Source organism: Triticum urartu, chromosome 7A, assembly GCF_056163025.1.
Source record: "Triticum urartu cultivar PI428250 chromosome 7A, HENAU_Tu73, whole genome shotgun sequence".
In the NCBI taxonomy this organism is placed as follows: Eukaryota; Viridiplantae; Streptophyta; class Magnoliopsida; order Poales; family Poaceae; genus Triticum; species Triticum urartu.
The window spans coordinates 16,058,446-16,130,102 of record NC_141879.1 but is presented as its reverse complement, the minus strand read 5'-3'; the positions used below and the strand labels follow the sequence as shown (position 1 = coordinate 16,130,102).

The window sequence follows — 71,657 nt, the reverse complement described above, 5'->3', positions numbered from 1 at the left end:
GTGGAGCAGATATTGGAGATTATTAAGATTCTAGCTTATTCCAAACTTTATTTATTTTTATCCCAGGTCTAGACTTCTAATGTCTGTGAAAGAAGAAAATCTTGACTGGAACACAAAATGGCAACAATAAGAAAAAGTTATCACCAGAGCAATGCAGTTAAGAGTTTCGGATACCTTTCAGAAAGAAGTGACATATATTAGCATATTTTATCAGAACAATTCAATCTGCAAATTAGCAAACATGGACATTCCAGTGCATAGTTGTACGAAAAAGGTGAAAAACAAGTGAACCATGACACAATGTAACAGCTGAATCAATAAGGACATGTTAGAATGCGAACATATTGGAGATGAGAATTCCATTGACCTCTTGTTGGACTCTTCAAATCAGATCACTAATGGCGCTTCCAGCAGCGAGGCTTCCCCACGGCAAGGCATCTTTCTAGCTATTGTAGCTCTGGAGGATTATGCCATCAGTAGATAATCTACCAGGACCTAAGGCTTCTCCATCCGGCCACGGCTGCATCCGCGTCCACATCGCCGTGGATGCTCTGCCATATCCGCCTGGACGAGCGCAGGCTCTTCATCACCAACCTCTTGTTTAGCCACGATGCCACGGTGGCCACCAGGCGGCTTGAAGCCACAAACGACATGCTTGAGCACACATCGCGATGTTGGGGGCCACACCCGACAGCGACACCATGCAACGCGTCATGGCGGCGTTCATGGAGGCGTTGGCGCGGTGCTAGCTCTCGGCATGGGCTGGCCTGTGCAGGGCACTGCTCCTACCCCGTTCGGCGCCCACGCCACCATCGCACCCTATACCATGCAATCAAATTGGTAGATAGAGTGCAAAATAATGAAACAAAATTGACAGAAAGATGAACAATGTGCAAGTAGCAACCTCAAAATACGAGGACTACTCGTTTTGAAGTTTCAGAAGAGTTGATCTCAGAAAACTTCAATTGAACGCAAGGATCAGTAGCAATGTACCTGGATCAGCAGCCAGATTTTTAGATGGTGTAGCTGGCTAATCTTCAAATCTAGTCCCCAGGAAGGAAATCAAGAGCAGATCATAAAGTTAATATACAGAGCTTCTAGAAATCACACATTCACCTACATCCAAAATGAACCCTCCACCTGCCAAAATCACATGCCTAGTTCTTATAGTGTCCCAAAGGCGGTATGTAAGGCAGTGGAATGGATGATCAAATCATAAAACACAATCTAGTCTTTACCAGTGATTCAGTATCTTGCATGTCGGACTGGATCTCAAAGAGCCTCTGCTTCATCTTGTCTGCTTAGATCTCACCATGTAAGACGAAACCAACAACAACGAATAGAAATAGGCACGGGAAGAGAGGGTGGCGATCTTGGCGAAGACCTCGGAGACGCCGAGTCACAGTACTGGCGCTCGTAGCCCTGGAACACCTCGCTGCTTATGATTGCTCCTCTTGATCGCCTTTCAAGGCATGTATTAAAGATAAATGGTAGCTAACCAGACCTGGCCGCTGCCACCGCTGAGAGGAGGTTGAGTAGTCAGCCGTTTGCGTAGGTGAAAGCTGCTATGTACGTCCTTGATCCATCGCCTGCTGTCCAGGATCGTCCCATGCACTTGAGACAATACTGGGTGCGCATCGAAGCAAACTTCATGGCTATGTCCCGGATCCACCGCCCCCTGTCCTGCTTGACCCATCCGCAGGAATCAACACCGAACGCACCGGCTCGCTGTCGATGCCGACGAGCTGTTTCATTGCGAGGTCAAGGGGGACCGTGGAAGGGCCGCACTGGTGCCTGTGCTATGAGCTACTCGCTAGCGGCGTTAACTGGGAAGGGGCGGCTAGGGTTTGAACAGGGAGGAGGAGACACGGCTTGCGTGGATTTTTCGTTGCTTGCGTGCGTGGGTATGACGGTTTTGCTGGTTCTTTTGCCGGATCACATGGGGGTGGGACCACGTAATTAAGAAGAACGAATCACGTTTGGGATGGAACGTACGCATGGAAAACCAACAGCGCACGGGAGGGAGGCTCGACGAAGTAAGACGGGAAACGGAACGCTGTGTTTCTTTTAGGTATTATTATTATTATTATTATTATTATTATTATTATTAGAGAATTAGATATTAGAGATAGAGATTATTTGTTTCCTGAAAATCTATTATTTGTTTCCTAAAGCAAATTGCATTAATGAGAGAGATCCCTTGATTTGGCTAAGGTAGGAAAGAATCTATTATTTGTTTGCTAAAGCAAATTGCATTAATGGGAGAGATCCGTTGATTTGGCTAAGGTAGGAAAGAATCTATTATTTGTTTCCTAAAGAAAATTGCATTAATGAGAGAGATCCGTTGATTTGGCTAAGGTACGAAAGAATCTATTATTTGTTTCCTAAAGAAAATTGCATTAATGAGAGAGATCCGTTGATTTGGCTAAGGTAGGAAAGAATCTATTATTTGTTTCCTAAAGAAAATTGCATTAATGAGAGAGATTCGTTGATTTGGCTAAGGTAGGAAAGTTAGATCCGTGATCTTTTGTCATTAGGAAAGTGTTGAAAATAAACCGTACCGGACTACCAACTCCTCCATTAGGTTTTTTTTCGCTGGTTAATTTTCATAGGTTTTTCTTCGCTGGATTGTCTTGGGTGCGATCGGAGGTTAGGCCCTGCAGTGCGTGGGGCGGGTGGGGGCTTCGGTACACGGTTTTTTCGGTTCGTGACGGCTCAGTGTGAGGTGGGACGAGGTACCAAAAAAAACCATGGGAGGTGGGACGAAAAAAAACCTGGAAGCGAGACTACCAACTACTCCATTAGGAGTAGAGATTAGTAGTCAAAAGCTGAAAATTATTTACGGGACTTACAATTAGCCCTTTCTACAAAAATCTCATGATGTTCTCTTTGTGCATTCAATAAGTGGCCGACCATCCTAGCAAATATATATAGATGAAGGCGGAGAATTGGGTTCACTCCTATATCAAGCTACTACTAGACATGGTATTTTAATAAGTTACATTGGCATGAGCTAAATCATGTGTGCAGATACGGCTACACTTCATTAGATATGCACACATGTTTTTTTTGCACGATTTCTTCCTAAACATCTAAATTTAGGTGGCTAGGTGTAGATCACACCACACATATGTAATATCTCTAGCTTATTCCGTTACATATAACAATTTACTGAAGTTTAGATTTCGCTGTTTACATTCCACAAAATTCAGTAATTAGTTTCGTACTATTAGGTAGCCAAAGTTAACTCTCTATATAAATAAAACTGTTGGATCTTTGTGATAGATATAACAATTTGGAGTGGAAAAGGTGAATACAGTATAACAACTTGCCATCATTTTATCATTTACACATAAATACATCTAACATTTCTTCCTTGGTGCTTATGCCAAAACATGGCACAATGATTCCTAGCATCTTCTTGGGCCTCAAGGAGTGAGGAATAATGTTGTTTTATTATAAGATGATATTGTTGGCTCATATTTCCAAAGCGGTGCATTGATGAAAAACATTTTCAGATGAAACATGGGCAAGCCATTTCAGATGGTCTTACTTTAGATTATCAACTGCTACGTGCAATTAGCTATGCAGAGCCATCCTTCAAACCCCAACGGGAAGTCAATGCTTTTTTCTAAATGTATTCAAAAAATAGTAGCATCATTTCATGATTTTGACAACAGAGTTAGTTTAGGGGAAATCCAAGGGAAATGTCAAAACTATTGTAGACTGATTGGTTCTCATCTCCCTAGACTTTTTTCTATATCCAAAAGCGCATCCTTGAAATATGGTAGATATTTCATAGGATATATCGATGATCTACTTTGTTTTTAGTGTAATATATAGTTTGTTATATTAGTTTCTAATGCACGCAGTGGGCTAACTATACTTGACTACACAATTTTGTTATTGTAAAATGGAAATCCCGTCACATTTTCATGTGAGGCGATGAAATGTGTTTACTCCCTATTATACTGTTGTACAACCAATTGACCGTTTAATTCATGTTATCATCTATAAGTTTTAGTTTGCAAAAGTGAACATATTTCTTTGAGACACCTAAATGCATTATTGAACTCCATAACGCAAGAGCTATACACATATTCAAAATATTTGTAGGAAACTTCAGGTATAGATTTTTGTGTGGTAAGTTCTAAATGTTTAGTTATTAATCCATTTAGGGTTTTAAATATATAATTGTAATATTTCCAAGCTTTGTTCAGAGTTGTGTAAGTTGCTCTATGTATATAGCAATCACTCATACAGGACGCACTTCGTGCCTATACAAAAATGCACTTAACAGTTACAATTGATGGGAAAACAATACTTCGCTTTCAGTTATGTCTCTAAAGTGTTGTGCTACTACAAAAGTTACAGTTTTATAATATCATTGAATATAATATACTTTTGTGTTTTAAATAAACTATGAGTTGTAACTACAAAAATGATATATTTGATAGTTCGAGAATACATGATTAACAACATTTTTCTTAATAAAACTACTAGGTTGACATGCAGTTCACATTATGTATTAACTATAAGTAAGTGGTTTTCTATTAATACATAAAGTTTATTGGCTAGCCCGTGCGAATGCACGGGTTGACGACTAGTGTATATAGTGCTCCGTCCTATTAGCTGAATTAACCTCGAGGTCCATGTTTTGGAAACATGTCGTAAAGTAATAGGATAGACCTTCATTCAAGCCAATCAACATGTGTTCGAAAAAACAAAAACTATCAAAAAGTAACGAGATAGACCTTCTTCAAGCCAATCAACATGTGTACAAAAAACAAAAAAATTGTCAAAAATTACAAAACAAGAACCTCGAGGTTAATTCAACTAATATGATGGAGCACTATATTCATTCAATGCAATTAAATGTTTACAATGACCCATCACATCAGTTAATTTAACATCGAGGTCACTTCCCATCCGGCCACCCATCTGATGACTACTCAAGTCTCAACACAGTTAACTTGGGAGTTCTGTTAGATGAGCTATCGGTAGGGAAGCTGGTCCTTGCTGTTGTAGGATCCCTCTTTCCATCCTTTATTAGGCACCCGGATGACCGACTGTTGCCGCCCAATGGTCAATGCCACGTCCCTGTGAATGTGCCCGGCACGACCGATGGTGTACTTGAGGTCGAAGCCGGCCACTTGGTACTTGTCCTCGGCAAGGAACTGCGCCAGGCCCCAAACACTGGCAGCACAACTTATAAATTGACGGATGGAGTACTAGTTATAGTGATGCATATAATTAAGCAAAGGGATCGCACATGTCTTTATTGACTAGAACGAGAATGCAATAGCACAATAAGAATTAAGGCCACGATGATGCGATCGCAGTGGTGGTTACAGGAGGCAAGAAGAAAGATGCATCTATCAACGTACGACCCCCTTCTTCTCAACTTAGTGCGCCGGGCCACCGACCGGCGGCTAAGGAGCGGTGGATTTTGTGGCGAGGTCAAGGTGCTTCTCAGCAAAGGCATCCAAGGCTTCCAGCCAGTTGAAGAAGGCCAAAACCGTAGCGTCCTCACTTGCCTTGTAGATACCAATGTACACGATTTGCCCGTACACGTGGATGTGTAGGTCGACGAATTCTTGCAGGGCGATGCGCCTCGCGGCGAGCGTGACCTCCAGGTGGACATTCTTCGTGGCGTCAGCGGGCAGTTGCAGGGCCACCAGTGCTTGAAAGAGGTTCCGACCATGGAGGCCGATTAAGTGGCAGGCAATGAGGAGCCCGGGCGCGCAGGCTGGAGGAGTACGGCGATGTTATCCGCGAGCTTCTTAACGACGGTGAACTTGTTGGTGGTGGCAACGATCATCTGGTCCAACTGAGAGTCGTAGTTGGCGTCGACGGCGGCCATCCACTAGCCGGGCGCCAACACCGTCTAAAGACGATCCTCGGTGCCATGCCGCATGCCGGCGTCGTGGACCATCTGGCACAGCCGCTGGCCACTCGCGCGCATCGCCACCACGGGTCTGGAGTGAGCACTTTTGCGCTTAGTGTAGGTGCTTAGGCAAATGCTTAGGTGCATACGATATGGTAGATGCATTGGAATGGAGGGGCCCCTTTATATGAGTGCAAACTATGTTGCATTCACATCGTGCTGCCTCTTTTCCCGGTCCTCCTCCCATTACTCCCCTGATGCATTCACGATGCTAATTGAAGGAGGATGCATCATTGGTCGTTCAACATTTCGGGAACCTCTACCCTCTCCCTCGTCTGCATTAAAGCCGTATCAGGAATTGTGTCGCCCGCTGTCGAATCAAATAGTACTGCGTTGCCCGTTGCACGCCCGGCTGAACACGCCTCCTCGCCTCCATCTACGCTTAATTACTGAATTTTTAGTTGCAAAAATTAGATGCTGCTAGTGATTTTTAGCTTCATATTTTGACAAATCACAGTGTTACAAGGTTGATAAATGGCAATGTTACTAGATCAACAAATGTTAATCTTTCCAGTTTGACAAATGGCAACATACCCAATATGATAGATGCAAATCTTACCAAATTGTTTGTAAGTGGTTGCACACGGGTCATCCGAAAGAACCGTTTGCGTTGAAGAGATGCACAAATCCTGCTCTCACTTTGCATACGGCTGTTCTATCTAAAACGTTTGGGATCAAGAGCCATTAAAACCTACAGCCATTAAAACCAAGACACGTGGCATCACGTGAATGGTTAACAGAACATACACGGTTTAATTATACAAACATTTGAGATACTAAAGTGGCAGCTATTTTTTCAAAATTCCTTTGTTGGCTGTTATTCGAGTGCGCCTTCTCTCAAAATGGACACGAAAAATACCACAGCATGTCGGGTGCCATTCCATGATAGCATGCCAAGTTTCATGAATTTCAGACGAGTTTTGGATTTACTAGAATTTAAAAATAAAGTATCTCAACATTTTGCCGGCAATCAAAACAGTGCCTTGGTGTTTGAAATGCATTTTTATTTCTTGCATGGGACCTAAGCATGCACCCAAGGACAAAGATTTGATTTTTCAACCAATTTATATGCACTGGAGCATGTGCATGTAGTTCAAATTTGAATTATGCACATAAATGCATTGAAAACTCAATTAATGCATAAAAATGTCCAAACGAACCCCGAAAAATCACAAAAATTGACACAAAACTCCAGTTGTTCTATGTTAACACTAGAAATTTTTTAAAGTCAATAAAAGGCAATGGATATCGTTTCGTCCCCAAAGTTGGGACGTTCCCTACCGAAACCATCATACTTGTTGTAAGAAGCTCTGGTTTCTGAGAAACATATACCCAAACCTGCCCCAAATGGGACAAAAAATTAACCACGGCATGTTGATGCCGCTCCAAGATAGCATGCCAAGTTTTATGAATTTCAGACGAGTTTTGGATTTACTAGAATTTAAAACCAGGTATCTTTTGCGGCCGAGTGACGGTGGCAGGGTGTTTGACATTCATTCTCATTTCTTGCATGGGACCTAAGCATGCAACCAAGGGCACAAATTTGAATTTTCAACCAAGAGCATGTGCCTGTAATTCACATTTGAATTATGCACATGAATGCATAGAAAACTCAGATAATACATAAAAAATTTCAAGCGAACCCCGAAAATTTCCAAAAATTCACACAACAATCCTGTTGTTCTATGTTGACACTAGGAAAAAAATGAAATCGAGAAGAGGCAATTGATATCATTTCGTCCAGAAAGATGAAACGTTCCCTACCGAAACAATCAGGCTTGTTGTGAGAAGCTCTGGTTTGTGAGAAGCATATCCCCAAACCTGCCCCAAATGGGACAGAAAATTTACCACGGCATGTTGATGCCGCTCCATGACAGAATGCCAAGTTTCATGAATTTTAGACGAGTTTTGGATTTACTAGAATTTAAAAACCAAGTATCTCAATGTTTGCGGCTGAGTGACGGTGGCAGGGTGTTTGACATTCATTCACATTTCTTGCATGGGACCTAACCATGCAACCAAGGACACTTATTTGAATTGTTAACTAATTTATATGCATTAGAGCATGTGCATGTAGTTCAAATTTGAATTATGCACATGAGTGCATAGAAAATTCAGTTAATGTATAAAAATGTCTAAGCGAACCCCGAAAAATCCCAAAAACTAACACAACACTCCGTTGTTCTCTGTTGACGCTAGGAAAAATATTGAAATCGAGAAGAGGCAACGGATATCGTTTCGTCCAGAAAGGTGAAACGTTCCCTACCAAAACCATCACACTTGTTGTGAGAAGCTCTGCTTTATGAGAAGCTTATACCCAAATATGCCCCAAATGGGACAAAAAATTTACCACGGCATGTTGATGTCGCTCCATGATATCATGCCAAGTTTCACGAATTTCGGACGAATTTTTGATATACTAGAATTACAAAAGCAAGTACGTCGACGTTTGGCGGAGAGCCACAGGGCCGTGGTGTTTGAATTTCATCCCTATTTCTTGCATGGGACATAAGCATAAACCCGTGGACACATATATAATTTTACAACCCATGTTGGTGCACCGGAGCATGTGCATGTAGTTTAATTTTGAATTGTGCACCTGAAATGACTAGAAAACCAATTTAACGTGTAAAATGTCCAAACGAACCCTGAATAATTCCAATTCTTTTACGACACACATATAGTTGCATGTTCACTGCAGATAAAAGGTCCAGCAATTCAAACACCGTCCATTGCCGATGTGACCCCATTATGTAATTCAAATCAAGATGAAAAATCAAGTAGATCCCACAAAGTTTATTATAACCAACCGTGTGAGATGCAGCACAAAATATCTTGGAGCACCGTCGGAGTATAGTATGCATACGTCTTACGCCAGAAGGTGCGACGGCTACAGTCCACAGCCCGCTCTGAATAAGGGACCGTGTCTGATGACACTTTGCGTGCCAGTTTTTTCGCTGAAGCGATTCCAAATTTTTGGCTTCTGCTGAAATATCTACCTCCCCGCCCCCTCCCTCTTACCAAAAGCCACATTTCCCCTATTTTCGCCTTCCTTTCCAAATTGATACCTTCACTCCTTACTTGCAGCGCCGCCTCCTCGCCGGCGACTGTCCTTCACGTTGGTCGGCCTCGTCTATCCAGGCAGGTAATCCACACCTGACCCCCATCCTCCTCCTCCTTCCACATCTCACATGCCCCGACCGTCGGCGCGAGCACGACACCTTTCACCCAAATCACCGACCCCTCCACCAAATAAGCGCTGCCCTAAACCATGGTGCACGTAGTATAGCCAGGATCTCAAGGAGCATTTGGCAGCGGAGAAGCAAATCGTGGCCGCACGCGCAGATGAGGTTGCGATGGCTGCCATTCGTGCCGACCCCCAGATCTTGGAGGAGCACCTCGCCATCGAGGCCACCGTCGACGCCTCGCGCGCCGACGCCGTGAGCGGTTGGCTGCTTTAAATGATAGTTCGTGGCGTTTTCTCGAGGCCACCATCGGTGCCTTCGACGAAGACTATGAGGAGTAGCTTGTCTTAATTATTAGCTCACTATAAGGACCCATGTTCAGTTTGCTAGCTACTGCCTTTCCTTAACAAATTCTAGTGAATTGTGCTATCTACTTTTACCATGCAATCTTCTGCTATAGTGTATATGTTCTATATGTCGTGCAATGTGGTGTTCAGTTAACTGTTTGTTTCAATTCTGCAAATGTGATGTTCAATTCTTCAGGGTGCAATTTTCCAAGTTGTCAAGCATGCTTGGTTTGGTTAACTGTCTGATCTTCTATTAGGAGAATGTTATATTGTGCAATGTGGTGCTCACTTAACGTTTCGTTCATTTGTTGTGGTGTTTAGTTAACTGTTTGGTTCAATTCTGCAATGCGATGTTCAATTGTTGTGGGTGCATTCTGTTATTGTATACCATGTGAGAAATAAATCGAATTTGGCTGTACTAAATACATGAGAAACAAATACAATTGCTATATTTCCAAGTTGTTAAGCATGCTTGGTTTGGTTAACTGTCTAATCTTCTATTAGGAGCATGTTATATTATGCAATGTGGTGCTTAGTTGACGTTTGGTTCATTTGTTGTGGTGTTTAGTTAACTGCTTGGTTCAATTCTGCAATGCGATGTTCAATTGTTGTGACTGCATTCTGTTATTGTATACCATGTGAGGAATAAATCGAATTCGGCTGCACTTAATACATGAGAAACATATACAAGTGCTATATTTCCTAGTTCTTAATCATGCTTGGTTTGAATAAATGGGTTTTCCATGTGGCTTGAATTAATCTGATGAATCTGCAATGTGCTTATTTTTCATCAACATATTTTACTAATAGCATGTGAACCCTTACTTAACTTGATGACTAACTACCGTATATGTGTTGCAGGGAAACAATAGGAAGCACTAAGGTTTACAAGATGGTACTAACTATTATACCTTGCCTTTTTTTTATCCTTTGCCCCATTTTCAATATAGAGAAAATATTTATGCACATCCTTGTTTTCAGGTCTTTCCAAAGCAGTTCACTGATGATTACCTCTCAAACCACCTCTATGGTCAGGAGGCGATGAAAGTTTTCATACAACACCCACGGTTCAATATTGAAGTGTTTCTGAAGAGAACGAAGGATGGACGGTCAATCATCCACATGCACTGGCCTAAAATTGCAAAGACCTTCAACATGAATGAAGGCTCAATATTCGCCTTCCGCTTCAGCAGTTTTCTAGATGAGATGCATCTGTCTATGTACCGTCTATGATGCTAATTTCGAAAGTTTCTAGATGTTGCATGTGAAACTTGGTGCTGGTGCAGTTGTGTAATGGGATAGCTGAGTGCTGAAGCTATATCATGTTGTACTCGGATGTATTTCAATTACGAAATCCTGCTTCCTTAATATGAAAATGAAATATATTATGTACTTAATATGAATGTCAATTAGATTAATAAATGGATTGTTAATAATAGGGCAATTAGCCTACTAATTGGGTTTTCCTATTGCAAACGGTTATTGAGAAATCAACATGGGTGATGACATCACGCAACGCACACAATTTTTAAGAATAAACCATGTTGGATCAACAAACAATCACACACAGCATTTTCTTGAAAACTGTTTGCGTTACGCCACCTTGCGCAAACATTTTCTTTGGAGTGACTCTGAGGGATGTATATACGAACGGAAACGTTTAGCAGGGACTGACTGTGTGGGATATACTTACGACTGGAAACGATTTCGCCTGTATGATTGTATTTGTTTTAGCACTACTGTACGTATAACCGTTTTTGGTCGCTCGCCGATCGCACGCGACCTCATTTTGTCGAGCGTGTGTGACAGGAGGGCATATCCCTGACGGTTTCTGGGTCGTGTGGGAAGGACCCCCCAATCACAGTCACTCACTAGGTGATGGTTTCGAACACCGTCATGGAAAGGGGTTAAAAACCGTTTGTATAGCACCTCGTTGTACCAGTGCATCAACACAACAATCTCATGTCATGGGCTCTAAAGATATTTTATTTGTTTCTAAGAAATACATATACACCAAACTAAATGCTCAAAATGCCTAGATGAGCTCTGTGCTACCATAACTTCTGTTGAAAGGAGCAGTCCCCACTGCGATGTTCATCATTTCAGATTAATAAAGAGAAGCTCAATCAAACAGAGTGGTCATAAGATAGCAGTCATAATTCAGAGCTGGTAGGCAATGAGCCTGACATATATGCCATTTTCATAGGTCCCATCAACAGAACAAATCTCATGTCATGGGCACGAAAGTTTTTTATTTGATTCTCTACTAGACAACAAAAAGAAACAAATACCAAGCTAATAGCTCAAAATACCTAGATGAGCTCTGCCCTACCATAATAACTTTAAGACATGGATCCCTTAAATCATAAGAATGGGTAATTTTGCAGTGGTCTAATCAATTGATCATCACCATCATCTTTTTCAGGCTCCACCAGCCTTTAGCTTCGCTTCCTCCCTATCAATCTCCTTGAGCGCGTTCCACAGCTTCTGGTCTTCATAGTAACAGACGATCAATGACGCCCCAGCTTCCTCTAGGGACTTCTCCGGGTTCCTCGTCAAGACGGCGACGATGGGCATTCCCGCGGCAACGTCTGCTCGTGTCCCTGAAGCGGAATCCTGCAATCAAAGCACATATATCAGCAAGATTTATAAGAAAATCCAATCAGCTGGCATGTTCAACAAACATGATAGAACGCAATGTAGTTGTACCTCGAAGATAAAGGTGTGTGCTGCAGATACTTGAAGCTCCTTGAGGGCCTTCAGGTACGGGAACGGTGCGGGTTTTGGTTTCTCGCATTCGCCTCCAACTATCACAACCTAGAAGAAGTCTGATAGACCAAGAAGCTTGATCATGAGCTTTGCATTGATCATGGGGGCATTGGTTACTGTTGCACGCTTGTAGCCATGATCTTTCACCCACTGAACCACCTTGTCAAGGCCCTTTACAGGCTCCAAGCTGTAATCGGTCAGCTCATCAAAAAGGACTTAGGGCATGTGCTATTTAAGCTAGCAACAGATTGACACATGGTCGGGAGTTGTATGATCCGGTGGGATCTATTAAGTGGGTGCATGAGACCTTATCCCTGTTGGACTTGCCGACGAGCTTGTGCAAGCACCCAACCGGATAATGTTGAAGGCCACCTTATGTGGATTAGATTACAATCAATACATACAGTGCTACTAACGTTCGTTGCTAAATGTCAGCGACGCGGCTCCATGCAGTGGGCCGGGCTGGACATAAGGACCTGCTCATGGGCTTTAGATGCAAAGAGGCCATGTAAGAAAAGGGCAATCCACTATTAATAGGAGAAACAACAGAGGAGGAAGGTGGTTGGATGGAAAGGGAGGTCCTATTTGGCACCGGTGCGCCCAGGACGCGCGAATGGGCCGACCCATGCACGGGGAGGGACGCCCCCCCCCCCCCCCCCCTTTAGTTTTCATTTTTACTTTCCTTTTTACTTTCTGTTTTTCTTTTATTCTATATTACAATGATTCGGCATTATAAAAATGTTCTAAATTGCAAAAAATGAATAGTGAATAGTCAAAAACAGTTCTTGAATCAAAAAAAGTTCGCGATTTCAAAAGAATGAACATTTTTCTAAATGTAATGAACATTTTTTATTTTTATGAACAACTTTTTAATAATGATGAACATTTCTTTTATATTTCACGAAAAAAATTTGAATTCGATGAACATTTTTTGAACTTCATGAACAAAACTTGTAATCAAGAACATTTAAAAAATTGATGATTCTTTTTTTGAATTTGATGATTTTATTTTATTTTTATGAACAATTTTTTATGAGCACTTTTTAATAATGATGAACATTTTTTATATTTCATGATTTTTTTAATTCAATGAACATTTTTTTAAGTTGATGAATAAAATTTGTATTCAAGAACATTTTTTTGAAAAATTGATGAACAAATTTTGAGTTTGATGATTTTTTTGAAAATGATGAATTTTTTTAATTTGATGAACATATATTAAAATCCGATGGACAAAAAAATGAATTCAATGAACATCTTTTGAATTTCTGAATTTTTTACATTAATGAACATTTTTTGAATTTGAGGAACAAAAAATTGTTTGGAATTTGAAAAAATAAAATTCGCAAAAAAGTGAATAAAGTAAGGACTTAAAAAAAGAGAAAAGAAACAGGACAACAGAAAAGAGAAAAAAAGAAAAAGAAAAAAAGAAAAAGAAAAACCGAAAGAAAAAACTAGCAATTGAGCCGGCCCAAATGAATGCCCAATGCCCAAGGGGGTGCGAGCCAGGTCGCTCGGCACAGGCGGCCTGCGCGCCGAATAGGAAACCCCTGATGGAAAGGGCTTGGTTGGCGTGTGTTATTTGTTCTTGTCCTCCCCGTCTCTCTATATTGTTCATCTTCCTCCTTGATCTCCACAATTCCTCAGAGCTTTCCCTTGTAATTGAGTTGTAACCAATGATTCTCTTGTTAATGGAGTCCATATAGTACTGGTTACCTAACATTAAAGGAAGGGGACGTGATCCTCGAGTCGTAGGATGGCATGATTCACACGAGACCAACGATCACTGACCTCTCGATGGGGGGAGGCGGGGTAGGGCAGAGAGCAGTCTAGCTTAAAGATCATGTACAATTGTGAGCTATGGGGGTGATCCTCGAGTCGTAGGATGGCATGATTCACACGAGACCAACCATCACTGACCTTCGGTTGTTTCTGTTAGTGTTTGTTAGTCACGAATTAGCAGTGAGAGGAAGCAGAAAAGCTGCGAAAGTTTGAGCAGAGCAGAACACTTGTGTGTCTTCTTCCTCGAGCTATCTCTCTCTTGTGTGTGTTCGTTGGAAGAAACACCCTGAGTGCACAATTGGCACTAGAGCCCCTGGATGGTCATGGGGAATAGTAATACTGGCTCGCCGTTGCGCTCCCGCTCTATCTTGCTTTCCAAGACCAAGAAGGATGCCTTTCGTGACGACAAGGCCCCGTGCGCGCTTGGCGATGGCGTCGACAAATATGCACCAGCCGTGAGTTGATGATGTCGCGACCACTAAGGGAGGAGGTCGGCTCGACACGACGAACACAACATTTGAAAACCAAAATCCTAATGCTTGATAGAATTAAATTTTAACATTTTGGGATTGACACCTCCTTCCGAACCCCCATATGATATTTCCCCTAGAAGTATCGTCCATTGTTCTTGAAACCGAAGCTTAGACAAACTTGTACGTAATAAAGTTAAAATTAAAATTCTGAAATCGAAATATATGGTTTAAAATACCCAACATCGTTTATATTGCAACATCGTCCCCAGTTTTGACCCTGGTTTTGTGCCTAGGTGGCGCCACATCAGCGAGGCTGGACATGACCCCACCTGTCACCCCATCCCCATCCCCGTCTGTTACCTTTGGATGCACTCGCCAGATTGGACGCGGCTAACCATCATCGGCGGCGCCGCCCACCCGCGGCCAACCACCACCGCAGCAAGTCGCCGCCGGAGCGGATCCCACCTCGCTGCTCTGCGGCCCATCGAGGAGAGCGAGAAGACCCTCGCCCTCGCTCGAACCGGCGAGGCAAAGCCGCACCGGCCTCCTCCGCTGGCGCCGGCGCTACCCGGATGACCACGGCCTCTCTCCATCGACGCATTTCGCACACGCGATGGGCACAGGTATGGCCGCCGACGCCGACGCCGACGCCTCCGCAGGGCCGCGCTCGATGTACCGCCGTCGGCATCGCTCTCGGGCGGATCCCAGCCTTCCCCATGGAGCTCATGCCCTCAGCAAGCTCTGGCCCACCCCCACCCCCACCCCCATCCGGACCACTGCACTCCTCGACGCTGATGATTTTGGTACTACTTATTACTCGAGAATATGGTTTATACGAATCTGCTACTGTATTTGTATTTTGGTTCAGGAACTAATAACCCTGCACTGCACTGCACTGCAATTTTCAGCAGGCAGAGATTCAGACAGGGGACAAAAACTGGACCGCCCCCCCTGGCTCGGGAGCATCGGTGCTCAGTGTCAAGTCTGCACACTGCCAAGCAAATAGCACGTTGCAATGTATGGTTCAATTCCATTATGATTACCAATTAGTTTGCTGGCTCGACATAGTTTTTGCTTATCATCGTTTGAGCTTCTCATTTCCTTACCTAACAGCTTGTTTGATGGTGGCTACTACTTCAAATTTGTTGTTCTAATCTACTATTTGTTGTTCTAATTCCACTGGGTTGGTTCAGGAACCAATAACCCTGCACTGCAATTTTCAGCAGGCAGAGATTCAGGCAGGGGGCCAAACTTGCAGGCGGCTGGGATTGTCGCCACTCGCGAGCATCAGTGCTCAATGTCAATTCTGCACACTGCCGAGCAAATAGTGCGTTGCAAGTATGGTTCAATTTTCATTAGGATTGCCGATTAGTGTGCTGGCTTGTTTGATGGTAGCTACTACTTCAAATTTGTGTCCTCAGAGTACTTCAAACAGCTCCGAGCAAGGATTAGTCGCATGAAAATGCTGGATGGCGCACAAGGAGGGGCGTGCCAGCGACATGGGAGAACCCGGTGTGCGGGAGGTACATCGATGTCTCTGATGCTGCTTGGGGTAACTCCTGTCCGGCAGTTGCAGCCGACTTCCCGTCAGAAACTTCACCCATTGCTGTTGACCAGCACCTAGGTTCTGACAGGTCAGCACAAAACTAGAACCAAGCTGTTCTCTCTTGAACCTTTACTTTTTTAGCCCTAGTTTCCAAGCTGATTATTGTATACTAGCATGAGGATTCAAATTATGAAAAGGAAAGCAACAAGAAAAGCTGTCCACAAAATGCAAGAACTAATATTATTGTCAACAACATAAAAATAAGATGGTCTTATAACTGAATGGAGGATGATTATGTTTTGTGGAACAGATGTCAAAAGTTAACTGGGACCAAATACATATCCAACAAAATACATGATGAACTCTGACATAGCAGAAAGCCACCAAATTGACATGCATAAAAGTAGACTTATGTTGCAGTACAAGTAGAAACTTAAAGGAGAAGCTTATTGGAAGCACTTCACCACCTTCACCAGAGCCGTATCAGTCTCGTAAGGAGTTGTAGCAAGCCGCAGCACATGAGAATTCACCATTAGCATGTGAGCATGCCAGGGGATGAAAAGACAGACCAGCTCCTGAAGCAACAGAATCCATGACTACTTAGTTAAACACCAAATGCCAACCTGACACTCAATGCAAACCTATATCGTGCCCCGACTCACGAGCAAGATTGACCCAAGCTTGCAAACTCCATACAAAACCTCAGTTTCCATCAGAGATAACAACCGCATGCCCAGGTGCTGTTTGTTTTGTAGGCTTCGTTTCTGCAAACCGGCCAGCGGCAATAATCAATGTGGTGATTAAAAAGCATAGGAGTAGGATTGGTAGGAAAGATATTCTGAAGCCAGGAGCATTTCTAGATTCCCATATGGTCCAAACTACAACATCTCCAGCAGCCATCAGATTTCTAACATCATCAGTAAACTTCAGAACCAAACTGCACAGACAGTTAAAAAACAGGAATAGCCTGAATATTCAGTTTGCGCTAACGACACTCCACAGATATTTAGAAACAGGGCATAGAACGAATCAAAACTCATAGGAACATTGTCTGACTTCTCCTAGCTAGCTCTAAAAGCACTACATCTAGCAGCTTATGAATGTCTAATCACTTGAATAGATTTACTTACCTGTAGAATATTACTTCCAAACATCACGCCAGTTTTACTAGTTATGTCACTAAGAGAAATATTGGAAGAATTTAAGACAGCTGGAAACTTGGAACTTGTAAATTACCTTGGACATCCTCTGGGTTCTTGCGCTTCACCCTATCAACAACCTTGTCCATTAAGTTGTCTTCACCAATATCCAACCTTGCCCTCTTTCTTGTGTTCTCACTCATCACGAAAAGTACAACATTTTGATCAGCCTGATGAGTAGACCGAAGGACATCTTCAATCTGCTGATCCTTTAAACCTACCTCTCCTTCCCTCTCCTGTTCCAAATTTTCCTTGTTTATAAGAGGGTCCAGACAAGTTTTGCTACCAAAATCGTCTATGATATCAATGTCTTCCGTATCTTCTTTCTCATCATCATAATTTTGTAGATCATCGCCATCAACTTGTACTTCACAATAAAAAATGTTATATGGATGCAAGAAGAGAGTGTATATATAAGCAAAATAAGATGTAGGGCCCTTGATTACCAGATTGTACAGTAGAAGTGGCATCATGGAGCACTGTCACTGATAATGTCGTATCAGTAGTTGGTGCCGCTGGGCTCTCAGAATTGTCTGCAGGTTCACTTCCCATATGAATATCTTCAGCTGTCTTAACAAACAAGAGCTTGGGATGTCTGGGGTGTTTTTTTGCTGCTTCTTTCCACTCGTGTTTTGTTTTATCGCTTACTCCATCATGGAGGGTGACCTCCTTAATACGTCGCAGGGATTGGATCGCCGTGCCTCTAAATCCATTTATATCCTGACACAACAGGTGGAGTGACTCTAGGAGCGGCAGAGCTCCCTCTTCGACTTCTAGCTCAGTCATGACTTCCACCACGATGCATAGGTGTCTCAGGCTTTCGAATGCACCTTCTATGATGACAAGCTTGTCCAGTTGAGATGCAATCAACTTCAGGTACGCCAAGCAGCGCACTCTGCTCAGGGCAGCAAGAATATCCCTGGTCAGCTGATAATGTGGGAATGAAAGGCACAGTTTAGTGAGACTGCCCAGCATTGTAATAAATGGAGGCAGGCTGCATACATTGTTCCCATGTAGCTTCAGTGAGCTAAGATAGCAGCTTGGCGAGGAATCTTTTTTTTCCAAGGAGAAATTCAGAAAGTCTTGAGAACATCCGTCAGCGAAATTGACTGAGAGTGAATGAGCTTTTTTCAAGTTGGTGCTTCTCTTGATAAACCCTTTAATTGCCTCAGATAGATGACTCCAGTTGCTGCGGCTGGCAAATATGATCTGTAATACTATTAGTGGACTGCTCGCACCATATTTTCACCTTTGTCAAGTGTCTCATATGCTCCATGAGCTGTTCAAATCCTTGGCTGTTGTTGTTGCTGTCCGCAACAAATCCTGCTACAGTTTCCAATTTGCTATTCTCTGAGAACCAAGTCTGTAGCTTGAGGATTTTCCGGGCTCCTACACCTTGTTGGAGCTTGAACTTTCCAAATAGATGAATCAGGCATGGCAGCTTAATGACTTCAGTGGGCAGAATCTCTATCTGTGTTCTTCTTACATCGAGTGTCTCCAAGAATCGAAGCTTTTTGATCTCGTCTGGAAGTGCCTTAACAGCGGCCCCGAGGCTTAGATACCTGAGCAACAACAGGTTGCTGCATATCTCTTTGAGATGCTTGTCCTCCAACTGGTTACCACATTCTTCTAGATCCAAAACTCTCAGCAGTTCATACTTTGAAAAGTCCAAGACAGATTTGTGCGCACTGCCGAAGACTGTCAGAGACCTGACAAGAGATAGATCATTGGCTGTTACGCTGGCACTTGCATCATGCAGGGAAAGCCAGCGGATTTTGCTGGTTGGGGCTGGGGCGGCCAGCTGGTCATATAACATGGTAATGAACTTGTCACACTTGGACATGTGCAGGATGAACTCGAGCATCATGCCGTGAGTATGGTATGTCTTTACCTCTGCGCTGTTTTTGTTCCTGTTGGCACCTTGATCTGTAGGCTGGATTATACTCCGGTTGACCAGCTCATTAAAATTGCCAATAGCGGCATCCAAGGCGCTACATATATAATCACCTTGGATAAACCCTTCAGCTAACCATTTCCTTATGAGGCTTCTTTTCCTGACCGGATGACCACTTGGGTAGATACCTAAATATAGCAGACATGTCTTGACATCATGTCTAACAAGGCTGGTGTAGCTATGGACAAGCACACGTTTCATTCTTGCTAACATCTCATTTGTTTCCAGATGTGCTCCCAGGTTGTGGCACAATTTTGCCCAGTTTTCCCGTGTCGGATTATCTGTGCTTTGCAAGTACCGGGCAGTGGTAACAAGAGCAAGGGGTAGACCGTCACATTTCTTCAGCACTTCTGAGCCAAGTTGATCCTCCCGGTCATCATTTTGGCCCAAAGACTCCTTGTAGAATAACCTTCTTGAGTATTTCTCGGTAAGAGTTCTCATTACGTACACATGACCATGAGCAGAGCTGCTGCATGCATTGGCTACTGACTGAATGGCTGTCGTCACTATAACTCTGCCATTCAACCCCTCAAAGGCACATTTTATAGCATGCCAAAATTCTGTCCGCACATCATCAATTACAATGAAGAACCTACAAGGTGCCAAGAGGACTACATGATCAAAATCTAACAAGGAGAGATATCGCGTAGAAACTAAAATTAATACTAATATTTAGTTTGTACCAACAAATATACTAAGAGGGAATGGTGACACATTTTGGATCAAATATCTTTGTAATTTGTAAAGACTAAGAGTTGGTCAGTCTGTACGTATTGATTTCCACATTCAATTTTCTTTCAATCAGATGGTAGCAAAAAAGGACACATACAATGTTCTTAAGCAGCATTTTTTGAAGAACGGCGAGCCAATTTGGTTGTGTTATCTTTCATGGTCTCGGCAATTCCACTTTGTATGTGTATCTCAGGTGTTAGTCTGGTCTCTAGTTTCAATGCTAGATTTGGTTTGGACTGTAAACAGTATGAAATTGTGATGTAAAAAATCTGGCTGCTGCCATACATTTGTCTAAATCCCTTACTTGAATGTGGAAATCAGATTATTTGGTTGCTGCCATACATTTGTCTAAATCCCTTACTTAGTGCAGAAACAGTGGTATTTTATTGCTTGGTTGTCAGATTATTTGCTTCACATCAGCATATAGTCAGATACCCATCAAGACTGAAAAATAGTCCCTCCGTAAACTAATATAAGAGCGTTTATAATACTAAACAGTGATCTAAACGCTCTTATATTAGTTTACAGAGGGAGTACTAACTATCTAAGCTAGTCATTCTTACTAGCTCCCTTTGAGTAAATTAGCAATGGTTGGAAATATACCTCTTGGTTCTAAGGTGTGATCTTAGGATTTCACAGGTGTAGCTGGGACGACCTCCACCATCAATGGATGTGGGGATGCCAAGTTTCTGGGTTATCTCAATGGGAACCTCCATTGGGCGCCGTTGCTCCGTGGCACAAACCCAAGCCCGCGCTTGGTACTGGCGCATACTCTCATATACATGTCTGGCAAGGAGAGTCTTGCCTATGCCATCAAAGTCAACAACGGAGATCACCTTGAGCTGCTGCCCCTCCTGCTGGATCAGCTCCAGAAGCTCGTCACGTTGCGCGTCCATACCCACGGGGCTGCGAGCAGAAAGGGATTCATCCATCTCCATCTCCAAATCTTTCTTCTCAGATGCCACTGACGACGACGATGCTGAGGAGGTGCTAGTACCATAGGTTGTTCTCAGCTTGGATGACTCCTCTGATATCTTCCTGAGCTTGCCAATTGCCTCGGCAAACTCCTTACGGGCCTTCATTGTTTTCCACTTGTGGGAAGCCTGATGGATTCGCGACTTATTGGATATCGTCACACGGGGCATAAAGCGGTCGATGCAATCTTCGATGGCATGCGCCAAGTCGCATATAACTTGGATCCAGGCCCTCTGCACATGGTCCCCATTGCCACTCCTCCAGCGAAGGTCATCGTCTTGCTGAATGGCGGCAGAAATGAATGCAAACTCTCTTTGGATGCAGGTGATGTCATGCTCCAGGTTCTGCCGAAGCTTGTGATTTGCAGCTAAGAACTCAAAGAGCTTTGGCGCTATCCTACCCACAAAAGCGGTGGCCGCCGCAGCCTCCATCTCCCCGGTGGCCTCTGTCTCCCTCTCTCACTCACTCGGGTTGGAAGATCAGATCACGGAATTTCATGTATACAGATAGGAGGTCAGCGAGGAGCTGAGGACACTGCAGGAGCGGCCATGGCCAGATCAAGGTAGCTAGCTGCAAGTGCCTGCTTAGAGATATTTTTCTCCAACATCCTTGATTAGTCATCCCATCCACCCGTCCTCCAACTTGCTGGAATTATTTTTTTACATATGATGGTACCAAGAATCTATTCACATCGCTGCGCCACCGTCCACTGAACCCTTTTAAATGATGCACTAATTAAACTGCTCCCTCCAATTGAGATCGACAAAAGCTCAAATTTCGAACATGGACTTGTCTTCAGTACACAGCTTTGACCACTAGCTTGTACTATTATAATTTATATATGAAATACAATAAAATTGAGGTGTTATGAAAGTACCCGTCGCTACGAATCTGCACATATTGATTTACAAGTATTCAATATAAATATTTAGACAAGTAGTCAGACTAAATCCATGTCCTAAAAATCATGTTTTTGTGAACTGAAAGGGTGCAATTTTTTTCTGAAATGTGGAATTGTGGACAAAGGGCTTGCCTCATTCAATTAGTTAAGGGAGAGTTGATGCAGAGGAAAACATAAAAGCATAAAATGGTTAATATTATCAGAGCATATTATTCGGGATAATATTTCCCAAATGCATAGGCCCCATGGGAGCCCAATTTGCCTGCTCATTTTTAATGTTTGCAAGTAGCTGTTTCTATTTTATTGTGTGGTAATCTGTAGGAATATGATTGGAAATGTGCTGACAATAAACCAGTTCATACCCTAGCAAGATTCAAGATAGAATCATGCACAACTACTAAGGTGGTAGCAGGTAGCTGTTTCTAATTTATTGTATGGGAACATGATGCCAGTTCAAGCATCTTTCTCAATTTGTTTTTGTTATGTATTTTAATTTGGTGTTAGTACCACCAGTGGGATGCTTAACAATGCAAGCACGGTTAGTCTTCACCTAACTCACACAAATAATTGTTTGGAATAGCATATTCATCCATAGAGCTCTGAGTTTTCCTTAGTTATTCACGTGATATTATAATGCCAAGTTACTTCCTTTGCTTAATCTGATCGATTTCTTCCTATATGGTTTGGTTATTGTAATAAGTTGTGTGCATTGATATGCAGAGAATTAGAACAAGACTCTTATACATGATAGTAGTAGTACATAGTTACATACTCCTATCAGGGTGCTCCTAATGCATTGGCTCTTGTTGCCTTATCCTAGGTGGTGGAAGAAAATTAGAGACAACCACCCCAATGCATTGTTTCTTACATGTTGTATCTAAGTGTGTTGCATTTAATTAGTTTAGGGATCATGTTTGCATCTCAACATTGTGGCCTAGTTGCGGAGAGAAAGAAACAAGAGGAACATAGGAAGAGAAAGCCACTTTGGATCAAGGCATTAATTGCACTGTGTAGGGAAACGTGCTAAGAGCCGCAACTCCACTAAGATACAACCCTCCTCTCTCTCCTCTTTAATTGATGTGGCACATCAGCATTTTACCTATGAACCAATGGTAGAAACAAGCATAGGGAGTGCCCTCAAGGCAGTCATGCACGGTAGGTAACAAGGTGGTATCACTTTGATACATCGCAAAGAATCAATTAAAACTCCCATTCAAAATGTTCTATACAAACATCGCATTAAACATGGACACAAACACGCATAGAGCAGAGATCCAGAATAAAGTGGAGAAGGAAAAAATGCTAAAGAAACAAAGAAGAAAGACAGGAGGTGCCATGTTAGGTTCTGCTTGTTTTTGGAATCTGCCTCAAGCAGTGAATACAAACCTGCACGAACTAGGTGCATTGATAAGATCAAACCATGCGTCAACTATAGTAATGTTATTCAATCTTCAGATTTTTGAAGTGTAGAGAGAGACAGAGAAATTTTAAAATATAGAGGGAGGGAGGGAGGGAGGGAGAGAGAGAGGGAACATGATGTCAGTTCAAGCATCTTTCTCAATTTATTTTTGTTATGTATTTTAATTAGGTGTCAGTAGCCACCAGTCGGATGCTTAACTATGCAAGCACGGCTTAGTCTTCACCTAACTGACACAAATAATTGTTTGGAATAACATATTCATCATAATTATTAGGGTGTGGCTAGGTCTCAGTCGACTGAGATTTAACGAAGTCTCAGTCAAGTGAGATAACATGTAGAGAGAAAAGAAAAAACTGAAAGGAAAATTTTACATGAATCTCAGTGTAAGATCTCACGGATATAATATCAACTGAGACTTAACGAAGTCTCAGTCGACTGAGACCTAGCAAGACTGTAATTATTAATGTGATATTATAATGTCAAGTTGCTCTCTTTGCTTAATCTGACCGATTTTATTTTCGTATAGGTTTGGTTAGCTGTGTCTTGTGTGCATTCACATGCAGAGATTTAGAACAATACTCTTATGCATCTTGGTAGGATACGTAGTAGTAGTAGTACGTAACTACGTAGTCCTATCAAGACAGAGTCGCCATGTTAGGTTGTGCTTGTTTTTGGAATTGTCAATCTGAAAAGATATCGGATCTCATCTGCCTCGAGCATTGAATGCAAAACCGCAGGAACTAGGTGCATTGATCAGAACAAACCATGCATAAACTATAGTAAAACTAGCCTTTGATTTTTTTAAGCACAGTTGAGAGATAGATAAAGGAAAATAAATAAATGTATGTACATAGAGAGAGAGAGGGGGGGGGGGGGGGGGTAGGAAGAGAGATTGTTGGGGGCGCCAGAAATCGTTGGTGCCGGACCTGAGGAAGCGGAAATCACAGATGAGGATGGGGATAGATCTCACAGATGAGGATGAGGATGAGGAGCCGGACCTGAGGAAGCGGAAATCGTTGGTGCGCAGTGCATTCATTTACGATCCAACTACAGCCACATGTGAGCGCGCCCGCAAAGACTCTCTATCTCCTTCCGGCCGCGGCTAGTGCTCTTAATTACTAAGTAAGCATGCATGTTTTTCTGGTTTCAGTTTCTGATCCTGTTGCTCTACAACGAGTTGCAAACAGCACGGTCCTTGAAGAATCTTTCTTGCTTACAACATCTGATATCTCGATGTTATTTGGTAAGTGTGCTTGATCTATCTCCCTACCTTGATTTCACTTAATTGCTCTTATTTTCTTTCACCTCTATCTTATGTGTGCTTGATTAAGTAGATGGCTCGGTGAGTGCTTCGTTGGGCGCCATGAGACCGCTTGTCGAGAAGCTCGACATGCTGCTAGCTTCCGCTCAGGAATACAGTAGCTTGCCCAAGAGGATCAAGGATGGGATGCAGCTTCTCAAACATGATGTTGAAGTGATAAGCTTCTACCTTGATGAACTCACAGAGGTGGAGGACCCTCCACCGATGGCCAAGTGCTGGATGAATGAGGCGCATGACCTGTCTTATGATATGGAGGATTACATTGACAGCTTATTATTTGTTCCACCTGACTGTTTCATCAAAAAGAAGAAAAAGAGGAGGAGGAGGAAGACGAAGAAGATGATGATAAAGAAGAGGCTCAAGTGGTACAAACAGATTGTATTCAGAGCGCAAGTGTCAGAATATGGTATCAAGACCAGTAAAATCATTCATGTTAATGTCTCTCGTCTTCCTAATAAGCCCAAGATTGCAAAAACAATATCGGAGTTCAGGAGCTATGTCCAGGAGGCTATTGAACGGTACGACAGGTATAGCCTTCAGTGCTGCAGCACCTTGAGGCGTCGATTCTTGTCCACTAGCATTATGCTTCCAATGCCCTATGAAGAAGCTGCACACATTGTAATTGATGGCCGGATGAATGAGTTTATCAACTCACTGGCCGCCAATGATGCGGCAGATCAGCAGCAGCTCAAGGTGGTATCTGTTCTTGGATCTGGGTGTGTGGGTAAAACTACACTTGCCAATGTTTTGTATGACAGAATTAGGATGCAATTCGAATGCAGCGCTTTCATTCAAGTGTCCAAAAATCCTGATATGAAGAGACTTTTCCGCGACTTATTCTTGCAACTCCACCAGAAGAAGAAGCCACAGCCCGCCAACTGTAATGATCTTGACATCAACGATATTAACATCAGCAAACATCTGCAAGATAAAAGGTACTATTGGCCGAGTTCCCTTATGCTATTTATTTTAGTTTATGGGTTATCATAGATTTCTGTTGGGTTTCATTACCCCAACTTGCTTGGGACAAAAGGTTTGTTGTTGATGTGCGTGAATTCTTGGCATGCAGGTATCTAATTGTTATTGATGATTTGTGGGATCCATCAGCATGGGATATTATTAAATATGCTTTTCCAAAAGGAAACTGTGGTAGCAGAATAATAATAACTACACAGATTGACGATGTTGCATTAACATGTTGCTGTGATCACTCAGAGCATGTTTTCGAGATGAAACCTCTCGACAACGATCACTCAAGAAAGTTATTTTTTGATAAACTTTTTGGTTCTGAAAGTGACTGTCCTGAAGAATTCAAACAAGTTTCAAAAGAAATTGTTGATATATGCGGTGGTTTGCCGCTAGCAACAATCAACATAGCAAGTCATTTGGCAAACCAGGAGACAGAAGTATCAATGGATTTTCTGGCATACACACGTGATACGCTGAGGTCCTATTTGTGGTCAAATTCTACTTCAGAAAGAACGAAACAAGTATTGAACCTCAGCTACAATTGTCTTCCACATTATCTGAAGACATGTTTGCTGTATCTGCATATCTATCCAGAGGCCTCCATAATCTGGAAGGATGATCTGGTGAAGCAATGGGTGGCTGAAGGGTTTATTGCTACAAGAAAAGGGGAAGAGCAAGATCAAGAAATGATAGAGAAAGCTGCAGGACTCTATTTCGATGCACTTATTGAGAGAAGATTCATCCAACCTTCATATATCAACTACAACAATAAGGTGTTGTCCTGTACTGTTCATGAAGTAGTACGTGATCTTATTGGACATAAATCTGCAGAAGAGAATTTCATTGTGGTAGTAGACTGCAATCGGAAGAATATAGCACTTTCTCATAAGGTTCGTCGACTCTCTCTCGTCTTTGGCGATGCAAAGTATGCAAAGATACCAGCAAACATCACAAAGTCACAAGTTCGGTCACTTAGATTTTATGGATTATTTGAGTGCATGCCTTGTATTAGAGAGTTCAAGGTTCTCCGTCTTCTGGACCTTCAATTATTTGGTTATTGTGGTGACCCTGACCCCATAGACCTCACTGGTATTTCAGAACTGTTTCAGCTTAGATATTTGAAGATTGCAAGTGATGTTTGCATAAGACTACCAAATCGTATGCAAGGCCTGAAATGTTTGGAAACACTGGATATTCTGAATGCAACAAGAGTCACTGCTATTCCATGGGATATTATACATCTCCCACACTTGTTGCACCTGATTCTTCCTGTTGACACAAACCTGCTGGATTGGATTGGCAGCATGAGTGACCCTGTTATCCGTGAGTGGAGCCTTGGCAAGCTGAACTACCTGCAGGATCTTCATCTCACATTTTTTTCTACATTACCTTTTTACAATCATCTGGAGACAAGCATGGAAGTTCTGGGTTCATTAATCGGAGGACATGGCAACCTGAAAACTATAGTAGTGGCTCATGGTCCTTCAGTTAAAAATATCGTGAATCATAGTATTGGCTATGGTGCTTCAAAAGCAATCATCCCATTGTTTCGCATGGCACCTCCCCCCCTTCTCCAGAGATTTGAGTTCTCACTGCACAACTGCTGCATATTCTCACAAATTCCTCCGTGGGTTGAGAAACATGGCAACCTATGCATTTTGAAGATTCCAGTGAGGGAACTGAAGATGATTTGTGTTGATATTCTCGGTGGATTGCATGCCCTGACTACTCTGTCACTGTATGTGGAGACGGCGCCCATTCACAAGATCATCTTTAACAAGGCTGCTGGGTTCTCAGTTCTAAAGTACTTCAAGTTGAGGTGCACGACTGGTATCCCATGGCTAAAATTTGAGGCGGATGCAATGCCTAATCTCTTGAAGCTCAAGCTAGTTTTCAATGCCATCCCACCAATGGACCAACCTCTCTTTTTTACTTCGGGCCAATTACGACACAAAGTACAACATGAACATGGTACTGCAGTAATTAGCATCGAGCATATGCCAGGACTTAAAGAGATTTCTGCACAATTTGAGGGTGCAGTTTCTGATCTAGAGTATGCCTCGAGGACCTTCATCAGTAATCATCCGAGCAATCCCACAATCAACATGCAGTTGGTGGGTTGTAGTTCCAATGTTTACGGAAGCAGAAAACTGGAAACAACAACCGGATGACACTCTGAAGGATGACTACGCCAAGAGATTAGAGATACCAGCTGATAAAAGGTAACAATGCTCCTTGTAAAAACAAAGAAATAAGCCCTCCTTTACTTCGGCTTCGATTCCTCAATTAACTTGATTTAATCCTCCATGTTCTAACGAAGCTAAATGGTTGTTGAAATCAGGATTGCAACGTCGCTGGAGTTTTCTTCAAGTCTGGATGACCTGCCTATGTCTGTGTCCCAATTTTTTGACTGTCCAGCTTTTTCTATCTGTCAACCTGTGGAGTCTTCTTCGCGGCTGGATGATGCAGGTATATCTGTAGTCAACTTGTGCTGATAGAGAAGTTTTGCCTTTGAAGTTACTGCACCAAAGAAGATGTCTTAACCTGCCATTATTTTTCCAGAAATTACACCAAGCGGCAGTGATGTGGGGCGGGAACACATTTTCGATAAGGTGGTAACGCCGAGCGATGTGGGGAAGCTGAACCGGCTGGTGGTGCCGAAGCACTTCGCGGAGAAGTACTTCCCGCTGGATGCGGCGGCGAACGACAAGGGCATGCTGCTCAGCTTCGAGGACTGTGGGGGCAAGCTCTGGCGGTTCCGCTACTCCTACTGGAACAGCAGCCAGAGCTACGTCATGACCAAGGGGTGGAGCCGCTTTGTCAAGGAGAAGAAACTCAATGCAGGGGACACCGTTTCCTTCTGCCGGGGCGCCACCTTGGCCACGCGGGACCGCCTCTTCATCGACTGGAAGTGCCGGGCCGTAGTCCATGACTCGTTGCCAAAGTTAGACAGGCCGTCGAGGGCGGTCCAGAAGCGGGTGCGGCTGTTCGGAGTCAATCTCGACACCCAGCAGCCCCAAGGTGGCGAGTTATCCCATGATGCCAATGCCGGTGCAGCTGGAGTGGAGTTCTCAGCTGCTGCCTCATCACCGTCATCCTCGCAGACAGAAGCGCATTCCTCCTTGGATCTCGGTATGTGAAGGTGAGCTCTATCGGCAGCGTGCCCAAGGAAAGTTCAACAGCACAATTCCTTCAGTTTGTCACCTTTATTTCCTTCTCCACGGTTCTGTCTGGTATAATGTTGATATAGGCCAGCATTTAAGCTTTTGTTTAGGCCATTCAAATTCTTGGTGTTGGTTTCAGAATTACTAGTAGATAGAGAGAGAATGAAATTAGGCGAATTAATCAAATCCTTCATGGATTTGTTTGGATTCAATTGAAATTCCTTCATTTCTTCAGTCTTTGCCACTATCGCAGTATAGCTGGCTCGCTATTTTTCCGCGTTGTTGTTTTCTATTTCCAGTTATTAGTGTTTGTCTGTGAACTTGTGTTAGGGTATGCACAATGCTTGATAAGATAGTCTTATCTTAAGTCTTGCATGTAATTTAGAGATGACAAGAAAAAATGTCTATAATGGGTCATCTCTTAGCCTTATATTCAATAACTAACTATTCCTAAAAATATGGTGAGACATATTGTGCTAAGAGATCATCTCCTTCACCTCATCATTTATCCTACGTGGCACTTCTTATGAGTACATGTCTTTACTAGACAAGTTGGGCCATCAAGTTAACAAAGGCTCACCAAGGAAGACGCGGCAACAAGGAGTTTTTTTTCATAGATTCATTTTTTAAAACATTTTATCTCTTGAATTGTACGTTCAAACACCGAACAATTTTTCATTGTTGGATTTTTGCGTCGATACATTTGAAACTAGATCCCATGTTAGTGAATTTCAATGATCTTTTTTCATGAAACCCTAAAAAGGGAATAAAAACAAGTAGAAAACAGAGAAAAAAAATTAAACAATGAAAAAAAATGTCCCCACAAAACAAAACAAGTACCGAAGAAAAATGGAAGAAAAAAACTTGAGCCCGGAAGCACAGTTGTGATTTTTCACTTTTTTTGAAGCATGGGCTGTGCTTTTTTTTTTCTTCATACGCAGAAGCAAATTTGTGAAAACACTTTTTTTTCCTGGTAGAAATAGTTCTTCTTCTCGTGGAAGCAAAAATTACTTCTCATAGCAGCACAAATTTTTTTCCTGAGAAGCACATTTATGTTTCTCGTAGAAGAAAATATGTGCTTTCACACAAGGCAAACCTAAGATTCTCCTGGAAGCATATTTGTTCTCCAAAACCTAGAAAACCAGGCGAAGACTGAAAAGGAAAAAAAACTGAAAAACCTTGAAAAAGCATAATTAAAAAGAAAGTCCAAAGGGAGTGCCCTATGGCGGTGGCTGGATGCATCACTTGACGCGCTCCCATGCCATAAAAATGACCCTTGAGGTCCCCCGCGTGGCCTAACTTAATCAGTGCCTATTGTGCTAGCTAACCAAACTGGCGCTCACGTGCCTGCTCTCACTTGCACGGTTTTTCGGTTTGCCAGGTTGATTGGTTTACTTTAAAAAACTATTAATCTAAAAAAGCGAACAATTTGAAAAAAAAATATGAATTTATAAGAAAAACTGAAAATATAATAAGTTTGTGAATTTGATAATTTTTCATAAATACAGAAAAAGTTCACACAATTTCAAAAAAGAAGTTTATGAATTTTTAAAAACCACAATTTTGAGAAAATTTAATGAATTTTAAAAATTAACACACATTTGATATTTTTGTGATTACAAAAATTTCATGAAATTTCATATAAGCTTAAAAATTTAGAAAATCTCTGCGGTTTCCAAAAAAATAACAAAATGGAGAGAAACTCATGAAATTCTAAATAGGGACACGAATACTGAACTGAACTTGATCCACACAGATATGTCCTTACCTTTGTCCATTTCCTCTGTCCCTTCCGCCCGCGATTTGGTCTTGAAGCAAAAAGTCCCCTGATATTGTTTTGCGTTTGTTAGATGGACAAAGCATAATTAATTTGAGCATGTCTGAAAATGATCTTGAGATCAAAGCAATGCTTGATGCAAGAGATTATGAGTCAAAGGGCATCACAAAGGTCTATTTGCAGTGGTTTCAAAATTGTTTGAACATGTTGTTTTATTACCAAGAGAAAAAGCTCCATGCTTTTTTTAAGACATAGAAAATAAATTAATTCTAGAGGCCCACTCAAGACGGGCCTCAAAATGAAGTGCTTCATGTGAAGGGCTTCAAAATGTTAAATGTTGATGCCAATTCTAGAGGCCCACTCCAAGTAAACGTGAGGCCTTCTTTAGCCCTACTAGTCCAGCGAATTTCTGAAGAAGAAAAAATAGTCCAGCGACCGCCGCTGTCTCCCCATCTGGTCAGCGCGGCCGGCGGCGGCGCACCCCCGCTGGCTCCAGCCCGCTCCTCCTAATCAGTACGCACGCGCAATGTCCACAAGCATGGCCGCCTGCGCAGGCTGCTCCATGCACCGTCGGCGGCAGATCTATCAAGAAATGTCTCCTCCGTCCGAATCTCCTCAGTCAGCGCCTACACAGCTCAACTCTCCCGGAAAGGCCCGGAGCACGCTGGGCTCCCGAAGATCGTCTAGGTCTTCATCATCCTTGGACGATTTGTTCGTACGCTCTTTGATTTAGGGATTTTTGTGTGTGTGTGTGTGTGAATTGTATCACTGGTTAAGCAACTGAATTTCCAACAGGCTAGACGATTCAGAGAGGGGGCAGCCCCCTTGTGTGCATACCAGGCTAAGACTGTCGCGAGCGGCGGTGCTCAATGCCAAATCCGCTCACTACGGTTCGATTCCATTACGAGTGAGTGCGAATTGTTGGAAATATGAGCAATTTATTAAATAATTTTGCTAACGGAAATACTAGATAAAGCATGACTAATATAACAGAGATAAAACAAGTCATGCAATCTGACAAAAAGAAGGTAAATAGCATCTGCATATATGAACTTGAACTAAACACATCTATAACAGACACTAGATGAAGTTGCATATATGAAGTAGAATCTAACATATGTAGGGCAGAAACTAGAGCAAAGAACTGTGACAGGACTTCTAACAGAAAGAGCAAGAACACGTACGGGACAACAGCAGCGGAAGCACTGGACTTGGGGTCGACATCCTCTCCAGCCATGTCGTCGATGAGGTTGTCGACGTCGGGGAAGAAGTCGTCGTCGGGGAAGTAGTCATCGGAGTCCGTGATGAAGAAGTCAGTAGTCGCGCGGAGCGCTCCCCAAAAACCTTATCACCCTTCTCCCGTACAGGTCTCAAAAGGTGCGGTTCCGGATGGGAAAGATTGTAGCAGCAGCGCAGTGCTCAGGAACCTTGTGGCGGGAGGAAAAGGATCTTCTGGTGTGTCTCAGTGCACAGGAGAGGGACACAAACAGGCTGCGACGGGAGGTGAAGCAACAGAGAGAGACGAAGCGAACAGGCAGCGACCGAAGAGGCATGCCGTTCGAATTCAGTGTCCACTACAGAAAACGTTTCAGCTCCCGCGTGACCTTTCGTATACCCGTCGTGCGTGGCAAAAATTTAGACATTGGCTCATTCCCGCGGCGCGGCGTGACGAGGCGTGGCGAGGCGGGCGGCGGAGGAGGAGCGCGTGTGAATGTCCCTCTTATTCTCATGCTCATACATGTGGGGAAAGAACCTCCCTTATAAAAAGGTCTAACTCCCTCTAAACTAGCAATGTGAGACTAAACTTTAATAGTGCCCCTTGCCTTGCACTAATGGGCTATGTGGGCCTCTAGGATTTATTAGGAATTTCTGAAATAGTTATTGGGCTGCCCCAAAATGGACTAAATTCCAGCAATCCCCCACCAGATCCCAGAGGCACACAAAATTTTGCCTTTGGTTTCAAAAACACTGTTTTATATACCGGTAGTGCAGTGGAGACTGTTAAGTTGAACTTTCACCTAGAACTCTATGCTACACTAGTAAGCAACTTGAACAGTGGACTGGGCCTTGAATTGCAAGTTTTCTGCGAATCTAACTTCACATAAAGCCTTGACCGATATGTGGCTACCGTGGGTCTTCCCCGCGGGTGGAGCTTATGCGTCATACTTCGAGACCTTTCATGAGTTTACTAGAGAATCCCACTCTCATAGATTGCGACGTTTAACAATCAGACTCATATAGGTGCGTTCTTCAAAAGATGTTCTGCAGGACAACATCTCTGCTTCTTCATGGAGTGATATTGTTAATAGTAAGGATACTCTCCTCTCAGTTGATCAACAAATTATCTTCCACATCTAATTCACGGGATCTCTGATCACAAAGAATAGGTTACCACTATGAACAACTCATATTGTGGGTCTCATACCCATCTCCCTCGATGCATTATCTATCACATTACGTGATAGACCCTTAGTAAAAGGATCTGCCAGATTTTTAGACATTTGGATATAATCCAAAGCAATAATTCCGGCTTTTCTCATTTTCCTGACAGACTTTAACCTTCTCTGAACGTGCCTGATGACTTCATGTTATCCTTTGAGCTGCTCACTTTCGTGATCATAGTTTGATTGTCGCAGTTCATAAGAATACCCGGTACAGGTTTCTCAACAACCGACAAGTCATTCAAGAGCCGGCGAAGCCAATCTGCTTCGACCGTAGCTGTATCTAGTGATGTGAATTCTGCTTCCATTGTTGACCTCGTTAAGATGGTCTGCTTGCAAGACTTCCAAGAAACAGCGCCGCCTCCATGAGTGAATACATATCCGCTCATGGCCTTTATCTCATCAGCATCTGAGATCCAGTTTAAGTCACTATACCCTTCAAGCACCTTTGGGTGCCCGGTGTAGTGGATTCCATAGTTCGCAGTGCCTTTCAAATAACGCAAAACTCTCTCTAGAGTTTTCCAATGCACATCTCCTGGTTTTGAGACAAACCGACTCAGTTTGCTAACAACAAAAGAGATGTCAGGTCTTGTAGCACTGGCTAAGTACATAAGCGAGCCAATAATCTGAGAATATTTCAATTGATCTCTAGCAATTCTTGGATTATTTCGAAGTAACACACTCGCATCATATGGTGTTGGAGAGGGCTTGCAGTCACTATAGCCAAAGCGACTCAAGATTTTTTCCACATAGTGAGATTGAAGCAATGTAGTCCCACCATCGTCATCTCTCAACAACTTGATGTTCAGAATGACATCAGCCACTCCTAAATCATTCATCTCAAAACAACGAGATAGGAAAACCTTGACCTCCTTAATAACATTCAGATTTGTTCCGAAAATCAGTCTGTCGTCAACATACAAGCAAAGGATAACTCCCTCGCCCCAACCATGGCGATAGTACACACATTTATCAGCTTCGTTCACAACAAAGCCTGCAGCTGTTAAAGTTCTTTCAAACTTCTCATGCCACTGTTTAGGTGCTTACTTGAGCCCATACAAAGACTTCAGCAACTTGCACACTTTTCCTTCCTGACCATCAAGTACAAACCCATCTGGTTGTTCCATATAAATTTCCTCGTCCAACTCTCCATTTAGGAAAGCGGTCTTAACATCCATTTGATGAACGAGAAAACCATGTGAGGCAGCTAGTGAAAGTAGAACTCGAATAGTGGTCAGTCGAGCCACAGGTAAGTAAGTATCAAATAAGTCTTCACCTTCCTTTTGGGTATAACCTTTAGCCACGAGCCGAGCCTTGTACTTTTCAATAGTACCATCAGGCCTAAGCTTATTCTTGAATACCCATTTGCATCCTATAGGTTTGCACCCATAAGGACGATCAGTTATCTCCCAAGTTTCATTCGCCAAGATGGAATCCATCTCGCTACGAACTTCTTCAGATGCATAGGCCTCTGAAATAGAACTAGGAGTTTCATCTATGAGATATACAAGAAAATCATCACCAAAGGACTTTGCAGTCCTCTGTCTCTTGCTCCTAGTAGGAACTTCATTGTTCTCCTCCACAGGATTTTCAAATGGTTCCATCGAAATAGCAGGTTCATTAATTGTAACTGGTTCCTGATTTGATGAACTAGGCATCTCCTGATTAGATGAGGTAGCCATATCCTTCATGGGAAAGATATCTTCAAATAAAGTCGCATCATTCGACTTCATGATCGTACCGACATGCATGTCAGGTACCTCAGATTTTACAACCAAGAATCTATAAACAATGCTATGAAAAGCATATCCCAAGAAGACACAATCCACACCTTTTGGTCCAAGCTTGCGCTTCTTTGGAATTGGCACATTGAGTTTCGCCAAACAACCCTAGGTTCGTCGATAAGAGAGCTTTAATCTTTTCTTCTCCCACTCCTCGAATGGAGTTATCTATTTGTTCTTTTGGGGACTCAGTTTAGGACATGACATGCTGTCAATATCGCCTCCCCCCACCATGCCTTGGAGAGACCCGATGTGTCTAACATGGCGTTAACCAAATCAGTTAGAGTATGATTCTTTCTTTCGGCCACCCCATTTGACTGAGGTGAGTAGGGAGGCGTCCTCTCATGGATTATACCATGTTCCACACAAAAATGCATCAAATTCATTGGAAAAATACTCTCCACCACGGTCGGACCTAAGCCTCTAGATTTTTCGATCAAGTTGGTTTTCCACTTCAGCTTTATAGATCTTGGAAAAGTTCAAAGCCTCATCCTTAGATTTCAGAAGATACACACGGCAGTATCTAGTGGAGTCGTCAATTAACGTCATGAAATATTTCTTTCCACCTTTTGTCAAAGCACCATTCATTTCACATAGATCTGAATGTATGAGCTCTAGTGGTGCAAGATTTCTCGTTTCTGCAGTCGTGTGAGACTTACGAGGTTGCTTAGCTTGCATACAAACTTGACACTTAGATCCCTTGACAGTGTTGAAACTAGGGATTAAGTTCAACTTCGCTAGTCGCGACATGCAACCAAAGTTAACATGACAAAGACGTGAATGCCACACATTTGATTCACTATTGTTGCAAACATGATTAACAACTTTATTGCAAACATCTGATAAGGATAAACGAAACAGGCCTCCTGACTCATAGCCTTTACCAACAAAGGTTCCATAATTGGATATTACAAATTTATTCGACTCAAAAACAAACTTGTAGCCATCTCTACACAGAAGAGATCCGCTAACAAGATTTTTATTGATGGAGGGAACATAATGCACGTTCTTCAGCCGCACGATCTTCCCTGAAGTAAACTTCAGATCGACCGTGCCAACACCACGAATAAAAACACTTGAACCGTTGCCCATCAGCACGGTTGAATCCCTGCGGTCTGATAAGACGAAAACATGGAAATATCACCGCATACATGCACATTAGCACCCGTGTCAATCAACCAATCAGGAGAATGGCATACTGAAAGAATAGTGGGAAATATACCATACCCAACATCCTTCATGTCAGTGTCTCCAATGACAACATCAGAGGTCTTGCCGCCTTTCCCAGGATGACGCTTGTCATAGTGATTAGGGCAACCAGGAGCCCAATGATCAGGATCCCCACACACATGACATACACCTTTCTTCTTGTCATTCTTCTTCTTGAAGTTCGTGTGTTGCACAACCTTGTTCTTCCTATCAAACTTTGCTTTACCATCAAACTTGCCCTTGTTCTTGAACTTGTGGGGCTGAAAGTTCTTCTTCTGTACCAGATTGGCACTAGATCCTCCCTCAATACCTCAAGCATGTGTGTCCTTTGCTCTCGCCTTTTTCTTCACATCAAGAGTGCCAATGAGATCCGGGATGGAAAACTCTTGTCTCTTATGCTTCAATAAGGTAGCAAAGTTCCTCCACGAAGGAGGAAGCTTAGTGATGATACCTCCGGCAACCAACTTGTCCGGTAGCATACAACTGAAGTGCTCAAGTTCTCTAGCTAATGACTGTATCTCATGAGCTTGCTCAACCACGGAGCGCTCTTCAGTCATCCTGTAATTATAGAATTGCTCCATGATGTACAGCTCAGTGCCAGCATCCGAGACCCCAAACTAGGCCTCGAGTGCGTCCCACATATCTTTTCCATTGTCAATTGACGCATACACATCAACTATGTTCTCACCAAGAACACTCAAGAGAGCAGCCTTAAACAGAGTATCCATTTTCTGAAAAGCTTGTGCCTGTTGAGCATCAAGCTCTCCTTCAGGTTTGCCAAGAGTGGCGTCATAGCAACTCATGGTTTGAAACCATAAGACTGCTCTCACGCGCCACCTCTCATAGTGGATACCCTCAAACATAGGAGGTCTCATAGAAGCAGCAAAACCACTTGGTGTAAATTGCCTATAATAAGGTTTTTGGATTGCTGGAAATATGAGCAATTTACCAAATAATTTTGCTAACGAAAATACTAGATAAAGCATGACTAATATAGCAGAGATAAAGCAAGTCATGCAGGAACGGGCGGCGGAGGAGGAGCGCGCGTGGATGTCCCTCTTGTTCTCATGCTCATACATGTGGGGAAAGAACCTCCCTTATAAAGAGGTCCAACTCCCTCTAAACTAGCAATGTGGGACTAAACTTTAGTAGTGTCCCTTGCCTTGCACGAATGGGCTAAGTGGGCTTTTAGGATTTATTAGAAATTTCTGAAATAGTTATTGGACTGCCCCCAAAATGGACTAAATTCCAGCACGAATTGGCATGCTAGCTGCAGGAAGCAGGCACTGCTCGTTTCAAGCAGCCGGAAGTGAAAACTGAAAAGCTTCCGGCCACCGTCACATAGGTTCGGGCAGGTCAGTAAGCTACAAACTAGCACCAAGCTGTTATCTCTCAAAAACTTAATTCCGTTAAGCTTAGGATCATCCTCGGTGGAGATTTTTAGATCTCTGATTGTTTTTTATGTGCGTTATCTTTCTGCGATGTTTCTAGGTTTGAGAGATAACTCCAAAATTTCACCAAACAAGATGCGGTAGCTGGCCATTATTTTTCTAGCAGTTGGAGCAAGACGTAGGCAGATTAGTTCAAGAGTCATTTTCCTTAATTTTGTTTTCAAATTGGTTGTATATACTAGCTCTGCATAATTATATAGCTCAGCGAGGAATACGGGTTATCCACGGCAACTAAACAAGACGGTAGCAGGTAGGTGTTTATGTTCTGTGTGATGTGTGGGAACTTGCAGGAACATGATTGGAAATTTCCTGCTACGAACAAAATTAAAGCCATGTGTACTGTCTATAGCCCCGTAAATTACTACGCACCAGTTCGACTGTTCTGAAACAAACAAGTGTGTTAGTCCAAACATCTCTCTCCGTTGGCTCTTTTTATATATGTCAAGTTATTTCCTTTTGCTTAATTTGACTGACTTCGTCCTGCGGGGGTTGGTGAGTTCCCACATCTATTAGCCATAGCTTATGGTTTAAGCTAATTATTGCACGGTACCTGTTATGACTGGCCAACTCTGAATACCAGCTCCTGGGTTGGTTCTCATAGCAGAATGGCCTAATTCTTCCATGTCTTCTCTTCTACCTCTGAAAAGCCTCGATGGCGCTTCAAGGAGTTGCATGGGGCATATCTGTCGCAGGATGGATCATGTCCCCTATCATCTCCAAGCTTCTGGACAAAGCCTTGTCCTACTGCAAATTCGACAAAGAAGAGACGCTTCATCGCCTGTTGACCGATGTTCTCCCTCGACTGGCGCTTACCATGGAAGCAGTAGAGAACATCCGTCATAGGAAACTCCTTGAGGAGATCGTGAGGGAGCTCAAATCCGCTTTCCATGACATGGAATATATCCTCGATGATCTGGAGTATATTCGTCACCACAAGAAGCTGCACAACCAGAAAAATCTCCAACAAAAGAGAGAGAAGAAAAGGCCCAGAACGGCTTCCGAAGCTGAAGCTAGCTCCTCAAACCAGGTCCTTTCTTGCTACCCTTAGTTCCCCCCATGTATTTTTGTAGAACGGATCATCTTTATGGCATGTCTGCATATTTTTTATATATAAAGAAGGAATTTGCCAAAGTTAATTCAAAGGTGGAATTAAATAAATTCCTTGCGGAAAAATAACATTCTTAACATGAATTAGACATATAAATGTCTAAGTTTGTTATGTGCTTGTACAATTTAGAGCAATGGAGGCTTAAGCCCTTGTGTCTCACCTCCATACATTCTCCACCAAGCCAGTGTGCTTGTACAATTTTTCATACTCAGGAACTAAATAATACTCCCTCCGTTCCTTTTTACTCCCCATATAAGATTTGTGTCGAGTCAAACTTTACAAACTTAAACCAAATTTGTATAAAAAATCAACTTCTACAATACCAATTATACATAATATGAAACTACATTCCATAATGAATCTAAAGATATTCTTTTGGCCTTGTAATTGTAGATACTTTTTTCTATAAGTTTGGTCAAAATAAAGATACTTTGACTTCAGACAAAAGTTATATGCAAACTAAAAAGAAATGGAGGGAGTACTATGGGAACTTGAGTACTGGAAAAAAAATGTAACCAAGTGAAAGTTTTACAAGTAATGACTAACCAGGATTGTAGTCAAAGTTTTGACAAATCCTAGCAAGCTTCTTTCCAAACGATGCAGCTCTGCTTTGGAACTTACCTATTTCATAGTTCACAACTTTGTCTTGCATGTTTTCATCACCATGATAGAATGTGTCCACACAATAATAGAAGGTTGTATTGATGTCAACAAAATCAAATATACTGTCCTCTGTATAGCTGAAATGTGGATTTAGCAAATATGTAGTCAACTGTAGTGGGGCATCTAGCCTATCTTTCATCTTCTTGTCAACTATAGCTAAAACATCTTTGTAGCATGCCTCGACGTTACCAAAACCCTCTTTGTTTTCTTTCTTTGCCTTCACTATCTCTCCATACAGAGAGCCCATTGAGGGTAGTGCCTCACCATCAACCAACCGGAGGACCTTAACCAACAACTCGAATACCTTAATGCAAACATTCACACCCTTCCAGAAGGGCTTGTTGAGAATTGTGGCTGTAGCATCCTTGCCATTCTTTGAGTGCACATCCTTGACCTTGTCCCACTTAGAGGATACCATCTTCCTTAGTGAATCATCCTTGTCCACAAGGCTTTGCGAAGCGAGGAATTGGGAAGCAAATTTGGTCACTCCCGGCCTTATGATTTCTCTCTTCTTGGTGAAGGATCTCATGCACTCTAAGGTTTCATGGTGTGTAACACCCTCGATGCGACTATAGCTCCCACGTGTCGAGGCACGACTTAGAGACATAATCGCATTGAAGGCATATGTCGCAAGTGAGGTAATCTTCACACAACCCATGTAATACATAAGGGAAAGAGATACATAGTTGGCTTACAATCGCCACTTCACACAAATACATGAATAAAGCATTACATCAACCAGATACAATCAAGGTCCGACTACGGAACCAAAATAAAAGAAGAACCCCAAATGCGACAAAGGTCCCCGATCGACCCCAACTGGGCTCCACTACTGATCAACTAGAAAGAAACAACACAAAGGACAAGATCTTCATCGAGCTCCTCCTGGAGCTTGGTTGCGTCATCTGCACGGACTCATCGGCACCTGCAAACTGGTTTTGGAAGTATCTGTGAGCCACGGGGACTCAGCAATCTCGCACCCTCGCGATCAAGACTATTTAAGCTTATGGGTAAGGTAAAAGGTATGAGGTGGAGCTGCAGCAAGCGACTAGCATATATGGTGGCTAACATACGCAAATGAGAGCGAGAAGAGAAGGCAAAGCACGGTCGATAAAAGTATGATCAAGAAGTGATCCTATAGCAACCTACTCCAAGCATAACTCCAACAACCGTGTTCACTTCCCGGACCCTGCCGGAAAGAGACCATCACGGTTACACACGCGGTTGATTCATTTTAATTAAGGTCAACTTTAGATTTTCTACAACCGGACATTAACAAATTCCCATCTGCCCATAACTGCTGGCACGGCTTTTGAAAGTTCAAATCCCTGCAGGGGTGTCCCAACTTAGCCCATCACAAGCTCTCACGGTCAACGAAGGAATAGACCTCCTCCCGAGACATTCCGGTCAGACTCGATATCCCGGTACAACAAGACATTTCGACAGGGTAAAACTAAACCAGCAACACCGCCGGAATGTGCCGACAAATCCCGATAGGAGCTGCACATATCTCTTTCTCAGGGCACACTCAGATGAGACATCCTACGAGTAAAACCAACCCTCAAGTTGCCCCGAGGTGGCCCCGCAGTCTACTCGGTCGGACCAACACTCAGAGGAGCACTGGCCCGGGGGGGGGGGGTTAAAATAATGATGACCCTCGAGAGAGCGACTCCCAAGGGAAAAGTAGGTGGTGGTGAGGCAAATGGTAAAACCAAGGTTGGGCATTGCTGGAGGAGCTTTACTTAAGGCGAACTGTCAAGGGGTTCCCATTATTACCCAACCGCGTAAGGAACGCAAAATCCGGGAACATAACACCGATATGACGGAAACTAGGGCGGCAAGAGTGGAACAAAACACCAGGCATAAGGCCGAGCCTTCCACCCTTTACCAAGTATATAGATGCATTAATTAAATAAGATATATTGTGATATCCCAACAAGTAAACATGTTCCAACAAGGAACAGCAACTCCATGTTCCAACAAGGAACATACTTCAATCTTCACCTGCAACTAACAACGCTATAAGAGGGGCTGAGCAAAGCGGTAACATAGCCAATCAACGGTTTGCTAGGACAAGGTGGGTTAGAGGCTTGGTTCAACAATTTAGGAGGCATGATAAACAAGTGGTAGGTATCGCAACATAGGCATAGCAAAAGAGTGAGCATCTAGCAAAGCAAAGATAGAAGTGATTTCGCGGGTATGATCATCTTGCCTGAAATCCCGCAAGGAAGAAGAACGAGTCCATGAAGAAGACAAATGGACGTAGACGAATGGTTCCTCACAAACACGACGTTATCGGAACCAACCTGAAGAAGAAACACCGGAAAGAAGCAAACAACATAGTAAACAATCAACACATGAACATGGCATGATGCACAAACAATTATGATGCATGTCCGGTTTAATGAGGCATGGCATGGCAAAGTGCACAAGCAAACCTACAAATTAAGTGGAGCACTTGCCAAAACACCACATGACTTATTTGGTTCGAACTTGTTTATGTACCCAACAATATTAAATGTTGTTAAACATGGCAAGAGGGTGAAGCATAATAAAACTATCTAATCTAGGCAAGGTTAAATGAGGCCGGAAGCAACGAACAACAATTCCGGTAAATCCCCATATGCATATTATAGATTTGGTACTGATATGCCCTAAACACAATTTCAGAGTTGTTAAACATGCAACGTAAAGCCACCATGTTAAACTAGGCAAAATTCTACCCCATTTACATATAAAGATTATTTAATTCGGAGCTATGGTTGAATAGTTATGAATTAAATCATTTTAGCATGGCTAGGAGCAAATTTAAACAAACATAATTTTAGACATTTTAAACATGGGTGAAAATGACATATTATTAAACTAGACAAAATTCTGAGCAAGTTTCACATATAATTCATTTTAAACCGATGCACGAATTGTGAGTTATTATATGCATGAACATGAGGGTCTTTTCTGTAAAACTGCAGTCTCAGGATAAATAGACAAATTCACGGATCCTGAAAAAAACATCAACGGGCTGAATCTGGTGCACTGCTGGGCTGAACAGAGAGGAGGGACTGGGGGATCTGCTCACAGCGGGCCTTGGGCCGGTTGGTAGATCCGGCCTGGTGCGGACGGAGCGGGTGCAGTAGGCCGACTTGGCACAGGCCGGGCCCTGCGCTGGGTATCGGCCCATGGGGAGGTGGCCACGGTCAACGAAGGAAGAGGAAGCGGCCCAGGTGCGTGCGGTCGACGCAGGCGCGGTCAGCGAAGAACCCCGGCGGCGGCGGCCGAACTCCGGCGAGCGCGGCGCACGGGGAAACGACGACGGGCGCGGTCGGCGAGGTCGGGAACGAGCAGATCCTGGCGAGGGGGTCCCGGATCTGACGACGTTTCAGGGCGAGGAGGCCGGCAACGTCCTCGACGACGATGGAATGGGCGACTCCGGTGACGGTGATCTCTCTTGCGCGCGCGAGAGGGAGAGTTTAGAGAGGAAGGCCGAAGGAGAAGGAAGCAGAGAGGCGGGGCGGCGGGGCTAGCCTGATGCAGGGGTGGCGGTCGCCGGCGTAGCTCCCGGTGGCCATCGGGGTTTGGCGAGGTGGCGGCAGGTCGGCGCAGAGGGAGCTCGGGCTCCCTGACCGTGGGGAGGAAGACAGGGCACCGGGGGCTGAGGCAGACGGGCCCAGATCCGGCTCGGGCGGGCCACGACGAAGTGGGGCGCGGGAAGGCGACGTGGCGGCTTGCCACTAGCCACGGGCGGCGCAGCCAATGGCCACGCGCCAAGTGGCAGGGACGAGGTGGCCGGCGGCAGAATTTGAGGAGAGGGTGGCTGGCGGCTACGGGGATCCCGAGGGGAAGGCTAGAAGTAGGTGGAGGGGGTTTAGGGTTCCAAAAATGGAAGGGGAAGGTCTATATATAGACAAGGGGGCTAGGTTAGGGGGATTTTAGTCCGTTCCGGAGCCGTTCGATCTCGATCGGACGACCCGGAGCGGAGGCGGGTTAGATAGGTGGGCTAGTGGGCTGTGAAGAGAGGTTGGGCTGAGATGAGAGGAGAGGAGTGCAGCCCGGCAACTGTTTTCGGAGACCGAAAACGTCCGGCGTTAGACTGGCTATACTGCCGCTATAGTTAATTGTTTGGGCGTCAAACGAACTCCGAATGCGATGAAACTTGACAGGCGGTCTATCTACACTATAACAAGACCACACGTCAACTCTCATCCCATTCCGAGAACATTTTCCGGCCACTTATAAAATACTATTTCGGACATGCCGCGGGCGCGTGCAAGTGTGTCTGGGCTCAGAACGGACAACGGACGGAACTGGGAGAACCCGGGCTAATGCAAGTTTTGAAAACATGATGATGCAATGCACATGATGACATGGAAAGATGCAACACGCAAGCGAATGACACGGCAACGACAACGAATAACTGGAAGACACCTGGCGCAACGGTCTCGGGGCGTTACATGGTGCCCATACAAAAATATTGTGAAAGCCTTGGTGGTCAATTATCTTCTTGAACTTAGCTAAGCTGCTAACCCATGGATCATCAAATTGACAGTGTGAGTCATGCACAAGCTCCAAAATATCTTCGGCCTCTTCAGTTTCAAGAGATCGTTAGCTCCCATGTTGTTTGAAACATTGTCAGTCATAACCTGCACCACATGTTCAGCACCTAATGCTCCAAAATATCTTCGGCCTCTTCAGTTTCAATGTGTGACCAGATTCATAATTCAGCTCCTCTTCATGTTAGTCCAAGTATCTGTCATGAGAGAGCAACCATGCTTAGCCTTCTCAACCTCTCTGTCCTTGAGTTCACTCTTGGTTCTTGCATATTCAGACTTCAGCAAAGTCTCCCGGAGATCGTATTGTCTAGGTGGATCTAGATGTTTTCCAAATTGACCAATGGCCTGAACCATCTGCTTAAACTCATCATGGTCAATTGCATTGAATGGTATCGATGCATTTGCATATAAGAGAGACACATCTTAGCATAGGAGGGCAACAAACAATCTACAATTCAAAAACAGGGCAACAAGCTCTTACCGTGCATATACACCCATCTTGCAATGTACTCATGTGCTCGAAGTGATCTCCTCCCATGTTGCCTTGTTAATCTTCATTTGCTTGAGTCTTGCTTCTCCGGTTAACTTGGGGTCAATGGTACGTGTTCACTCATCTATATCTATAGGACCTAACACATGAGTTTGTGAGCTACCAATAGAACTGAGTTCGTCCATCTCGAGCTTGACCTTGAGGAGTGGATGATGCATCAATCACAACAGCATCTCTCACAAGCTTCTCATGCTCATATTTATTTTGCTTCTTTGATGCCTTTTCTTCAAAAGCTTTTTTGCTACCAATAGAACTGAGTTCGTCCATCTCGAGCTTGACCTTGAGGAGTGGATGATGCATCAATCACAACAGCATCTCTCACAAGCTTCTCATGCTCATATTTATTTTGCTTCTTTGATGCCTTTTCTTCAAAAGCTTTTTAGCTTCTTGTGGGCATCGTAGGCAAGACCTCATCGCGTTTCAGTTTGCCACAATGTGTTACTTTAGCCGGTAAATACCTCCCGTGAAAATCTGACTGCAGAAATTGCAACTCACTCTTTGAAGGTTGTTAGGATCAACCAGCTGACCATAAACCCAACCCATATCATCAGAATTCCTCTTGAGAATCTTTTCTCTCTTCTGCCGTCGTTGCTATGAAACTAGCATCATCTCCTCCTCCTGACTCCATACTAGCCAATCACCAATGGACGCTAAACTATTGCTACCTGTTGTTGAAATTAACCGAGGACCAATAAATGAAACAAAGAAATGAACAAGAACAACAAAGCAAACTGATGTTGCAGTGTTGCATGTCAACCTATGGATGAGATCTGAAGAAAAATAGAAAAGATTACAGATGAGAGGAGGATCTATGGAACACAGGAGAAGAGGAGGAGATCCTCACCTAAACTAGTAGGAGGGGACGTCCCGGAGGAGGAGGAGGAGGAGGAGGAGATGTCGGCTTCCAGATCTAGTAGACTGCCGAGAAGGTGGAAGAACGCCACGAAGTCACCGCAGGATGCAAAGTAGCCGCCGCGGCAAAACTCTTTTTGTTCCCCCGCTTCTAACCTTGTAACCCTAGCCGAACAGACCAATTTTAGCCCAAGCCCTTTATACCCCTTGTGGCCCTCCCGCCCAACCATTTTCATACTCCCACTCGAGCGATCCCATCACTATTCCATCGATCAAGCGCGCACAGTGCACGCTTAGCTAGCTCCTAACGCTAAATCACCGCTGAAAAAGCTCAACGCTAAAACCATCGCTTAGGACAGAAGTGAAGCGTTTAGTTGGCGCTAAACGCTTAAGCATGATTAAGCACCGCTAAAAACACTTTCTTGAACATTGCAATTCCGTGGTAAACAAATTAGGTTTTGCCTTTTTGTATAATAGAAATTTTAGTGCTCAATATTTCCCTACTTAAAAGCACTGATAATTTACGTGAGCATTCCACATTTTGCTATAGCACCGAGATACAGTATCACTCTCAATTTCATGAAATCATGAACAATTTTTGAAATCATAAACATTTTTTAAAACTCGTGCACATATTCAAAATGGTGAATATTTTTCAAATTCATGAACATTTTTACAAATTTTGAACATTTTCTAAAATCAACAATATTTTTTCAATTAATGAAAATATTAAACTATTTTAAAACTTTTTTTAGAATTGTAATTTTAAACAATTTTCTTGAATTGGCGAACATTTCTAGAATCGGTAAACTTTTTCTAAATTGGTGGAAGAAATTTTGAAATTCATGAACATTTTTTGATTTAGTGAAATTTTTTGAAATGCCTGATCATTTTTTGAATCAGCGAACATTTTAGAGTGAATAAACTATTTTGTAAGTCACGAACAGTTTTTACATTTTCAGTATATTTCTCCGTTCATGAACATTTTTTGAATTGGCGAAATCTTATTCAATTTCGTTAACATTTCTTAATACATGAATTTTAGAAAAATCATAAGCATTTTCCAATTTCCCAAACATTTGTTTTCAAAATTTCGAATTTTTTTTAATAAGTAAACTTTATTTTACGAAATTGTGAATATTTTTTGAATCCACAAACATTTTATAATTTATTAAACATTTTATTTTGAAATTCTAATTTTTTTAAAAAAAATTGAACTATTTTGAAATCCCAAATTATTTAAAGTAGAAAAACGGAAAACGAAAAAGAAAAAAAATAATAGAACGAAATTGAGAAAACTGGCAACTTGGACATGGGTCGGCCCAAATGAGCACAATGTGTCCTCTTAGCGCACAGAATGCAATATTGGAGGTCCCTACAGCATGGGCCGGCCAAGGCGGGGAATTTCCCTATGTGAACATTTTTTATAACCTATAGTGGCATTGGTGGGTAATATGTTACAACTTTAGGGGGCAATTTTCGTGACGTTCCGTCAGAAGCAATAGCCCCTTTTAGGTATAATATATATAGGATAGGATATGAAAAAGTGAGGTAAGCTAACACAACAAGGTAAAGAAAAACCCACAGGAGAATTCATCTTTGATTTCTGGCTTAGCTAGGCTACTTGAATAATGTTTAGAAATTAGTGTAAATCATTAAAATTTTGGGGCAGAATCTATTTTAAAATGTATAAAATAAGACAACCCATACTGTATTAGTCTATTATACAGAACAAAACCATATACAGAAGTTGTCTTTAAGATTAAGTCAGACCGCTTGCCACAACACGGCCTACAACAGTTTTGTAAGGAACACTTTGAATTGAACCGAATTGATGTCGCATCAAAAGGCCATACAGAAACAACATCAGGAAACAATCTTATGACGCATTCATACTATAGAAACATACCTACATTTTTTTTTGAATTTTACATACCTACATCATTCTTTCAATAGTATATATAATAGCTTAATCACAACAAACTAAAAGGAAACTTCTGTACACATGACTAAGTTGGAGATGGGCACTGACCTTGTCTAGAACTTTGCACCCCTTAGTGATTAATATCCTTCTCGCGAGCTAAAGCATCCTGCAAACCATCCACCATAGCAGTACTCTCTGAACACTGAATAACCAAGGGACAGACTAATAGTGAAAGCAATGTTTACCTCGTCCTCAGAGAGACGGTCATTGTTATTCGGGTCACTGTACCTGCTCCAACTTCATTGTTAGCATCGTCCTAGACCTAGAGTGCACACCGTCTTTTAGTTTCACTAGTAAACATGCCCGTGCGTTGCAATGGGAGATAAAAATAGGACATGATGTTCACATGATCACAAAATATTCGAACATGGTCAAACCGAAGGCGATGGGCTCCAACTGCTCTATGTTGAGGATCTTGATGGCCGTCACAACAACTCTTGGAGAGCCGTTAAAGGGATGCACTACTGCCTTTTTTGACCGGAACACCGTGCATTTCAATTAGGGCTGCAAGAAATGCTCGAGGCTCGTGAGCCGCTCGAAATCGACTCGTTTTTTGACTCGACTCGAGATCGGCTCTAAAACAAAACAAGCTGAGTTTGAACACTTTATATAGCTCGACCGAGAAACGAGCCGATCTTGAGCAAATGTTGGCTCGCTCGATTTTAGCTCGATAGCTCGACATAATATTATTATGTTAAATGATCATGTCATATATTAAATGAAAATAAAATAATTTATTACCATATATGTTGTCCATAATTTTTTTCCATTTTATTTAGCAATGAACATAGAAACTTAATTAAGTGTAGAGAAGATTTAGGCCTAATTATGGCACGTGGTCGACTATGTGTTAAATATCCTATATTTTTGGCAAAGGTTCCCAGCATATTCACCTTATTTTTTTTGTTTTTCATCCATAGATTTATAATTTTTACCATCTCATTTAGCTCGAAACTAGCTCGAGATCGACTTGAGATTGTTACAAGCTGAGCACGAGTCATGTTCTGCAGCTCGATCATGAGCTTCACTAAGTTTGAGCTCGCTCGAATTTTCATATGAGTTGAGCTGAGCCAACTCCAACTCGCTCGAGCTCGACTCGTTTGCAGCCCTAATTCCAATTACCAAGGACCAACCAGATCGGTGGATGCACTACTGCTATCACACCAAATCAAGCCGGCTGAACTGTAAAGCACAAATCTTGGAGAGCCGTTAAAGGGATGCACTACTGCTACCACACCAAATCAAGCCGGTTGAACTGTAAAGCACAACAGCTCTTGGAGAGCCATTAAAGGGATGCACTACTGCTACCACACCAATATACAGTGGCAATTGTCATCTCGGCAGATCATGATAAGATTTAGCAGATCATGCAACACAACAAAGAGAGAGAGAGAGAAGGGGGGGGGGGGGGGGGCAATATGCATTCAGAAATCCTCACATACTCAAATTCTTTTGCCATTCTATAGAAACTCACTGTGCACTTGTTATAGAAAAAGCAAAAGGGAAAACACATGAAGCCAATGGCAAGCAAATGCAATACTTACATGATTTAGAATTATATTGAAAACTCGTCATAGGTTAAATCAAACAAAAATATATTATCTTTGCCTCTCTAGAAATTAACAAAAAATAGCCGCACAATAACACATACCAAGGCAAGTAATAACAACATTCAACGGACTTATTTCTCCTTGGTAGTTGTAACAAAGGAGTAGTACTTATAGTATCCACAAGAACCAATTCAGCCAACAAATGTGTTCATCAAGAAATTAAGTTTTTCAGTTTAATGAAAGCATGCCATTGCTTGTCCTGAGATGCAACCCTTTATGGTCTGCACAGAGAAAAGCATATGTAGCTTTAAAACGGCAAAGTAATGTGTAAAGGCCAGCAAGAGAATGAAAAATAAGGCAGTATTTCTCAATCAGGTGCGCAATATGTATAAATGATTGGAGATTTGCATGCATCATATAAACTGTCCATCCATGTGCCAATATAGAGACAGCTGGCCAAATGGTGGTGGCTACCTTAATCAAGGCAGTCTGTATATACAATAGAAGTAAAATACTTCAAAATCTAATATGGGAAGGAGCAAGATCCCTGCTTACCTGAAAACAATGATGGGCAACTCTGCAAGACTACAACTAATAGCTGCATCAGAGATGAAAAGAACACAGACTGCACCGCTAGACTGACATGAGCAAGTGGTCGGCGGCAGTGGCATGGTCAGCGAATCGACTCCCCTAGTTAGATGGCCTCGATTCAGAATAAGGACACACTTTGAAGGAGAAAACACCATCTTCCTCGTTTTGCTGTTGACATTCAAGGAGATGGCACTCTCGTACTGCTCCATGGCCATACAACCGTCGCTGGTGAACACCGCACAACACAAGCACCAGACCGCACACGCACTGGAGACTTACATCGACGACTCAGCAGAACACGGCAACCGCGCGGATCCCGCGCCTGCTGCTTCCCAGATGTGAAAAAAAACAAGACAGTGCTGCCCTTCCGGTGATGGGGCGGATCGAACGCGACCCTTGCCAATTCATATTTTGAAGTTAGCCAAGTCACTGCGAGAGTCAAATAAGAACACAATTGATTGATTCCATTGTACAGACAAAGCATATCGCTAATTACATGGCTTAATTATAGTACTACCTCCGTCACGGTTTAGAAGGCGCGCTTGGAAATTCTCTGGGACCTAGGTAATTATTTATTGGTTATGAGATGGGCTAAAAAATAGCATTCACACTACGCATGCATATAGAAATAGTAGTATATTAGAGTACTAATTAGCTATTAGAAATAAATGCAATCAGCCCTTTTATCGACGTTAGTCATACACATGCCATCTTTCATTGGGCCAAAAACTTTCAGAAAGTTCACAGGAGCTCGGAGGCAACATTGACCAAAGAGAGATGCCGGTTCAGCACTTCGGGGTCACGTCCGTAACCGTAACGAGCGTAGTCGCCGCCCGCGGTCGCTCGCCGGACCGCCGGGCCACCAGCATCATGCGACACAACGACAACGGGAGGCAGGCCTGCAGGCCGCCGGGCACCACATTCACGCGCAGGAGGAAGGCAGACTCCATGGACTCCCCCTGAGTTAACATCTCCAGGAAGGGATCAATTCTTCCGTTTCTAGGAACTTGGATCTACATGAGTGTTTCAGGTTCGCTAGTGCCTAGTCCGGGGTCGCATCCCGCACATCGACTCACATCGTCCCGCATGTCAAGTTGTCGACCCCGACCCTTGATCCGTGTCGACGATCCTGGATCGAGGGTTGCTGTATCGTTCCCCGTTCCCGCCAACTATGCCCAGAGCCACAAGAGAGACGGTGTGGCGGAGTATGTCTCGGTGATGGCGGATGGACCCAGGGCGTACCCTTGCATGCTCGGATCCAGCAATAGCTGCGGCGCTCGAGGGCCATGGCGAGGACCTCGGCCAGCCGGTGGCTGGGGAGTCCATCGAGCTCGAGGATGTGGTGCTCTGACAGCCGCTGGCCAGCCTGTCCAGGCCACGACGACAGCCACCTCCAGCAGCGCGATCCCGACGGCGTGCAAGGACCCAGCTTGCTAGCGCTCACCACCGTCGCTCAACATCCTGACACCCGAAGCCCGTGCCGCCACCGACAGCACCGCCTATGAGAGTCGCCTGGCACCGGCCGGCTCCAAGCACCGCCCCTCCGCCTCCCTCCTCCTCCGTCCATCATCGTCCCCTTCGAAAATATAGGAGGAATATGAGATGGAGCTGAGTTGCGGATCTCCGACTTCAGCCTCTGTCGATGGCGTCTGCAGCTGCTGGTGAGCGGAACGCCGGCTTAGTCGTCCCTTCCTTCAATTACCTCTCCAAAATACAAATCTTAGCCGCCCCACGCTGCCAGCGTCCCCAATTGCATCGTCGTTTCCTTTATCTCAGTAGTGGTCGCCTAAGTTTTCTTAGTGTGGGATAGATTTGATCAAGGGAACTACTAGGCATCAGACTACTGATGCTTCTCACCTATCAGACCAGTCCACGACCATTGGATCAGATGCATGTTGGTCGTCAGATTTGGTAGTAAACTCCCTCGCATGATTTATGGATTGTAGCGTTAATTTTTTTTACGGACGGAGGCAGCTCCGGTCACGTTTCCTGTGGTGGAAGCGGCGTTGGAAGAGCCGGAACGAAGAAGATTGGGATTCCAAATTTCGTAATGTGAAACCTTTTTTTTGTTATATAATACGGATAGCCCAGGACATGCTAATATGTGTAATTTTTTTTCTGCGATCTAACGTTTTCTCTAAAAAACTTATGTAAAACAGAAAGAAATCTTAGCCATCAATCTTTATGAGAAACACAAAATTAACGGGTATAAAAAGATGACGGATGGAGAACCATAAAATGTTCCATCCTTTAATATATTATAATATAACTAGTCGCCAACCCATGCAATCGCACGGGCAAGCATATCTAGTGCATGAAAAAAAATTCAACATAAGGGATGACATGTATTTGTGTTAATATCCATAGGAATGGATTCAGATCCATCATAAAAGTATGCATTCTATTGGTGTCTTAACTTAGTCAACAGCAGGTTGTATAATTTTGAATGTCAATGATGGATATAAAGAATGCAACTTTCTTGAATGTACCATTTTCGCTCCTGGTTAAAATCAGCATTGTTATACCTTATTTGTCTTCCTCTTAAAATCCATGCATTCTATCCTTTGACCATAGTCTCTTTCTTTTACTTCACCTCTTTAGGAACATGAACAAAGGGAAGAAAAATATCCGATACCTAGGTAGACACTAACTTCAACGGTAGTCATATTTTTAACGGATCCATTCATGTGGATAACACAAAATGTTAGGGAGAGAAATACTTCACTATTCAAAAACAAATAGCTGAATATATGCATTTTACATGTAAAAAAACTTGATGACACATCAAGCCTTGAAGGCTAATACTAAATGCTTTTGATCATACAACAATGATGATTAGTTCAAACCATGTGACATCTCGTTGGTGCAGAATTCAAACTAAACTTAGCTTCACGAGCTAAAAAAAACATAGGTAGTTTTTTAATTTCTGAGAAAGATTCATGGCGATAGTATGGAATTTTATTTCTAAGAAAGTTTAGCTGCTCAAATTTTTTATTTGGCATGGCGATAGTATGGAATTTCATGCCTATTGGCGAGTTTGTAATCACTCCTACCTATGGGCCCGTGTCCAATAAATATGCGTTCATATAATTCATCTAAGCATAAATGTTAATGTGACAGAACCTTCTCTATTGCCCTACACATCCAAATATACATCACGGATAATCTACTTAGAGAATATTTTTAGGAGAACATATTAGCACATCCAAACTATATATCATGATGCCATTTTCAATCTGAATGCGGACCAAAATATATGTCAATGTACATTAGAAACGTACATGGAGATGTAATGCGGAAGCAGAGGCGGCTACCCTTCTAAGAGGCTTATAGCTGATTCGACTTGTTACTGAATGCTTTTAGAATATTAATAATCTCAACAGAAGAATATGATCAAATTCGTTATTGACTAATGGACAAATAATCTTATTTCTGTAGTTTACGACTTTACATGCTAATCAATCTTAGCAATGTCCAAGTTTCTACTGTATAAACTGATTCGATACCAACTATGAGTATAATAAAAATTTATAGCCCCGTATCAACTCCTAATCATTCCTATTCTTGTGAACTTAGTCCTTACGGAAAGCCAAATAGGAAGGTTTTGTCGCTTAAATTGAATATATCAGATCACACTGGATTGAAAACATATTTGTCCACACCTAATTAGTAATGAGATTGTAGGACTTTTGGTCAAAGTAATTCATAAGGTTATACTGGTAAAAAAACTACAGTTTTGACCTTATTTGATTGATCAAGAACATTTATCTTCCTATCTCGTCTTCACAAAGACCAGCAAACAAATGCTGCTATACCGGAAACTTCAAAGAACAAATATGGTTATTTAAATGACAAAGATAATGTGTAAACATGCTGCTGCTCATCTTAACGCGCATCTCTTATCCACCATGCAAACCATGTATGTGCCATGCAAATGTTAGGCATGGCCGTGGTACAGTGCAACATATTGGTGTGACGATGTAGGTGCGTCCTGTTTAGATTCACATTTTTATACATACCTGGCCAATTAACTAATCTCTGTAAAGCTATCTTGATCCTTTTGATTGGGCGGACACATCCATTGGGATTAAGGGTGAATTGGGATGAAAACAAACCTATCATCCAATCAAAGAAAACCCAGTCGGATGTATCTAGTGACTATGCAATAGAAGGAGGAACCCAAGCGCTTGCCTTAAATCTGAAGACAGGTCGAGGAGTTGTGTGTGTAGTTCGCTAGCCTTAAAAGGAAGCGGAGCCCTAGTCATAACCATCGTCGGAGAGAAGCCCGCTGGGAATAGTCAAGCAGCTTCAACCTTAGTTGCGCTCCGACTTCGACTCGATCTGCATTACGTATCACGTACTTGAGAAGATTTGGAATTGAATCACCAAATGGCATTATTCTCCATTAATTATAAACATAAGCCTCGTTGTCTTACAAAAATGTTTCTGCCAACCAAGGACACCTCCATAGCTTCACCAACTAAGACTCTTCCATGTGCTATACAAAAAAAATAAGGCAGTGCCTTACGAACAATTATAGAGTAGGAGATTGATCGAGACATGCTGCAGTAGTATATCCAAGTTGTGGTCTCTGGATACGATATATTCGTAGTATAGAATATATATATTAAGCTCTCCTGTGATTGATAAAAATCAATACCATGATGGACCAAAACAAACTTTTTTGTGCATAACTGAAACATTACATATAAGTTAATGGCCAGATTACTGCAGACTTGCATGATGCCTGCTGTCAGCACCATAGGCAGTTACCTAGAGCGCATGGATGAGCCAACTCAATATTCTCTAGGTCCAAGATCCAAATATTCACTGGAAATATAACAAACAACATAAAAGAAAAAAAACAACATATTAGATAGGATGCATAAATATCGTGCCTAGAAATAATTGGATACGTATGTGAATCGGTATGCACTTTCTGCCGGTGCAGTAACTCGAGGTAGCAAAATCATGGCATGCATAGCAGAACCAATCAACTTTCTAACTGATTAAAGAGGAGATTAGATCAATCTAAGTGAGGAAAACCATGGAGTTACTGCAGCAGAACAAACAGACTTGTGTGTTGTTGCAACCTCTGCGGAGAGGGGAACTTGTGGGCAGCGCTGGTAGAAAGGGGTTGGATATGCCTGATTTGGAGATCCTCCTCGGCACCAGGTTTTTTCAGCTACAGACCGCTTTCATCTCCTTCTCCTCCCAGGTCCCTGCTGTTGCATACCTTAGCTCCCCTTCTTTAGTACAAATCTGAGGCGCGGTGCGGCATCATGATTAGGGATCGGCATAGTGAGGGCCATGACTTGATCTTGTCGTTCCCTGGGCATATCGGATCCATATCCCATCTGGATTGCTCCAATATGAGAAAGACATGGATTTGTTTTTCTTGAGGAGGAAGAGAGACAATAGAGTTTTGATAGCGTAAGATTCTTTCATTGTTTTTTTTTTGCATCACATTGTTGTTTTCATTACCGAGAAGAGAAAGGACGTGGAATAGTTTTTTTTATGTGGAGTATACATATAGTAGATACTATAGGGATATCTCTTCCTTGGGCGTCTATTTTCACAACCGTGAAAGCATTGTGGGCTTTCTCCTCCATCTTTTATTTCTAATATATGTGGGCCTGGACATTATTATTTTTGGCCGAACTGGGCACAACTACGTTGGTTAGTCTATAGGATTACGTGAGTCAATCTACACCGCAATAATTCGGTCCCACCAGATTAACGGCTCCTAATTACTGATTAACGTAGGATTTTCTAGGGAGTCTAAAATTAGTATAGGTACAGAGGTACAGATAGATAGATAGATAGATAGATAGATATAGATAGATAGATAGATAGATTTTTTTGAGGGTAATTTATAATATAATTAGGTATACATATAGATATAGATATAGATATAAATGTGTACTACACCGAGCTCCAACCAAGCCACGTGAATAAAGACTTGCATTAGGCATGCATGAATGTCCAGCCCGTTCATTTACAGTGCCGAGCGGTTGTCAACGTTCCAAAAATGTTGGTATTGGAACTTGCCATTTGAATTTTCAAATGTTGGTTTCTTATGCAGGATATTTTTGTTGAATCGAGTTATACTCTCACCGGAGATCTTAATCGTCGTTTGAAGCGTAATATGGACAAGATAGAAAAACACATTAATAAAGCACAAGACATTATTGCACTAGCAAAGCCGTCAAGCAAGCGTGAAACTGTTACTGCCAAAAATACACATGCACCCACCACTTCAGCTCCAACAGCAAAGGTAACTGGACGAGATTAGGATCGTCAGAGGATTAGTGAAAAGCTTCGTGGTGCCAATCTGAGCTCAGGGTACAACAAATGTTTCTCTGTAATTGGTATTCATGGCATACCAGGATCTGGAAAGACAACCCTCGCACAACATGTTTGTGAGTATGAAAAAACTGAGAACTATTTCGACCTTGTTATGTGGATTCATGTTTCTCAGAACTATAGTTTGCGTGTCATTTTCAAGGAGATGCTTGAGGTAGCTTCAATGGACAAAAGCAATGACCCACCTGCATACAGTTACAGTAGCCTAGGTGTCCTGGAAGACAAATTGAAGGAGAAAATAAAAGGCAAACGATTTCTCTTGGTACTAGATGATATCTGGTGCAATAAGGATGCCGATACGAAGGAGCTACCAAGGTTACTTTCTCCATTGAAGGTTGGAGGGGAAGGAAGCAGGATCCTAGCGACAAGTCGCAATAAAGATGCATTTTCAGATCTAGGTCCTGATGTGGCCCGTGATGTTTTTGCTATACCTGACTTGGATGGCGAAGTCTTCTTGAACCTGTTCATGTATTATGCCCTTGAAGATCCAAATGCAGATGATCCAGATAAAGCAGAACTCAGAAGTATTGGAGCTAAAATTGCACTGAAGCTGAAAGCACTACCACTGGCAGCCAGTACAGTGGGGGGACAACTACGTATCAGACAAAATGATGTTAAATTTTGAAGTTCAACATCGGGACCTTCTGAATGATACTACAGGGGCCCTGTGGTGGAGTTACCAGCATCTTGATGAGCAAGTCAGGCGATGCTTTGCTTACTGTAGTATTTTTCCTAGAAGGCGTCGCTTGCTCCAAGATGAGTTAATTAATTTGTGGGTGGCAGAGGGATTCATACAGACTACTGATGCAGAGGAGGACATGGAAGCTGTTGGTCGGGGTTACTTTCATAAGTTACTAGCAACCTCATTTGTGCAACCCGGAGGGAATGATCAATATATAGTTCATGATCTTATGCATGATTTAGCTGAAAAGGCGGCTGGGGATGATTGCTTCAGAATCGAGAATGGCTTGACAAAAAAAGTTCCGCGTGATGTTCGCCATCTTTTTGTTGCAGATGCAGCAATGGTAACCAAGGAGATTTTTGAATTGGAGAACCTATGCACTCTCATTATTGATGTGGAGAGGCCTGAACTAGTTAACACAAATTTTTTTGAGGAAGTGTTCGAGAAGCTGAAGAAATTACGGGTACTTGTTGTACAAGCTGGGTATAATGATTATTTAGATGATTCTTATTTGGATATTCCACGAAGTATTGGTCAGTTAAAGTATCTACGCTATCTTAGAATAGTGGTCCCCACAGAAAACCTGTCGTTACCAAAAACATTAGGCAAACTTTACCATCTGCAGGTGCTAATGTTGCATTTATGTGCTGTAGAAATTTCCCCTGATACAAATCTGAGTAACCTCACCAACTTGCGGCATGTCAGCGGCGTAAGTTTCTTTGCGGCTGCGTTCATTGGTAGTTTAACGTCACTAGATAACCAGTTGCGCCCATGGCGCAAAAAGCGAGATCAAGCCAATGCACCTGTGACTGATTTAGAACCAACTTCATGGATACTTATATCCCATTAATTACAATATAGATGATACCATGATAGACTAAAAGGAAGTAACAAGATCGCCTTGATAATAGCATACATTGGTTTACCCGTTGTGCCGATGGTGCAAAGGGCGAGAGGGAACCAAGCAAGAGTGTTTAGAGGATATTTAGATACAATGTTCAAACATAGTGTTATATATTCCATTGCATGGTACCAAGATGGCTGAAAACAAAGTCATGAAACCAACTCATGATAGAAAGCAAGCTGGATTACATAGCTCCATCTGCATTTGTATTTCCACACCAATTTAAAAAGATGTTTCATCTACTTTATATTATGAAGTACTGGAGCTGAAAGGATAAGGTGACGCAGAGCACATTATATGGTCGAGAAAAGTAGTGCATGACCTAGGTCTTGAACCTGAGCTATATTATGAGATGATGGCAGTGGTTGCTCATGAAGCTATCAAAGGGAGTGCACGATGATATGAGTTCTCCTGCCAATTCCTCAAAGGCAAATGCATATGACACTCCTTTCATATTTGCGATGTCAAAGAACTGAGTCCAGCTTCTTGTGATTGTATGATAAGCCGAGCAATGACGATGGCAGGTCTGTTTCCAGCTTTGATCAGCAAATCAGTATGCTCTCCATGCATGTGCCCCTTGAGATATTCTTGTGTGAAGTGAGTGGAAAAGTACTGCAATAGATATTAAGCATGGTTAAGATGCAGCTATGAAGATTCATAAAAAGGAGAAAGGACGGGAACAGAATACCATTTGTTGACCACTTGTTGCGAACATCTTGTTCATGGTACAGACATAGTAGGAAGAGAAATTTTGTTTCCGTCTAGTATTAAGCTGTTCAGAGTGTCAACATGCTGTTTGTATAGTGTTACCTCATTCCCAAACAAGAAAATAGTAGCTCAGCTCAGCTATGTACCCATGAATGCGGACATCTATTTAATTTGAAGGCTAATTTAATTATCATGCCTAAATGTGGTATAAATGGGGCGACACCGTTAGCTTCTTACCACGGATAATGCATTTTCCATCATCCAGAGTGATCCTCATGCGTGCATATTCAGTTACTGGGCAATATGATGCCAAATCTACAGAGAAAAAAAATGGCTATTACTTCATACTCCCTCTGTAAACTAATATAAGAGTGTTTAGATTACTAAAAACTAATATAAGAGTGTTTAGATCACTATTTTAGTAATCTAAACACTCTTATATTAGTTTACGGAGGAAGTACCTCCTACACATCCAGAGTGATCCTCCTGTGTGCATATTCAGTTACCGTGTCACAAAATAACATGATGCCAAATGATAAGCATGTATGAGGAAAATTAAAATGTTCAATAAAGATTTCTCTAAAGGGCATATGATGCAAACTTTGAGAACAACAGGACTTCCAACTCGCTGGAACTGTAGTCGCACACATGAAACATACTATGCTTCAAGTACCAGAAAGACAGTAGAACACATGGAAACAAACATGTGGATACCAATCGCTTATTCAGGCACAGAGTAAGAAGCCTATACGCAATAATGAACGGTGGTCTGATTAAAGAAGATCAGGTGTTGGGGAAAATATACCTTGTCGTCGCTGAAATTTCACTTGGAGGCATCTATGGCGACTTGATGTGGCATGCATGAAATCTTCTTTGGTAATAGGCAAGTAAAAGTCACATTTTAGTTTTGAAGCAAGCAGACAAAGTCTGTGAATATATACTATAGTCCATGCAAAGCAGACAAGATCCACGTATTAGCAATTTATTAAAACAGGAAAAAAATCAGCATATACATTTCCACACATTAACATCTAACCAACTAAAAACCAGAGAGAGGAAATCGAAAACTTCTATTTTTAGGCCTGACAACATTGTCACCAAAGACTGGGAAGCATGGATTGCATGCGCCAATTAAAATTTACCAGGCAAAAAATAAGACATATCATTTTCTATCAACACTTATATACCAGTTAAAAAGCATGATCCATTATGGTCTTAGTAGTAAACAACTCGGATAGAAGCATAGGCTAATGTGAGTCAGTTACACATGCCGCAAAAGCATCCTAAAGACGGATGTTTTTCACGCAAGCTACATTAGTAGAGAAACTATTGCTCAGCTTTGTAAACCGTAACCAGAAAAAGGAAAGAGAAGCCTATGAAAAATTGCACAGGAGCACATATTAACAGAAGGAATATCCGACTAAAATATAAAATCCTATAACTTAGTCCTAGAATCCTTTCGTACAAGGAGTGAAGAAATGTTTGTAGTCTCAAGAGCCTCGTCGGTGCGAAATCTTTCAACTATTTTGTTACCCGTGTCAATATCCCTCAGTTCCAGCGGCTGCAATCAAGAGTCAAGAATAAATCAGATTGGTAATTAAACAAATGACAAATTTAAGCTCCAGTTAAGTCAAGCATATATAAAAAAAACATGCCCCTGAACTTAATTTTCGTCATTTGGGGGATGTATAGCATGGAACTGCAGATATGCCAATGGGGAGTTCTAATTCAGAGCACCTCTAAATAAAGAGTGTGCAGTAAGAAATGATAGCAGTATTTATACTCAGGGTCGCCGGAGACATGCATCGAGGGAAATATGTGCATTGTACCACCATATTTCTTGGCTGACTCAACCAAGTCACATACTTTCTCCTGCTACCGACGTCTGTGTTACTACAAGGGGAAGAAAAAAGTTCAACTATTACCACTCCACTTTCAGTATATATACGGTGCCAACAACTTGGCATAGAACCTAATGTTTTTCTGTGAGTTCATGGATCGGCCATTGGGAGAATATTACAGGATGGAGGCATAAGGAGAATAATCAAATAGCAAGACTGTACAAGAAAATAAGCTGCAACTTGCAACTCATGAAATTCTGTTTAAATTTATAGGTCATATTAGATGCATAGGAAGCACAGGTAAATACAGAAGTTCAGCTTCAAGCCACTCATCAAATATGGGGGACCTCCCTTGCTATGCCCAGACCAACAAAAATTGAACTGTCGATACAACCGGACTGACAAAATGAACTATTGAAAGGGAAACCTACTTTTTTTGCAGAACATTTTCAATTTGACAATGCAAAAAGTAGTAAACACCACAAGATGTGATTTTTTTCCCATTCCTCAATCGAGAGTAACGATCAACAACCAGCTCATGTTGCAAATATATTTCAATTGAACAAAGCAGGCTACATCCAGCAATAACTTGACCTAAGTTTCTACTTGTGACCTTTTATAGTGCTTGTTTATGCCATGAACAATAAGGAGTGGAAATTAATATATCCCAAACCAATATTTCAAAATTTGTAGAGGCCAAGTAATTCATTAATCTAATGTTTCCTGGTGAGACACACCATTCATCCATAGCAGGTTAGGCAAGCAAGCTTAACTAACCTACTGCAATGGCCGCTGCTGCACCACGAGCGTCGGGGAAGACGTCCAGGGAAGAAGGCGGCGGCGCGAGAGGCCGTGGGGCCGGAGGGTCGAGGAGCAGGGGAGGCTGGAGATGCTGAACGGCGCGGACTCGAATGGGGCTCGAGGAAGGGAAGGATTGGTCCTTTGTGCGCTAGGTTTTCGGGACGCATTAGTGCCTTTCGTGCTGGACAAAATAACTTGCAAATCAAAATCTGTATAACTTTACTCCTGAGCCTGGCCAACATTAATTAGCATGGCCCCTTTTGCTCATATTTGTACATTTAGTCGGCAAACCTTTCCGAAATTGTATCTGAAAGAAACTGCTACTATCTTTTGCTTGTTCTCGCAAAGAATTAAATCCATAGTATGCCAAGAAGCTATGGAAAATTTGCAATTGCTTCAAAGAATATAATACATTGCAGAAATAAAATACTCTATCAGAGAGTTGGCAGGCGAGGTAGTGGGGACAGAGCAAGAACTAACTTTGAGAGGAGATGGGCAGACTCTTGCGTCATGCCCTGGCTGACCCCTACGCTTACGCCATGCCTCATATATCCATTCCTCATTCCTCTGTGCTGTGATAGAAATTCAGAATGGCAAATAAAAGTATTCTTAGATTGCAGCCTTCATTTCTTATCCTTTAGTAGGCACATTTGATTATGAAGGAAGAAGATGGGAAATATGCATATAGCAAGGAATAGTAAAAAGATGTTCTTTCAAACTTGCATGGCTATTTGTTTTTTCTGTAAACATACCAATCTACTGCCATCTCGCTGGCCTTAATTTCTTACCTTTTCATAGATGCAAATTTGATTTTGAGCAAGTAGAGAAGCAATATACGATAGCATACATCAAGAAATAGTAGATGAATGTTCTTTTCAGCCTTAATTCTTTTCAGCATATATACGACCATCGTTTTTTCCTGTAAATACACTGATGTACTACCATCTCATTGCAAATTATGTATTGTGCAAAGGAAAAATCATTTTACTTTTCAGCATATATATACGATCATACGGTAGTCACACATATAAGCAGCACCACAAAAACAAACACACAAACACGACACCCGGAAAAACCAGGAATACAAAGGAATTAACACGATAATAAGCAGTAAACAATATAGTATAAAAGTGCAGCGCTTAGGGAAGAAGGACAAGGACAAACCTAAAAAACTATCAAAGGGATGAAACAGTAATCTGAGAGGGTGAGGCGGCATGGTGCAGATTTGGTTTTCTGAAATAAAGCATTGGCAATTAACAAAAAAATCGTCACACAAGGCCAGATATATGAATGACCAACATATTAAAATCTCCTTAAAGCTTGCAAGCCAGTAGTAATATAGGTAGGAACGATGTATTCCCCGTCACATTGAGGGAGGAAAGGGGAAACACATGGTCTGTGAGGAGATTAGGAGAACGAACAACTATAAGGACCAACGGGTCTGACACGTACCTCAACCAGCTTGCCGGCGGCGCCGCCTCCATGACGAACCACGACGGCCTCCTCCATCTCCCCAGCAGCTCAAGCCCACCCTGACCAACCCGTTGCTTCTTGTCCTCGGCACCTATCTCCCCTGCTCCTTGCAACAATGGCGACATGGGAGAGAGAGAGAGGAGGATAGGTGGCAAGATCTGCGCCCGATCCAGAATCACGGCACGCGGCGCGTGATGCCGGCGACCTGCACCGGATCCGGCTGGGCCGAGAAGTGCCGCAGCCGCTGCTATACCTCAAGCGCCGGGGAGAGAAGGCCGCGTCGGCCGCTGCGTGGAGCCGGCGGCGTGACGGTAGGGAAGGAGGGGATCAGGGGAGGGGAGAGCACGTGAGAGAAGGCAAGGGAGAGGAGATATTTTCACGGGTGGCCGCTGGGTGCAAACGATGACTGTAAAAAAACACCCTGCCAACCCACGATCGATTCGCCCTGCTTTTCACCCGGACAGAAGCACGCACACACCGGCCGCTGCGAGGCTGGCCGCGCGCAAGGCTGGCCCATGTGTCAGTCGCTCTAGCCCTGTTACTTAGAGTACAGAAGAACGAGCGACCGGATGTTTACCACCACGATGAAAGGTACGACGTCGCTGGCCAGCGAGGCAAATCGAGTGTTTAGGATGAATTTGAAACGGGGATGGCGCTAGAATGGCGGGTTGGGAAACTGGATTTATATGTTCAATTACGAACACTTGCAGATTTCGAAGTAAGGAAGGAGGTTGGGTATGAGTTGAGCCAGCTGAGAGACCTAAACAAGCTTCAGGGCTATCTGAGTATCCGTGATCTTGGAAATATTAAAAGCAAGAGGGAGGGGTGTGAAGCAAAGCTAGCTGACAAGAAAGGACTGACAGAATTGGTACTGCAATGGGACCATAATACGAGTTGCACACCACAAGTTCAAGCAGAGGTACTTGAGGCTCTTTGCCCACCCGAGCATCTTGAAAATCTGGAAATCATCGGTTACCAAGGTCTGAGCTACCCAAGTTGGATGCTGAGTGAGCAGAACAGCGGCCCAAAGTACCTAAAGACACTAGCGCTGGACTCCTGCTGGCTGGAACCTGCTCCTCAACTGTTTGAGGTTTTCATTAATCTTCGCAAGCTCATGATTGGACGCTGCAACTGGGACCACTTGCCAGCCAGTGTGAAGGACCTCAGGTGGCTCGAGAGCCTACTGATTGTTGATTGCTGGCGTCTTGAATCTCTTCCAGAACTTCCCAGTTCTCTTAAGAAGTTTAAATTGGTGGGAAGCGACAATGAGTTCATGAAGTCGTGCAAACTAGAAGGTCATCCTAATTGGGAAAAGCTTCGGCATCTCGAGAACCCGCCGATACTTGATGTTGGCACACCGGAATTCATGCCGCAGGTATATACATCTATAAATCTTTTTGATGCCTCATTCTTTCAAGTTAATAGTCGTTATGATTGTTGCTTAAGTTTGGTAATACATTTGCTAACCTTAGAAAATACCAGGAAGAACACGACACAGACGAAGATGAAGTAGAAGATTCACCATCGTTGTGATATGCTGCCAAATTGGCTCGGTAGTGATTTCTGGCCCTACGCATGCCTTGTCATTAGGCGTTATATGCTCGTTGCGGACCATGCTGCATTTATTTATCTTCCAATGGCTTGTAATAATGTGGAATTGTGACCACTGGATTTATCTGACAATTCCTATGGCTTGTATTGTTGTGGAGTGATTGCCAGTGGATTTATTTGCTTCCGATGACTTGTAATAATGTGGAACGTTGACCACTGGATTATTTGTTTCCTATAGTTTGTAATACTGTGGAAATATGACCACTGGATTTATTTGTTTCATATATGGTTTGTAACATTGAGGAATGATGTACGCTGTTCCTATCCTATCTGTTTCCATTGGTTCATAGTGTTGGGAAACGTAGTAATTTCAAAAAAATTCCTACGAACACGCAAGATTATTTTTTTTCCGACAAAGGGTGAAATTTTATTGGCTCAAAATGGAGCATCAAAAAGATACAAACACAATGCATAGTTAAGATGCACACAGCCAACACCAACACACGCACGCAAAAAACTCGCCATCAAATAGCAAAGTCATCTAAGACCAAAGCTATGCATGGGCCACAAAAAAAAGAAAAAAAAGAAACCCCAAAGCGATCAGATCCGCAATTGGCAAACTATATTAATGACCTTATCCGCACCGACCATCTCATGACATCACATGGAAAATGAGGTTCTTCAACTGCAACTCCTTCAGGAAAGGAGCAACACTCAAGTGTTGTCGTCACCGGATCCAACCACCCAAAGTCTGAATCTAGGTTTTCACCCTGAAGAACCACTCTAAGCATATCCGAGCAATGCCTTCAATAAGGTAACGACATAAAAACATCGTCATTGTCAGGTATAACCAACTTGGTTGCACCTAGGTTTTCACCCCAGAGCTCGAGAGCATGTGCTCAAGTAGCACAACCATCAAAGTCACTCATGTGTCGTCGCCACCACTTTTCCACGATCCCAACAGCTACATGCTTGCGCGATGCACGACCGCCGCCACTGCACAATCATCCCTCTGCGTCAAGTCGTCGTTGATAGTTTGCTTCTCCCTGTCGAAGTCAACCATCGGGTCTAAAGAGAGGAACCCTCACAATGACCTTTCGATGGTCACCGCAATCTGTTGCGAGGCCACCACCGCAAGCCGAAGGTTACCAAGGACCTACACCGACAGCGAAGCAAACCACCACAGACTACCACCTCGCCGAAGAGAGCCATGGCCAATCCTGTCGACCCAAAACCGTATTGCTGGAACTAGAGCATGAAAGACAGATCACTGTCATCACTCACGCGCATCCAGACCAAACCAACCACGCCATGATAAAGGAGGCGGGTCGAAACCCCGGCACGGGTGCCGTCCACCAGTGGAGAAAGCTGTCATCACTGGAGCAGCTGCAACACACCTGGGCATAGCTGCCATCGTCGGATGAGGCTTCCTTGTGATGCATCCGGACTCCACAACCTAGGAGGAGTTGGTTGGCGAGCAGCCGCAGCAGGTAGCCCCTGTCCAAATTGGATCTGAGAGACGCCTGCCGCACCAAGGCCATGCACGGGACAATCACAAACTCCAGCTATGGACCATGTACTCCAGGAGCTTCTTCAGGTGGCAGAGGAGGCCACACACCAGCCGCGGCACCGGCGAACACAGATCAGCGAGGGGTTCCCCACGAGCACCGCAAGATGGCGTCGGATGGAGAGAACTGCCCCGCTGCCGAGCGCCGCGCAGGGCTTTGCCCCGGCTGCACTGGTCGGTGGCGACGAGGGGTGAAGGGAGAACGAGGGGGTGGTTTCGCCCGAGGTGGAGGTCGCCGCCCGTGTCACCCGATATGCAACGCGGGCACACACAAGATCATGGTGATGCATAGCAACGAGAGGGGAGAGTGTTGTCTACGTACCCTCGTAGACTGTAAGCGGAAGCGTTTAGACAACGCGGTTGATGTAGTCGTACGTCTTCACGATCGACCGATCCTACTACCGAAAGTACGACACCTCCGCGATCTGCACACGTTCGGCTCGGTGACGTCCCACAAACTCTCGATCCAGCTGAGTGTCGAGGGAGAGCTTCGTCAGCACGATGGCGTGATGACGGTGATGATGAAGCTACCGGTGCAGGGCTTCGCCTAAGCACTACAACGATATGACCGAGGTGGATTATAGTGGAGGGGGGCACCGCACACGGCTAAGAAAATGTCTGTTGTGTGTTCTAGGGTGCCCCCTGCCCCCGTATATAAAGGAGCAAGGGGGAGGCCGGCCGGCCCTTGGGCGTCCCAAGGAGAGGAGGAATCCTCCTCCTAGTAGGAGTAGGACTCCCTCCTTTCCTAGACCAACTACGAAGGGGAAGAGGGAAGGAAGGAGAGGGAGAGAGGGAGGGAAAGAGGGGGTGCCCCCCCCTCCTTGTCCAATTCGGACTCCTCAAGGGGAGGGGGCGCGGCCAGCCCTAAGGCCACCTCCTCTCACAAGGCCCATGTTGGCCCATTAGTTCCCCCGGGGGTTCCGATAACCCCCCGGCACTCCGATAATTATCCGATGACCCCCGGAACTCATCCGGTGTCTGAATATAGTCATCCAATATATCAATCTATATGTCTAGACCATTTCAAGAATCCTCGTCATGTCCGTGATCACATCCGGGACTCCGAACTACCTTCGGTACATCAAAACACATAAACTCATAATACCGATCGTCACTGAACGTTAAGCGTGTGGACCCTACAGGTTCGAGAACTATGTAGACATGACCGAGACTCATCTTAGGTCAATAACCAATAGCAGAACCTGGATGTTCATATTGGCTCCCACATATTCTACGAAGATCTTTATCGGTCAAACCGCATAACAACATACGTTGTTCCCTTTGTCATCGGTATGTTACTTGCCCGAGATTCGATCGTCGGTATCTCAATACCTAGTTCAATCTCGTTATCGGCAAGTCTCTTTACTCGTTCTGTAATGCATCATCCCGCAACTAACTCATTAGTCACATTGCTTGCAAGGCTTATAGTGATGTGCATTACCGAGAGGGCCCAGAGATACCTCTCCGAAACACGAAGTGACAAATCCTATTCTTGAGTCATGCCAACCCAACAAACACCTTTGGTAACACCTGTAGAGCATCTTTATAATCACCCATTTATGTTGTGACGTTAGATTGGACACAAAGTGTTCCTCCGGATATTCGGGAGGTGCACAATCTCATAGTCCGAGGAACATGTATAAGTCATGAAGAAAGCAGTAGCAATAAAACTGTAACGATCATAGTGCTCAGCTAACAAATGGGTCGTGTCCATCACATCATTCTACTAATGATGTGATCTCGTTCATCAAATGACAACACATGTCAATGGCAAGGAAACATAACCATCTTTGATGAATGAGCTAGTCAAGTAGAGGCATACTAGGGACATATTGTTTTGTCTATATATTCAAACATGTATCATGTTTCTGGTTAATACAATTCTAGCATGAATAATAAACATTTATCATGATATAAGGATAATCTAGATTACACAGTAATGATTCTAACACCCATGGAGTCTTGGTGCCGACCATCTTTTGCTTGTGAGAGAGGCTTAGTCAATGGGTCTGCAACATTCAGATCCGTATATATCTTGCAAATCTCTATGTCTCCCTCTTTAACTTGATCACGGATGGAATTGAAGCATCTCTTGATGTGCTTGGTTCTCTTGTGAAATATGTATTTCTTTGCCAAGGCAATTGCACCAATATTGTCACAAAAGATTTGCATTGGACCCGATGCACTAGGTATGACACCTAGATCGGATATGAACTCCTTCATTCGCTGCTTCCGAAGCAGCTATGTACTCCGCTTCACACGTAGATCCCGCCACGACGCTTTGCTTAGAACTACACCAACTGATAGCTCCATCGTTCAATATAAATACATATCCGGTTTGTGACTTAGAGTCATTCGGGTCAGTGTCAAAGCTTGCATCGACGTAACCATTTACGACGAGCTCTTTGTCACCTCCATAAACGAGAAACATATCCTTAGTCCTTTTCAGGTATTTCAGGATGTTCTTGACTGCTGCCCAGTGATCCACTCCTGTATTAGTTTGGTACCTCCCGGCTAAACTAATAGCAAGGCACACATCAGGTCTGGTACACAGCATTGCATACATGATAAAGCCTATGGCTGAAGCATAGGAAACAATTTTCATTTTCTCTCTATCTTCTCCAGTGGTCGGGCATTGAGTCTAACTCAATTTCAAACCTTGTAACACAGGCAAGAACCCTTTCTTTGCTTGATCCATTTTGAACTTCTTCAAAACTTTATCGAGGTATGTGCTTTGTGAAAGTCCAATTAAACGTCTTGATCTATCTCTATAGATCTTGATGCCCAATATATAAGCAGCTTCACCGAGGTCTTTCATTGAAAAACTCTTATTCAAGTATCCTTTTATGCTATTCATAAATTCTATATCATTTCCAATCAACAATATGCCATCCACATATAATATTAGAAATGCTACAAAGCTCCCACTCACTTTCTTGTACATACAGGCTTGTCCAAAAGTCTGTATAAAACCATATGCTTTGATCACACTATCAAAACGTTTATTCCAACTCCGAGATGCTTGCACTAGTCCATATATGGATCGCTGGAGCTTGCTCACTTTGTTAGCATCCTTTGGATCGATAAAACCTTTAGGTTGCATCATATACAACTTGGCTTCCAGAAATCCATTCAGGAATGCAGTCTTTACATCCATTTGCCAAATTTCATAATCATAAAATGCAGCAATTGCTAACATGATTCGGACGGACTTAAGCATCGCTACGGGTGAGAAGGTCTCATCATAGTCAACTCCTTGAACTTGTCGAAAACCTTTCGCAACAAGTCGAGCTTTGTAGACAGTAACATTACCATCAGCGTCAGTCTTCCTCTTGAAGATCCATTTATTCTCGATGGTTGCCGATCATCGGGCAAGTCAACCAAGTCCACACTTTGTTCTCATACATGGATCCCATCTCAAATTTCATGGCCTCAAGCCATTTCGCGGAATCTGGGCTCATCATCGCTTCCTCATAGTTCATAGGTTTGTCATGGTCAAGTAATATGACCCCTAGAACAGGATTACCGTACCACTCTGGTGCGGATCTTACTCTGGTTGACCTACGAGGTTCGGTAGTAACTTGATCTGAAGTTACATGATCATCATCATTAGCTTCCTCACTAATTGGTGTAGGAGTCACATGAACAGATTTCTATGATGAACTACTTTCCAATAAGGGAGCAGATACAATTACCTCATCAAATTCTACTTTCCTCCCTCTCACTTCTTTCGGGAGAAACTCCTTCTCTACAAAGGATCCATTCTTAGCAATGAATGTCTTTCCTTCAGATCTGTGATAGAAGGTGTACCCAACAGTCTCCTTTGGGTATCCTATGAAGACACATTTCTCCGATTTGGGTTCGAGCTTATCAGGTTGAAGCTTTTTCACATAAGCATCGCAGCCCCAAACTTTGAGAAATGACAACTTTGGTTTCTTGCCAAACCATAGTTCATAAGGTGTCGTCTCAACGGATTTAGATGGTGCCCTATTTAATGTGAATGCAATCGTCTCTAAAGCATAACCCCAAAACGATAGCGGTAAATCAGTAAGACACATCATAGATCGCACCATATCTAATAAAGTGCGGTTACGATGTTCGGACAAACCATTACGTTGTGGTGTTCCGGGTGGCGTGAGTTGCGAAACTATTCCGCGTTGTTTCAAATGAAGACCAAACTCGTAACTCAAATATTCTCCTCGACGACAACTTTATTTTCTTGTTACGATGATTTTCCACTTCACTCTGAAATTATTTGAACTTTTCAAATGTTTCAGACTTATGCTTCATCAAGTAGATATACCATATCTGCTCAAATCATCTGTGAAGGTGAGAAAATAACGATACCTGCCGCGAGCCTCAACATTCGTTGTACCACATACATCAGTATGTATGATTTCCAACAAATCTGTTGCTCGCTCCATTGGTCCGGAGAACGGCATTTTAGTCATTTTGCCCATCAAGTGATTCCAAAAGTCCATCAGAATGGAGTTCCTTCATGCGCTTTACAGAAATATGACCCAAACGACAGTGCAACAAATAAGTTGCAATATGATTATCAACTCCACATCTTTTGGCTTCAATATTATGAATATGTGTGTCACTACCATTGAGATTTAGGAAAAACAGACCACTCTTCAAGGGTGCATGACCATAAAAGATATTACTCATATAAATAGAACAACCATTATTCTCCAATTTAAATGAATAACCGTCTTGCATCAAACAGGATCCAGATATAATGTTCATGCTTAACGCTGGCAGCAAATAACAATTATTCAGGTCTAAAACCAATCCCGAAGGTAGATGTAGAGGTAGCGTGCTGACGGCGATCACATCGACTTTGGAACCATTTCCCACGCGCATCTTCACCTTGTCCTTAGCCAATATTCGTTTAATCCGTAGTCCTTGTTTCGAGTTGCAAATATTAGCAACAGACCAGTATCAAATACCTAGGCACTACTGCGAGCATTAGTAAGGTACACATCAATAACATGTATATCACATATACCTTTGTTCACCATGCCATCGTTCTTATCCGCCAAATACTTGGGGCAGTTCCGCTTCCAGTGACCAGTCCCTTTGCAGTAGAAGCACTCAGTCTCAGGCTTAGGTCCAGACTTGGGCTTCTTCACTTGAGCAACAACTTGCTTGCTGTTCTTCTTGAAATTCCCCTTCTTCCCTTTACCATTTTTGTAGAAACTGATGGTCTTGTTGACCATCAACACTTGATGCTCTTTCTTGATTTCTACCTCCGCAGCCTTTAGCATTGCGAAGAGCTCGGTAATTGTCTTATCCATCCCTTGCATGTTATAGTTCATCACGAAGCTCTTCTAGCTTGGTGTCAGTGATTGAAGAATTCTATCAATGACACTATCATCAGGAAGATTAACTCATAGTTGAATCAAGTGATTGTTATACCCAGACATTTTGAGTATATGCTCATTGACAGAACTATTCTCCTCCATCTTGCAGTTGTAGAACTTATTGGAGACTTCATATCTCTCAATCTGGACATTTGCTTGAAATATTAACTTCAACTCCTGGAACATCTCATATGCTCCATGACGTTCAAAGCGTCGTTGAAGTTTCGGTTGCAAGCCGTAAAGCATGGCACACTGAACTATCGAGTAGTCATCAGCTTTGCTCTGCCAGACGTTCATAACATCTGGTGTTGCTCCTATAGCGGGTTTGGCACCTAGCACTGCTTCCAGGACGTAATTCTTCTATGCAGCAATGAGCATAATCCTCAAGTTATGGACCCAGTCCGTGTAGTTTCTATCATCATTTTTCAACTTAGCTTTCTCTAGGAACACATTAAAATTCAACGAAACAACATCATGGGCCATCTATCTACAACAACATAGGCATGCAAAATACTATCAGGTACTAAGTTCATGATAAATTAAAGTTCAATTAATCAAATTACTTAAGAACTCCCACTTAGATAGACATCCATCTAATCATCTAAGTGATCACGTGATCCAAATCAACTAAACCATGTCCAATCATCACGTGAGATGGAGTAGTTTTCAATGGTGAACATCACTATGTTGATCATGTCTACTATATGATTAACGCTCGACCTTTCGGTCTCAGTGTTCCGAGGCCATATCTGCATATGCTAGGCTTGTCAAGTTTAACCCGAGTATTCTGCATGTGCAAAACTGGCTCGCACCCGTTGTATATGAACGTAGAGCTTATCACACCCGATCATCACGTGGTGTCCTGGAACGATGAACTTTCGCAATGGTGCATACTTAGGGAGAACACTTGTACCTTGAAATTTAGTGAGAGATCATCTTATAATGCTACCGTCAATCAAATCAAAATAAGATGCATAAAGGATAAACATCACATGCAATCAATTATAAGTGATATGATATGACCATCATCATCTTGTGCCTTTGATCTCCATCTCGAAAGCACCGTCATGATCACCATCATCACCGGCTTGACACCTTGATCTCCATCAAAGCATCGTTGTCATCTCGCCAACTATCGCTTCTACGACTATCGCTACCGCTTAGTGATAAAGTAAAACAATTACATGACGATTGCATTTCATACAAT

The 71,657-nt window shown here is 42.9% G+C and overlaps 5 protein-coding genes, 1 long non-coding RNA gene and 1 pseudogene across 14 annotated transcripts; 4 read left to right on the top strand and 3 right to left on the bottom strand.

Moving 5' to 3' along the window:
- Positions 1 to 11,900: 11,900 nt before the first annotated feature.
- On the bottom strand, positions 11,901 to 12,732 carry LOC125518096 (haloacid dehalogenase-like hydrolase domain-containing protein Sgpp). Its single transcript, XM_087531530.1, has 4 exons — positions 12,725 to 12,732; positions 12,366 to 12,435; positions 12,189 to 12,296; positions 11,901 to 12,095 (listed from the first exon to the last, which is right to left on the bottom strand). Exons 1-4 carry the CDS (start codon positions 12,730 to 12,732, stop codon positions 11,901 to 11,903), a joined length of 381 nt encoding a protein of 126 aa, XP_087387656.1.
- A 2,084-nt stretch (positions 12,733 to 14,816) lies between these two features.
- Positions 14,817 to 20,048, top strand: LOC125522841 (uncharacterized). Of its 6 annotated transcripts, XR_015612345.1 has the most exons (5): positions 14,819 to 15,306; positions 15,412 to 15,520; positions 15,697 to 16,137; positions 17,933 to 19,127; positions 19,431 to 20,048. It is a non-coding gene; the product is annotated as an uncharacterized LOC125522841 (long non-coding RNA). The 6 variants fall into 6 exon arrangements; XR_015612346.1 differs by having other exon boundaries at positions 14,817 to 15,306; positions 15,415 to 15,520; positions 17,933 to 20,048; XR_015612348.1 differs by having other exon boundaries at positions 14,817 to 15,306; positions 15,730 to 16,137; positions 17,933 to 20,048.
- Positions 16,676 to 21,947, bottom strand: LOC125522840 (disease resistance protein RGA4). Its single transcript, XM_048687876.2, is given in 5 exon segments — positions 16,676 to 16,813; positions 17,286 to 17,615; positions 17,695 to 18,449; positions 18,451 to 19,794; positions 20,538 to 21,947. Coding segments are annotated over 5 exon segments (3,294 nt in total). The 5' UTR covers positions 21,341 to 21,947; the 3' UTR covers positions 16,676 to 16,751.
- A 2,147-nt stretch (positions 21,948 to 24,094) lies between these two features.
- LOC125524620 (disease resistance protein RGA5-like) lies at positions 24,095 to 29,022 on the top strand (annotated as a pseudogene). Its single transcript, XR_015612339.1, has 6 exons — positions 24,095 to 24,289; positions 24,381 to 24,473; positions 24,565 to 25,486; positions 25,621 to 27,742; positions 27,862 to 27,989; positions 28,083 to 29,022. The product of XR_015612339.1 is annotated as a disease resistance protein RGA5-like (transcript).
- Positions 29,023 to 37,856: 8,834 nt separating this feature from the next.
- LOC125525732 (putative disease resistance RPP13-like protein 1) lies at positions 37,857 to 57,089 on the top strand. Its single transcript, XM_048690736.2, is given in 3 exon segments — positions 37,857 to 38,370; positions 55,277 to 56,178; positions 56,180 to 57,089. Coding segments are annotated over 3 exon segments (2,187 nt in total). The 5' UTR covers positions 37,857 to 37,995.
- Positions 57,090 to 57,229: 140 nt separating this feature from the next.
- Positions 57,230 to 62,440, bottom strand: LOC125512859 (uncharacterized). Of its 3 annotated transcripts, XM_087537972.1 has the most exons (5): positions 61,941 to 62,440; positions 61,658 to 61,732; positions 60,974 to 61,065; positions 58,657 to 59,412; positions 57,230 to 58,166 (listed from the first exon to the last, which is right to left on the bottom strand). In XM_087537972.1, exons 1-4 carry the CDS (start codon positions 62,089 to 62,091, stop codon positions 59,287 to 59,289), a joined length of 444 nt encoding a protein of 147 aa, XP_087394098.1. In that variant the 5' UTR covers positions 62,092 to 62,440; the 3' UTR covers positions 57,230 to 58,166; positions 58,657 to 59,286. The 3 variants fall into 3 exon arrangements, 1 of the variants encoding a protein (XP_087394098.1); XR_015612343.1 differs by lacking the exons at positions 61,658 to 61,732; positions 61,941 to 62,440 and having other exon boundaries at positions 58,657 to 60,674; positions 60,974 to 61,062; XR_015612342.1 differs by lacking the exons at positions 61,658 to 61,732; positions 61,941 to 62,440 and having other exon boundaries at positions 58,657 to 59,744; positions 60,470 to 61,050.
- A 128-nt stretch (positions 62,441 to 62,568) lies between these two features.
- LOC147956983 (putative disease resistance protein RGA3) lies at positions 62,569 to 63,826 on the top strand. Its single transcript, XM_087537970.1, has 2 exons — positions 62,569 to 63,341; positions 63,449 to 63,826. The coding sequence occupies exons 1-2, from the start codon at positions 62,616 to 62,618 to the stop codon at positions 63,497 to 63,499; spliced, it is 777 nt and encodes a 258-aa protein (XP_087394096.1). The 5' UTR covers positions 62,569 to 62,615; the 3' UTR covers positions 63,500 to 63,826.
- Positions 63,827 to 71,657: the final 7,831 nt, after the last annotated feature.

Bases quoted from the DNA above. Each gene is read 5' to 3' on its own strand.
- LOC125518096 (XM_087531530.1), bottom strand. The intron at 12,297-12,365 runs GTAACCAATGCC...GACTTCTTCTAG, and splicing joins ATGGCTACAAGCGTGCAACA to GTTGTGATAGTTGGAGGCGA. The intron at 12,096-12,188 runs GTACAACTACAT...CTTTGATTGCAG, and splicing joins CACACACCTTTATCTTCGAG to GATTCCGCTTCAGGGACACG.
- LOC125512859 (XM_087537972.1), bottom strand. From the start codon at position 62,091: ATGTCGCCATTGTTGCAAGGAGCAGGGGAGATAGGTGCCGAGGACAAG. The intron at 61,733-61,940 runs TGTCAGACCCGT...GCCAATGCTTTA, and splicing joins GGCAAGCTGGTTGAGGTACG to TTTCAGAAAACCAAATCTGC. The intron at 59,413-60,973 runs GTTAGTTCTTGC...TCTTGATTGCAG, and splicing joins TCTGCCCATCTCCTCTCAAA to CCGCTGGAACTGAGGGATAT.
- LOC147956983 (XM_087537970.1), top strand. From the start codon at position 62,616: ATGGCGCTAGAATGGCGGGTTGGGAAACTGGATTTATATGTTCAATTA. The intron at 63,342-63,448 runs GTATATACATCT...AGAAAATACCAG, and splicing joins CACCGGAATTCATGCCGCAG to GAAGAACACGACACAGACGA.